Below are 60179 nucleotides of genomic sequence, written 5' to 3' on the forward strand. Positions count from 1 at the left end.
TTTGCGCACATATCACGAGGCAAGCGGTTTTATCAGAATATTTATCTCCAAGCAAAAGTGGTGTCGTCACTTCGCTTCACAAAAGATATCTTGCAATTAAACAGATTCAGTAAACAAGGAAATGTTTGACACATCGCAATACAGGCAACAATAGTGACCTCCAAACATGTCAGCAAAAAATAGGCTGCAATAACAAGTAGAAAGAAACCAGGCACCATTAAACAAACGCTTGTGGAAATCACAGAAAAAACGTTTCTATCGTAACTCATGAAATGAGTTGATTTTTCATCCTATTTGTGAAAGTCTATAAAACCGTCTTTCTTTGATTATTATTAAACAACTGTCACTTGCGGTGCTTATCGGCATGGCAAGAATTGTTGATTTACAACATTTTGCAGACATTCATGCTCTTTTACTACTCAAGAAAAGTAGTTTTGGTTTTACTTGTACGCTGATACTTTCCGCGGGCCCAGGGCCGGATTTAGCTGATGGGGTCCCGGGGCACTTTTAGATCGGGGGGCCCCGTGCAAAAACCACCTCTACGTCTACAGTAGCAATAATCCACCACTGCACAGCATTTTGCAGAAACTTCAAAGGCTGAAAGAAAGAAAAAATAACACCAAGTTACATTTTTCCACGTCCGGGGGCCCTTCAAAAGTCGGGGGGCCCGGAGCACCTGCACCCTCTGTCCTCCCCCTAAATCCAGGCCTGCGCGGGCCGCCAGTTGGTAACTTCTGTTATAGAGTCAAAGATGGAGCATTAAAAGCTTGTAAAGTCAAGTTTGATGTTTTTTTTCTGGCCACACGTCCCATGGTTTGAGAAACATTTTAGGCGCCTTCATTAGAAAATTAGAGGTTCACTAGTGGATTTCTGGAGGGGCCGAGATGGTGTGCACTGCTCATTTTGTAACGTCTTGATCTCTCAAGATAATTCTAATAATACTGATTAATAGCTTCATAAAACTAGCGTTCTGCGATTACATCAACAACTCGTGGAATATGTATTAGCCTACGTAGTAATCGTGGTAAACGCATATATACAAACAGTAGATGGCGCTAATATCGTTCCATCCGTTACACATAGCCTACAGCCCTGGTGCTTTTGAAAGACATGAACACCGTCAGTTTTTGAAAGGATTGCTGAATATGAGTTTCGTATCTATATTTTGGGCTCTTTTTTTTGTTAGAATGACCAGGCTTTTTGCTTCCAAATATCAAAGATGGGTAGACCGCTACTTCAAAAGTAGCGGTCTACCCATCTTTAAAAAAAGTAACATTTTAGGAAAATATAGAACCCAAGTACACTTTTATCTGCAACAACTTCAGTCTTCAGTTCTGAAGGCTTGTGCACGGTTGGTCACAACGGTAAACCATAATCTCTTCGTGGGAAATTTGTAACATAAATTTCCCGGAGCCGTTCGTCTGTATGCAATGACCGAGAGAAACACTCTTCTGAAAACGTCTATTCAAGAATTGTAATTCTGTAAAAATAGCCTCAAGGCTGTCAAAGAATGAGAAGCAACACCGTACCCACTAAAACTTGTCACTACAATACAAATTACTGAGATAAAGACGGAAATTTCGTCTAGTTGGTAAAGCACAAGCAAAACCGTTAATATGCGACCAACTTTTCAATCAACAATTTTAAGTATGACGAGAATAGATTGCAATCTTCCAAACGCACTTAACCATTTTCTGTGACGTAATAATGATAAGCATTATGAAGCTATCAAACACCTGTTCAATTTGGCTTACACCATATGTCGTAATTCAAGATTTAAGGATGATGTAATGTTTCAACAGGTGTGACAAAGGTGATGCAATCTTTGCTTATTTTTTAGTAATATTCCATTACGTCAGACGCCAAGATTCAGTAGACCTGAACGGTTTTATGTGACGTTTGATTTGTACAGATATTGTCCGTAACAACGGTGTCTAGGCTATGATTTGAAACAATGCTTTTACAGTCAACCTTAGGGAGCGTTCAAATATTACGTAACGCTGTTTTTCCGAATTTTTGACCCCCCCTCCCCCATGTGACGTCAACGTAACGTTTTTGGTTTGTATGCACCTAAAGCTTACGTTTGAGACATGAAATTTTAGCTATATTCTTTTTTTGGAATAAAACGGTATGTACCTACTGAAAACGTTTAGTAGCCACCGTCCAAAATGTTTCGATCCAAACCTTTCATTGTTTGGTTATGTATTAGGATGGGTCGAAATTTGGACTTTTTCTCCGATTTCATTGCTACAAACTTTCTTTCTTGCGAATAGTCATAAAACGACAATCCTGAAAGTTTGAGCTTGATCGGACATCGTCTTCATTTCTAAAAATCGCGATTTATAAAGGTACTTAAAGCAATTTTTTCAAGGCTTGAAAATGCATTGTTTTTAATAGGAAGTTGTTTTCACTAGATTTGAAAACGTCATATAACTTACTTAATTCTTATTGTAAAAAGATGATTTATGCGTCAACAGATTCAATATAATTAGGAGAATCCAATTCATTGTGTACTGATTCCGAAAAATGATGACGTCATCAATGACGTCATTAAACAGTAATTTGCAAATAGCGATAAAACTGATAATCCAACATGCTTCATCTCTAAGTTATTTGATAATGAATTGATGTAATGGCCTGACACCACAGAGACATCATCGGCCTGACACCACAGAGACAGGCATGGGTGCGCCTCAACCGTCTCCGTACGGGCGTCGAGCTTTTCCGCTTAACCATGCACCAATGGGGAATGGCTTCTTCTTCCTCCTGTGAATGTGGTGCTGAGGAACAGACCGCAGACCACATCATCAATGACTGTACCATCTTCAAGCCACCTAACGGAGTGGAAGGTCTGCGCGTCATGGATGATGAAACTAAAGACTGGCTGCTCTCTAGCAGCCTTCCAGTGTAGTCCGGGAACATCGTGAGTCTGGGGTGGTAAAAGGATAGACCCTCGGCCCCAGAAGCTGAGACGACGACGATGTACTTTCAAAACATAAACATCATGCTGGTATTGATGACGTCATATCCATCGTTACATTACTGCATGATGGCTTCTGGAAAATATTGCGTGTTTGTGATAGATAATGGATCGTTATAAATTAGTTAGCCTATGATTCGCTTGATTTTAAATAACAATATTGCTTTTCAAAGATTTGTTCCAGACTGCCTTTCCGGGTGTGCAAAATAAGCATTCTTTTTAACATGTTTCAACGCAATGTTTAGAATTTTATCAGGCAAAAGTGAACAGCACTGCAATGATGTAAGGATATGCTTTGGTCCGTCTTTGTACAATGGTTCACATTTTATACTGAACCAACATGGGGCATATTGAATGACTATATGCGCAACAATTATTTTCAAGTTTTCTGCAATGTCACTTGGCAATTTGTGATCACTGATCTATAGTTTGTAGCAACGTGTAGCGAAAGTTAGCCACCAGGAATGATTTAACGGACCGATCTTTGCGTACATCAATTTAGATAAAACATAGCCATTCCTAATGGCATTGGTAATCTCGTGCAGATACCTTTGATCAGTCGATAGATCTTTTACTGTGTACTCCGGTAGCAAACGATTTCCTGGCCCCATCTTCACAGGCACAAATAAAGGGTTGACTTCTTCAAATTCAACTCTACTTAGAAGCTTCCCTATTGGCCCTTTAAATGGTGTGTCACCACCAGTGTTGTACGTTGACGCCGTCAATTTGACGGCGTCATTTGACGGCGTCAACTTTTTGTAGACGCTGAGGTTAGCGCCGTCAAATTATTTTTCAGTTGACGGAAGTGATAGCGCCGTCAACTATTTTGCCGATTTTAGGCGTCAAGCGCTAAGCGTCATTTTTTGTTTTCATGGAAAATCTCGTTTCACAATAAGAGTTTCACAATGTATTTTGGCCAGCGCGACTCATCCGAATTACCGGCTTTTGCGTTGGTTGGAATGGCTCCCTGGAATACATGCGGAAGAACTTCGCCAAATGGTGATCACCTATGTATTGAGAACGAGGGATCAGAGACAGAAAGCGAAAAATCCATGAATGGCATCGCGGACGTTGAATATAGCCTACTTTATTTCAAGAGCTCTATGCCCCTGAAAAGAGCGATGTTGGTGCAGTGGACCTCGTTAAAAGATTTATACATGCTAAACTATCACAGCACGCTTGGAACAGTGATACCTTTCCAACTAAACGTTTTCAACTTGTTTTTGAAATACAACACACCAATACCAACCAGCGCTGCTGTGGAACGCATGTTTTCACTTGGAAAGGACAATATGCGCAGGGGCGCCGGAAGCGGAGGGGAGCAGGGGGAGCGAATGCTCCCCTGCCCTCAAATTTCTGTGGATGGGGAGGGAAGAGGGGGCAATGGTGCCCTTTTAAGGTCATGTAAGCTACTGCACACTTTGCATTATAACAATTTATGCTATTCGCTATTAGCCTAATTATAATGTTCTATTTTTGCCTCAAAATAATATTCACGACACAAAATTCTCCATCACAGTAAGTTATATTACATCATTATAAAATAGCATTATGCCCTTCCGTGCCATTGTTTTTTGTATAGCGGACACTTGTATCATTACTCGACAATGAGCTGATAGATGAGCATTATCGCTATATCTTATCTTAAAACTTACAAAAAAAATTGGCCTTTCAGCAACAAAAGTGCCCTTTTTTCATACTCCTGCCCATCCAGTCAAAAATCGCTCCGGCGCCCCTGAATATGCGTTCCAAACGCAGTAGATTGTCAGACAAACGTTTTAAAATGCTTGTTTTTCTGCAAGGAAATAACTAATAGGCTGAGCAGCTAATTACAATACAGTCTCAAAACATAATACCTGCTCTTTATTTATAGCTATTGTTAGGCTGAACTTGGTTGAAATATTTCCGTTTTATGAGACGCTAGCAAAAAATAGCGCTAGAAATTAGCGCTGACGCTGACGCCGTCAATTTCTTTAAGAGCTTACGCAGTCCTTTACGCCGTAAAGTTTTTAGGCAATTCGCGCTGACGCTGACGCCGTCAAATTATTTCAATGACGCGTACAACACTGGTCACCACTGGTATGTCCATCTAATGTAGCGAAGACGTGTCGAAAGGGTAACTCATTGGCTGCAACTGTGCAACATGTTCTAATATCCCTGCATGCATATAAACCAACTCACACGATGACCAAGGCGTTGTTCCGCACAGTCTCTATATTACTCTATATAATATTATAGAGACTGTGGTTCCAGTCCAGTTATCACACCTGATTTAAATCCAGTGTTTACATTCACGGAATCACACCCAACTATTTTGACACAATGCACCATATTATATTTTTTGATACAGTCCATGGGAGCATTTGTAATATCTTCAGCTGTTCTTGATATTGGACTGACAGCAGTTAAATACTGATTTCCAGGTTTCTGAACAACACTATAGTGTTCTACGCGAACAAAAATTTTGCCACCTGCTGTTGATGTTATCTTAACAGTTTCATCTTAAAAATGTAGGTGACGTCATCAATTACGTCATCAAGTACCAGCATGATGTTTATGTTTGGAAAGTACATCAATTCATTATCAAATAACTTAGAGATGAAGCATGTAGGATTATCAGTTTTATCGCTATTTGCAAATTGATTGATTGATTGGTTTATTTTGTTGTGCAATATTATAACAGCAAAATCATTAAATGATGCAGCACGCTTAACGAACACAATTGAAACAAAGAAAAATAACAAATGTACACTGCATCTTTGAAGTAAGTCAAGCCATGAAGTAAGTAAATCACAACGGGAAGCTGCGAAGTGACCATGACTTTGAGTCAGTACAAGACTTTGTTTGTACTCTAGTCTTCGAGTCAAGCAGCCACCCTCAGCCAAGTCGATGTTAAACATTTAGTAAATTACTGTTTAATGACGTCATCATTTTCCGGAGTCAGTACACAATGAATTGAATTCTCCTAATTATATTGAATCTGTTGACGCATAAATCATCTTTTTACAATAAAAATTAAGTAAGTTATGACGTTTTCAAATCTCGTGAAAACAATTTCCTATTAAAAACAATGCATTTTCAAGCCTTGAAAAAATCGCTTCAGTTACCTTTATAAATCGCGATTTTTAGAAATGAAGACGATATCCGATCAAGCTCAAACTTTCAGGAATGTCGTTTTATGGCTATTCGCAAGAAAAAAAGTTTGTAGCAATGAAATCGGAGAAAAAGTCAAAATTTCGACCCATCCTAATATGTATTGAAAGCAACATCACAAAAGCGAAAAAGAAACCGCAAGGAAAGCTAAGCATCTTCGAATGGGGTCATCAATGCTTCAAAAATGTTTCTATATATTGGAGCAGTAGGCTACTCTCGCTTGTGTGGTTTGAACTTGATGCATAATTGTCTTCTTCAGACTCGCACGTATGAATGTCGTAGCTTACTGTAATTTAGTATCCAAACGACGATACTAGCCAGCACAAATAAACTACCGTACCGTACTCGTAAGCGTTACGTAACGTTTTGCTTGAACCCCCTCCCGATGTGACGCTAACCTAACGCTTTTCATAACCCCCCCTCTTCCTCGATAGCGTTACGTAATATTTGAACGGTCCCTTAGTGAAATATTGAGTGCTAACAGTTGGGAGTCACTCAGACCACGGTTGGGTGAGTTCGCTGATCACCGGTTCTCTGAAATCGAGCCCTTGATCAATCAATCAATATTTTATTTGTCAGTAACAGGAGCATAGGTAGGGTAGCCTAAGTTACATGTTTGAAATATGCAATTAATATACACAATGCAAAAGTTACGCAAGTTCCCATCCCGACAGGGAGACAACGAGACGACCATACGGTCTATAGCCTACTAGTCAATTGCCACCCTACGGAAATGACGATTTTGCCATTTAAAATAAGCTTACAAGAGAAAAATAGAATAAAACGTTAAATCATTCCCGCACTTCAACATACGCAGTTACGCATCAAAAAAAAACAAAACATATTTAAGATAACGTAGGCCTAAACACAAAATTCCAAAAAGCAAGCAGAGATTAATCAAGTTTCCGACTGAACATGTTGTAGGCCTATTGCATAATTATGAAACTGGCAAGTTGGTTTCTATAACATATAGGCTATCACTTACGATGTACTGTTACTGTAGCTTTGTAAAATTAACGTTTTGATCTCTTTTTTGAAACAATGAAATGATAAGTTTTTTAGCCTACTTGGAACCTCTGACCAGACCATTGGTCCCAATACCTGCATGGACTTTTTGCCAAATTCTGTGTTTGATCTATTTATAAAATAGTTGTTGCTTGTTTGATATCTTGTGTTATGCTGATGAATTGGATGAAGCATTTGTAAATAAATCACAATACGTAGGCGGATACTGATTCATGTGAACTTTGTACATATGTTTTTTTATTTCAATATTACGTATGTCTTTTAGTTTCAAGATGTTCATTTAAAAAAATAAAGAATTAGTGTGAGCATAGTAATTTTGTTTCTTAATTATTCTTATAACCTTTTTTTGTAGTTTTATTAATGGATCCAGTACACTGTCACAGGCCTTTCCCCAACTTGATATACAATATTGCAAATGACAGTGTATGAAACCTGTTTTTCCAAATGTTTTAGTAATTTTAATTGTACGCAAAGTACCAATATACTTTGAATCTATATGACTTCTTGCAAAATTTTGGCTGGTTTGAAACCTGTTTTTGGTTTGAAAAATTTGTAGGCTTTGGCAACCTTGCTCAGCCTGGTTACGCCAACGCTAGGACATTTCTGGTTCTGATTATGCTGCCGATGATGTGATTGAAGGATAGTGTTGACTTAGTGACCGAGTGGTGACACTGTGACAGTAGTGTCGTAGCCAGAGGGAGGGGCTGTGGATTTAAAATTACTACAAATAGTAATTCAATGATTATGATATTGTATGTCTTAAAAGATGGGGTTTAGAGTTTAAAACCCCTCTAGCTGTAAGACAGAGTAAGTTTGCCTAAACAGATGTCAAGTAGGCTAGTGACTATGCAGCGTAATGGTAGCTGACTTTATGATTGTATGAATTTTTGCTACTTACAGCTGATAATTGTGAAGTTTAATTTGACTGTATTATTGGCCTACTGCATTGTCACAGTGGGCTAGTAGAATAAATGGAGAGTTTTTCCAAAAGCAAACTTTTATGTAAACTTCTATGCAATTTGAAGAATTTATTTATAGTTTTTGCTATTTTTGTGTAAATAGGCAGAAAATTCCAGCATCAATTTCTAGGAACCCGTGGTAAATATACCTTGTTCAGTGATGTAGCGTGACTCATTTGATTGGGGGCCGAGGTGGAGAGAGAACTCCAGAAGCAAAAATATTTAACTTGACAAAACTTTTCTTGAATTCGGCATATGAGTTTTGAAAAATGAATTATATTGGAATTAGACTACAGTTCCTGTAGAACAATATTAAAAGTCACTAGGGTACTAAGATGGAGTTCTGAGCATTCCACTCACCAGTAGGCTTATGTACGGTAGTCTATGCCATCATCATCATCAGCCATTTATGCCACTGCTGGCAGATGGCCTCCACATACGTTTCCACGCCATTCTGTCTTTTGCTGTTCTCATCCAGGTAATGCCAAACTTTTTTTCAATGTCACCCGCCATCTTCTTTTCGGTCTCTCTCTAGTTCTTTTTGCATACCTTGGTGTCCATTCTGTGGTTATTTTAGCCAATCTGCTGCCTGTCATTCTTGCTACATGTGGCGCCCATTGCCACTTCAGATTTATTGCTGTTTCAAAAAAATCTCTGATGTTTTTTTTTCTTCTGATAACTTTGTCACTAATCTTGTCTTTTCTCTTTATGTTTCCTATTATTCTTTTCATGTTCCTTTGCGCTGCTGCCAGTTTTTTTGTTTGCTGTTTTGTGAGTGACCATGTTTCTGCTCCATATGTTAATGTTGGCAATATTACTCTGTCCATGATTTTTCATTTTAAGCTAATTGGAATGTTCATACTCTTTAAAAAATTGCTGTATTGACCAATCTTCTCCAACCTGATGTCATCCCGTTTTCTTGCTGCCTCAATACACATTATTTTTATCTTTTTCTATATTTTGGGCTCTTTTTTTTGTTAGAATGACCAGGCTTTTTGCTTCCAAATATCAAAGATGGGTAGACCGCTACTTCAAAAGTAGCGGTCTACCCATCTTTAAAAAAAGTAACATTTTAGGAAAATATAGAACCCAAGTACACTTTTATCTGCAACAACTTCAGTCTTCAGTTCTGAAGGCTTGTGCACGGTTGGTCACAACGGTAAACCATAATCTCTTCGTGGGAAATTTGTAACATAAATTTCCCGGAGCCGTTCGTCTGTATGCAATGACCGAGAGAAACACTCTTCTGAAAACGTCTATTCAAGAATTGTAATTCTGTAAAAATAGCCTCAAGGCTGTCAAAGAATGAGAAGCAACACCGTACCCACTAAAACTTGTCACTACAATACAAATTACTGAGATAAAGACGGAAATTTCGTCTAGTTGGTAAAGCACAAGCAAAACCGTTAATATGCGACCAACTTTTCAATCAACAATTTTAAGTATGACGAGAATAGATTGCAATCTTCCAAACGCACTTAACCATTTTCTGTGACGTAATAATGATAAGCATTATGAAGCTATCAAACACCTGTTCAATTTGGCTTACACCATATGTCGTAATTCAAGATTTAAGGATGATGTAATGTTTCAACAGGTGTGACAAAGGTGATGCAATCTTTGCTTATTTTTTAGTAATATTCCATTACGTCAGACGCCAAGATTCAGTAGACCTGAACGGTTTTATGTGACGTTTGATTTGTACAGATATTGTCCGTAACAACGGTGTCTAGGCTATGATTTGAAACAATGCTTTTACAGTCAACCTTAGGGAGCGTTCAAATATTACGTAACGCTGTTTTTCCGAATTTTTGACCCCCCCTCCCCCATGTGACGTCAACGTAACGTTTTTGGTTTGTATGCACCTAAAGCTTACGTTTGAGACATGAAATTTTAGCTATATTCTTTTTTTGGAATAAAACGGTATGTACCTACTGAAAACGTTTAGTAGCCACCGTCCAAAATGTTTCGATCCAAACCTTTCATTGTTTGGTTATGTATTAGGATGGGTCGAAATTTGGACTTTTTCTCCGATTTCATTGCTACAAACTTTCTTTCTTGCGAATAGTCATAAAACGACAATCCTGAAAGTTTGAGCTTGATCGGACATCGTCTTCATTTCTAAAAATCGCGATTTATAAAGGTACTTAAAGCAATTTTTTCAAGGCTTGAAAATGCATTGTTTTTAATAGGAAGTTGTTTTCACTAGATTTGAAAACGTCATATAACTTACTTAATTCTTATTGTAAAAAGATGATTTATGCGTCAACAGATTCAATATAATTAGGAGAATCCAATTCATTGTGTACTGATTCCGAAAAATGATGACGTCATCAATGACGTCATTAAACAGTAATTTGCAAATAGCGATAAAACTGATAATCCAACATGCTTCATCTCTAAGTTATTTGATAATGAATTGATGTAATGGCCTGACACCACAGAGACATCATCGGCCTGACACCACAGAGACAGGCATGGGTGCGCCTCAACCGTCTCCGTACGGGCGTCGAGCTTTTCCGCTTAACCATGCACCAATGGGGAATGGCTTCTTCTTCCTCCTGTGAATGTGGTGCTGAGGAACAGACCGCAGACCACATCATCAATGACTGTACCATCTTCAAGCCACCTAACGGAGTGGAAGGTCTGCGCGTCATGGATGATGAAACTAAAGACTGGCTGCTCTCTAGCAGCCTTCCAGTGTAGTCCGGGAACATCGTGAGTCTGGGGTGGTAAAAGGATAGACCCTCGGCCCCAGAAGCTGAGACGACGACGATGTACTTTCAAAACATAAACATCATGCTGGTATTGATGACGTCATATCCATCGTTACATTACTGCATGATGGCTTCTGGAAAATATTGCGTGTTTGTGATAGATAATGGATCGTTATAAATTAGTTAGCCTATGATTCGCTTGATTTTAAATAACAATATTGCTTTTCAAAGATTTGTTCCAGACTGCCTTTCCGGGTGTGCAAAATAAGCATTCTTTTTAACATGTTTCAACGCAATGTTTAGAATTTTATCAGGCAAAAGTGAACAGCACTGCAATGATGTAAGGATATGCTTTGGTCCGTCTTTGTACAATGGTTCACATTTTATACTGAACCAACATGGGGCATATTGAATGACTATATGCGCAACAATTATTTTCAAGTTTTCTGCAATGTCACTTGGCAATTTGTGATCACTGATCTATAGTTTGTAGCAACGTGTAGCGAAAGTTAGCCACCAGGAATGATTTAACGGACCGATCTTTGCGTACATCAATTTAGATAAAACATAGCCATTCCTAATGGCATTGGTAATCTCGTGCAGATACCTTTGATCAGTCGATAGATCTTTTACTGTGTACTCCGGTAGCAAACGATTTCCTGGCCCCATCTTCACAGGCACAAATAAAGGGTTGACTTCTTCAAATTCAACTCTACTTAGAAGCTTCCCTATTGGCCCTTTAAATGGTGTGTCACCACCAGTGTTGTACGTTGACGCCGTCAATTTGACGGCGTCATTTGACGGCGTCAACTTTTTGTAGACGCTGAGGTTAGCGCCGTCAAATTATTTTTCAGTTGACGGAAGTGATAGCGCCGTCAACTATTTTGCCGATTTTAGGCGTCAAGCGCTAAGCGTCATTTTTTGTTTTCATGGAAAATCTCGTTTCACAATAAGAGTTTCACAATGTATTTTGGCCAGCGCGACTCATCCGAATTACCGGCTTTTGCGTTGGTTGGAATGGCTCCCTGGAATACATGCGGAAGAACTTCGCCAAATGGTGATCACCTATGTATTGAGAACGAGGGATCAGAGACAGAAAGCGAAAAATCCATGAATGGCATCGCGGACGTTGAATATAGCCTACTTTATTTCAAGAGCTCTATGCCCCTGAAAAGAGCGATGTTGGTGCAGTGGACCTCGTTAAAAGATTTATACATGCTAAACTATCACAGCACGCTTGGAACAGTGATACCTTTCCAACTAAACGTTTTCAACTTGTTTTTGAAATACAACACACCAATACCAACCAGCGCTGCTGTGGAACGCATGTTTTCACTTGGAAAGGACAATATGCGCAGGGGCGCCGGAAGCGGAGGGGAGCAGGGGGAGCGAATGCTCCCCTGCCCTCAAATTTCTGTGGATGGGGAGGGAAGAGGGGGCAATGGTGCCCTTTTAAGGTCATGTAAGCTACTGCACACTTTGCATTATAACAATTTATGCTATTCGCTATTAGCCTAATTATAATGTTCTATTTTTGCCTCAAAATAATATTCACGACACAAAATTCTCCATCACAGTAAGTTATATTACATCATTATAAAATAGCATTATGCCCTTCCGTGCCATTGTTTTTTGTATAGCGGACACTTGTATCATTACTCGACAATGAGCTGATAGATGAGCATTATCGCTATATCTTATCTTAAAACTTACAAAAAAAATTGGCCTTTCAGCAACAAAAGTGCCCTTTTTTCATACTCCTGCCCATCCAGTCAAAAATCGCTCCGGCGCCCCTGAATATGCGTTCCAAACGCAGTAGATTGTCAGACAAACGTTTTAAAATGCTTGTTTTTCTGCAAGGAAATAACTAATAGGCTGAGCAGCTAATTACAATACAGTCTCAAAACATAATACCTGCTCTTTATTTATAGCTATTGTTAGGCTGAACTTGGTTGAAATATTTCCGTTTTATGAGACGCTAGCAAAAAATAGCGCTAGAAATTAGCGCTGACGCTGACGCCGTCAATTTCTTTAAGAGCTTACGCAGTCCTTTACGCCGTAAAGTTTTTAGGCAATTCGCGCTGACGCTGACGCCGTCAAATTATTTCAATGACGCGTACAACACTGGTCACCACTGGTATGTCCATCTAATGTAGCGAAGACGTGTCGAAAGGGTAACTCATTGGCTGCAACTGTGCAACATGTTCTAATATCCCTGCATGCATATAAACCAACTCACACGATGACCAAGGCGTTGTTCCGCACAGTCTCTATATTACTCTATATAATATTATAGAGACTGTGGTTCCAGTCCAGTTATCACACCTGATTTAAATCCAGTGTTTACATTCACGGAATCACACCCAACTATTTTGACACAATGCACCATATTATATTTTTTGATACAGTCCATGGGAGCATTTGTAATATCTTCAGCTGTTCTTGATATTGGACTGACAGCAGTTAAATACTGATTTCCAGGTTTCTGAACAACACTATAGTGTTCTACGCGAACAAAAATTTTGCCACCTGCTGTTGATGTTATCTTAACAGTTTCATCTTAAAAATGTAGGTGACGTCATCAATTACGTCATCAAGTACCAGCATGATGTTTATGTTTGGAAAGTACATCAATTCATTATCAAATAACTTAGAGATGAAGCATGTAGGATTATCAGTTTTATCGCTATTTGCAAATTGATTGATTGATTGGTTTATTTTGTTGTGCAATATTATAACAGCAAAATCATTAAATGATGCAGCACGCTTAACGAACACAATTGAAACAAAGAAAAATAACAAATGTACACTGCATCTTTGAAGTAAGTCAAGCCATGAAGTAAGTAAATCACAACGGGAAGCTGCGAAGTGACCATGACTTTGAGTCAGTACAAGACTTTGTTTGTACTCTAGTCTTCGAGTCAAGCAGCCACCCTCAGCCAAGTCGATGTTAAACATTTAGTAAATTACTGTTTAATGACGTCATCATTTTCCGGAGTCAGTACACAATGAATTGAATTCTCCTAATTATATTGAATCTGTTGACGCATAAATCATCTTTTTACAATAAAAATTAAGTAAGTTATGACGTTTTCAAATCTCGTGAAAACAATTTCCTATTAAAAACAATGCATTTTCAAGCCTTGAAAAAATCGCTTCAGTTACCTTTATAAATCGCGATTTTTAGAAATGAAGACGATATCCGATCAAGCTCAAACTTTCAGGAATGTCGTTTTATGGCTATTCGCAAGAAAAAAAGTTTGTAGCAATGAAATCGGAGAAAAAGTCAAAATTTCGACCCATCCTAATATGTATTGAAAGCAACATCACAAAAGCGAAAAAGAAACCGCAAGGAAAGCTAAGCATCTTCGAATGGGGTCATCAATGCTTCAAAAATGTTTCTATATATTGGAGCAGTAGGCTACTCTCGCTTGTGTGGTTTGAACTTGATGCATAATTGTCTTCTTCAGACTCGCACGTATGAATGTCGTAGCTTACTGTAATTTAGTATCCAAACGACGATACTAGCCAGCACAAATAAACTACCGTACCGTACTCGTAAGCGTTACGTAACGTTTTGCTTGAACCCCCTCCCGATGTGACGCTAACCTAACGCTTTTCATAACCCCCCCTCTTCCTCGATAGCGTTACGTAATATTTGAACGGTCCCTTAGTGAAATATTGAGTGCTAACAGTTGGGAGTCACTCAGACCACGGTTGGGTGAGTTCGCTGATCACCGGTTCTCTGAAATCGAGCCCTTGATCAATCAATCAATATTTTATTTGTCAGTAACAGGAGCATAGGTAGGGTAGCCTAAGTTACATGTTTGAAATATGCAATTAATATACACAATGCAAAAGTTACGCAAGTTCCCATCCCGACAGGGAGACAACGAGACGACCATACGGTCTATAGCCTACTAGTCAATTGCCACCCTACGGAAATGACGATTTTGCCATTTAAAATAAGCTTACAAGAGAAAAATAGAATAAAACGTTAAATCATTCCCGCACTTCAACATACGCAGTTACGCATCAAAAAAAAACAAAACATATTTAAGATAACGTAGGCCTAAACACAAAATTCCAAAAAGCAAGCAGAGATTAATCAAGTTTCCGACTGAACATGTTGTAGGCCTATTGCATAATTATGAAACTGGCAAGTTGGTTTCTATAACATATAGGCTATCACTTACGATGTACTGTTACTGTAGCTTTGTAAAATTAACGTTTTGATCTCTTTTTTGAAACAATGAAATGATAAGTTTTTTAGCCTACTTGGAACCTCTGACCAGACCATTGGTCCCAATACCTGCATGGACTTTTTGCCAAATTCTGTGTTTGATCTATTTATAAAATAGTTGTTGCTTGTTTGATATCTTGTGTTATGCTGATGAATTGGATGAAGCATTTGTAAATAAATCACAATACGTAGGCGGATACTGATTCATGTGAACTTTGTACATATGTTTTTTTATTTCAATATTACGTATGTCTTTTAGTTTCAAGATGTTCATTTAAAAAAATAAAGAATTAGTGTGAGCATAGTAATTTTGTTTCTTAATTATTCTTATAACCTTTTTTTGTAGTTTTATTAATGGATCCAGTACACTGTCACAGGCCTTTCCCCAACTTGATATACAATATTGCAAATGACAGTGTATGAAACCTGTTTTTCCAAATGTTTTAGTAATTTTAATTGTACGCAAAGTACCAATATACTTTGAATCTATATGACTTCTTGCAAAATTTTGGCTGGTTTGAAACCTGTTTTTGGTTTGAAAAATTTGTAGGCTTTGGCAACCTTGCTCAGCCTGGTTACGCCAACGCTAGGACATTTCTGGTTCTGATTATGCTGCCGATGATGTGATTGAAGGATAGTGTTGACTTAGTGACCGAGTGGTGACACTGTGACAGTAGTGTCGTAGCCAGAGGGAGGGGCTGTGGATTTAAAATTACTACAAATAGTAATTCAATGATTATGATATTGTATGTCTTAAAAGATGGGGTTTAGAGTTTAAAACCCCTCTAGCTGTAAGACAGAGTAAGTTTGCCTAAACAGATGTCAAGTAGGCTAGTGACTATGCAGCGTAATGGTAGCTGACTTTATGATTGTATGAATTTTTGCTACTTACAGCTGATAATTGTGAAGTTTAATTTGACTGTATTATTGGCCTACTGCATTGTCACAGTGGGCTAGTAGAATAAATGGAGAGTTTTTCCAAAAGCAAACTTTTATGTAAACTTCTATGCAATTTGAAGAATTTATTTATAGTTTTTGCTATTTTTGTGTAAATAGGCAGAAAATTCCAGCATCAATTTCTAGGAACCCGTGGTAAATATACCTTGTTCAGTGATGTAGCGTGACTCATTTGATTGGGGGCCGAGGTGGAGAGAGAACTCCAGAAGCAAAAATATTTAACTTGACAAAACTTTTCTTGAATTCGGCATATGAGTTTTGAAAAATGAATTATATTGGAATTAGACTACAGTTCCTGTAGAACAATATTAAAAGTCACTAGGGTACTAAGATGGAGTTCTGAGCATTCCACTCACCAGTAGGCTTATGTACGGTAGTCTATGCCATCATCATCATCAGCCATTTATGCCACTGCTGGCAGATGGCCTCCACATACGTTTCCACGCCATTCTGTCTTTTGCTGTTCTCATCCAGGTAATGCCAAACTTTTTTTCAATGTCACCCGCCATCTTCTTTTCGGTCTCTCTCTAGTTCTTTTTGCATACCTTGGTGTCCATTCTGTGGTTATTTTAGCCAATCTGCTGCCTGTCATTCTTGCTACATGTGGCGCCCATTGCCACTTCAGATTTATTGCTGTTTCAAAAAAATCTCTGATGTTTTTTTTTCTTCTGATAACTTTGTCACTAATCTTGTCTTTTCTCTTTATGTTTCCTATTATTCTTTTCATGTTCCTTTGCGCTGCTGCCAGTTTTTTTGTTTGCTGTTTTGTGAGTGACCATGTTTCTGCTCCATATGTTAATGTTGGCAATATTACTCTGTCCATGATTTTTCATTTTAAGCTAATTGGAATGTTCATACTCTTTAAAAAATTGCTGTATTGACCAATCTTCTCCAACCTGATGTCATCCCGTTTTCTTGCTGCCTCAATACACATTATTTTTATCTTTTTCTTGTTCATATTCATTCCATCTCGTTTCCCTCTCTGGTTCAGTTGAAACAGTTCTTCAAGCAACTGTTGCAGAGTGCATTCTGACTGTGCAAAAAGGATGATGTCATCTTCAAATTTGAGATTGCTCAGCATTTGTACAAATGGATCTGCTAATATTTGGTGAGTCCGATTCGGTGAGTCCAATTCGGTGAGTTCCTAACCTCTAACCCCTAACCCTAAAACGGCAATGATAATTAGGCTACGGTACCCGACAATTTAAAAAAAAAATTCAGAAAATTACTGAATAGGGGTCAAACTCACCAAATCGGACTCACCAAAATGGGCCATTCCGCTGTACAATAATGACAAGTCCAGTCTTAGATTTCATCCTCTTAAATATCTCTTCAACTATGCCATAAACCTTAGAAAAGATACATTTTTAAATCAATGGTGCAGGCTGCACTGCAATTTTAAATGATGAGGGGGGGGAGGGGGTTGAAATTAAATTGCATTGAGGTACATTAAACAAAACAACAATGCAAAACAAACAATAATACAACCAATGACAATTGACAAAACAATGCACAAACAAACAAACAATTGACAAACAATGCAATACAACCAATTGGTACCAACTAGCACATAATCATGTAAATTGGCATGAAAATTGAAAAGGGGAAGGCTTACGCTCTGCAGTGGGCTCTCACAGGCTGAAAATGATGATGAAACAGAACCACGGTGACCTTACTTTTCGCCAGAAACAAATATGTGCTTATGAAATTTTTAAAAATGTACGCTTGTTATATTCATGATCAGAGCTACAAGATTGTTCAGTAAATCTAATCAAAGTTTTAAACTTTTTAGTTTTAATGAGTATTATAATGTATGTACTGGTATCCTACTGTGAATGCAACTAACTGTCCACAAATAACCTGTTGTATCAGTGTTTGTTTGGTCAGTCTTTCCTGTAGAATAGCCTACAAAAACTATTTTCCTGGGATTTACAGTAAAGTTACATCATAATGCTTGTTGTAGTTATTTACTTTTGCTTTGCGCCAGAACAAAGTAGTTTATTAACTTTTGAAAATATTTTGCAGCCTTAGCCTACACCTCTGTTGATGCTGTATTTCAATCATTCATGTCATATTGTTAACCAGAATTATAAAATATGTTTTTATCAGTATGATAATTTGAATCAACATTGTTATTGGCTTACAAAAGATCAACACATAACCACGGACTTTATTAATTTGGATCGCACTGATCTACAATTGTATGATAGGTCTAGTTTGTTGAAAACAAAATTCAATTGCTCTTTTAAAAAACTGCAACTTTATTAGTGTTATATTATTGGAATTTCACTCCTATTTCTTGTCTTGTTTGCAAGTTTTTCAAAGAGAAAAGTTTCAAGTGCATGAATGGCACAATTTAAGTGACTAGTGACCCCCATACCCCCTGATGCTTAATAATTTAGAAAATTTCCAAACTAACCTTATATTATATATATGGAAAAAAACTAATACAAGACAATAAAAAGATTTAACTCATCATAATCCATCGTCGGTTTGTTCCCCACTAGTGGGGGTGGCCGATTGTTTCCGCGATTGTTAACTGTAACGTCAGAATGATTGGGCAACATGTCCCTTAGATGCTACGCTAGTATGCTACTGGTCTTATTTGTCCTGGGTACATAACTTTCTAACAGCAATTGATCTTCAAAACAGAGATTTGTAATACCAGTATATATGTAAGAAATTGCTACAACCATTGTAATGTAGGCACTATTTGGAGAATATATAATTGGTCACAGCGGTAAACCATAATCTCTTCGTGGGAAAATTGTAACGTAAGATTCCCAAATCCGTTCGTCTGCATGCAATGACCCAAAAATAAACACACTTTCGAAACGCCTATTCAAACAGTGTATTCCAGTAAAATTAGCCCGAGGCTATCGAAAATAGGTGTAACGCCTACACCTCTAAAAAAAACTGTCACTACAATACAGATTAATTGGATAAAAGACGGAACTTTTGTCCAGCTAGCAAGCACTAAGCCAACAGTTAAATGAGCGGCCAACTTTCAAGCAATCATTTTACGAATGACCAGAATAGATATCAATATCTCAAATTCACGTATGCAGTACTGTGACGCAATAATGAAAAACAATTATGAAGTCATTCAACAGGTGTTCGAGCTAGTGAACCAATGCATTCATGTTTAAACAGGTCCAAACAGATTTAAACAGGTCTGACACAAGTCTTATTAACGCTGGTGCAATTTTGGCTCATGTTTTAGGAATTTCCATGACGTAATATTCAGTAGACTTGAACGGTTTTTACATGACGTTTGATTTGGTGAAAATTGTCGGGAACATAGCGGCCCCTAGTTATGACAGTCTGACATGGCATAACTAAAAAGAATTGACGACAATTGTGAGCCAATGAATAAAAACACATGATACACTAATTGTTTGAATCACTCACGTTTAAGTTAATACGTAAATACAAAGGGCATGCAAAGAATGAACAACAATACGGAATAATACACGACGATACATGAAATTGGTACCATAGGTACACGCTAAAATGACGCTATATACAATAGTTGCGATAATAACCGACTGTTCCGGGCTCAGACAAGGGTCGGCCACCGCAGACAAAACCAGGCTCAAACCCTAACACTTAGGTGTTCTTTACGGGGGCGAGGCACGAAATATCCCTCAACACATAGTCTACTTTTACTTTCCCCGTACTCTCATCATAGTTGCAGACGGCAACTTTGGCTCTACGAACCACAGGCTTCCCTTTCCTAATTTGTGGAACTACCTCATGCACCCTCCCAAGTTGATACTTCCCACGTTTACCAATGTCTTGGAGAGAACCTACCACTACAAGTTGACCAGGCTCCAAATTCTCGGCCATTTTTAGCCATTTTTTCCGGCCCTGAAGACCTGGCAAGTAAAAATCGATCCATTTATTCCAAAACTGCTGAGAAAGTGATAAATTGAACCGATAATCCCTTCTTAATTGGTCACGATCATGTGGTTGCCCAACAGCACAGTATGGGTCTAAGTATGGGGTCAAAAGTGAGGCAGGGGTGATGACAGTAAAATCCCTAGGGTCGTCACTCAAAGGTACCAAAGGGCGTTCGTTCACGATCCGAACGGCACTGCCTGTGTACGTAAGCAGTTCAATGAAATTGGGCTTACGTAATGAAGAGTCCAAAATGTGAAAGAAGTATTTGGTCATATCGGCCACGAAACCAAATCTTTCAAGCCGAAATCTAGCCAAGACATCTGCCAGAGGGTTTAGCAAGTCAGACAAGTCAAGACAAGAAGACATTAAATCATTAACACAAGTTCCTCGAAATTCAGATTGTTTTAAAGCCTTCTTCTTTAAATCAGCAGCTCTATCTGACGCCAACACAAAATTGTTAGGTAAATCAATAACTTCCTTCAACGGAACAGGTATCTCAAATCGACCATCTTTCAACTCAATATTCGGTTCGACAAGTTCTCTAGCCAAAATATCATTGCGAGACAATTCACAGGTTTCATTTTGCAAAGTCAAATCCTGAATGACTTTATTCAGGTCTGCTATTTCCATATCGCGAGACTCAATTTTACGCTGAAAGCCAGAGATGACATCCGACTCTGAAGACGTCTGCACTCTGCACACTTTAGCAACGCTTTCAACTAAGGGTGACTTACCACCACAAGCCAACCAACCGAGAGGAGTGAGTAAAGCATGCGGTTCACTGCGATTTTCACCAACACGTTCTTCTTTTGCCCACATCAAATAAGCGTTGTCGTTTCCAATCAGTACATCTACAGTACTACAATCATTCAAATGAAACATATTCACGTCATGAAAATGACGGAAACTACTTAAATCCTGCTTATGTGGTAAAGTCTTAACATCGTCAGCCCAAGCTGGGTTAACCACCGAAGTTATATCACAAAACAGTTCATTCGTCTCTAACGACTGAATGTTGAGTTTAACAAGTTCAGCACAAGTAGGTTTCTGACCAGCCAGAGTATCCATTTTAAACGACGCTTTATCATACGGTTTAAGACCAAGTTCGCACACCAAGTCACTCGAAACAAAGGTCAACTGCGAACCAGGATCATGCTGACAATACACCAACTTCGATTTGCCAGTCATTGGATTCAAAACACGAGCAGCAGTAACGCGGTTAAAGGCTGCTTTAACATTTCCAATCTTAACATTACGCACAGGAACTCTGGCACCAGCATCATCTTTACCGACCGAATCCAGAGAATCACGTGACGTCACATAAAAATCATGCAGAAGAAAATAGTGTTTCCTATCGTTGTTAGGCCCACACTGACGACAGTTGTTTGCATGATTACAGTCCTTAACCATATGCTGGCGCAAACAGTTCAAGCATTTTCCAGCTTTCACAATGACATCTCTCCGACCTTTAGGTGTCAAGCGCAAAAATTCTTTACAATTAGACAAAAAATGATATTCAACTTGACCACGTGATGAACAACAAAAACATGCCGGTATGTCACTACGTCTGGCCACACCGCCGCGCGGTGCGCCAACAGCAGTCGAGTACTGCGAACTCCCTGAAATCACATTATCATGGGGTTTTACCGACGTCTGCCTAACCGGACATGAAGGCAATTTTCCTTTGCCAAACTTTTTAAAATGCTGCGACTCACCAGAATCGCCCATTAGCATAATGCTAAAATCAGTCGACTTGCGCGTTTCCTCCCGTACTACAAAATCAAACAAACTTTGAAAGGTAGGTTCCTCAGTGCTACCATACTGATCACCTAAAAAGTCAAGATAACGCTGCTTAGCGTCAAACGGGAGTCGCTTAGCCAAATCCAAAACAAAACGTCCTTCTAATTTATCACGCTGACCATAAGCTTTCGCGTAAAGCAAACACTGCGACAATTCATCTTTAAACTCTTTCAAATCACTGGAAGAGATAGAAGTCAATTTGCTACCATAGCGATACTTTCTAATTTCTGGTTCTGCGAAAAGACCTCCACGAACCCCAAAACGTTGGGACAAGCGAGCTAACGACATTTCTATCCTGTCTTCCTCTGACAAGCCAGGAGTGTCAGAAACCAAATTAGCAATCGTTTGTGCAGCTGTTCTAACACAAGCTGCTTGCAACAAAGTCAAACGAGTTCCCTTAAAGGGCGAAGCTGCCATCAAGGCCATAACACGATTTTTAAAGAAGACAAATGGCATATTATTACCATCGTAACCAATCAAGGCCGCCTTATCGAAGAACGTCCTACTATTTTGGTATTCAAAAAAGCAATCCTGCTGTTGAGAACTCGATTTAGCGGGAGAAGACAAGCTATATCCCTTAATGGGCTGAGTGGGCTCAGTCACATGCACAGCCCGATCACGATCCTCACATACGTTAAAATCAGGAGACACGATACGCCTCTCACAACCACCCAAATTACGTGTAGCTGGGCGATCAGCTACTAGCGGCGCAGAAAACTGTGAAGGGGGCAAAGCATTACTGCTAATGGCGGCCCCGTGACCTGTACGCTCTGGGGGAGGAGATCGGTTATAATTCACAGACCTTGGCTCTACAGCCTTCGGAAGACCCTTAGCCGCGGCCCCGAGACCTCCTGAAACATCTTGAAAAGATGTGGATTGTACTGGTCCACTTACAGATTGAACAGGCGTCTGGAAAAGGTTAGGTAAATTAAACTGCGATTGATGTTCACTTCTGGAATGCCTAGAAGAGCTCTTCTTAGAGCTACGCCGTGAGCCCGCCTCTGATCGATATTCAGCTAAAACTACCTCTTTTCGTTGTTCAGCCCTCAACTGAGCGTCTTTGAGTGCGAACTCAGCAGCTCTCGCTTCGGCTCTCGCGGCGGCCTCTGCAGCTCTCGCAGCAGCCTCAGCAGCTCTTGCTTCGGCCTCGGCTTGGATCTGGAGCTCCTCTCGTCTTAGCTGTAGGTTAATTTGTGCAACTATCCGTGACGAGCTCTCAGACATCCTAGTGCTTACATTTGAGGCGCTATCCTCAGGATGTATGTCAGCATCTAACCTATCTGAGAAATCACTTTCTTTTTGTTCGAAGTTATTTTTTAACGAGTTAAATTCGGGATCTACCCTATCACGAAGTTCTGCCAAGATTGCAGAGTTAACAATTTTACTCAAAAGAGCATGGAAATGCCTTAATTCCTCTTCTAAAGTAGATAAGTTAGATCTAAAAATTAACAGTTCCTGCTTATCACTCAAAGAACCTAGGGCAACAGAAAGTTTCCCAATTTGAGTCAAAATATCCCGTCTAAGATGCCGGGCTTCTCGAACTGATTTAGCCTCATCGTTAATGGGCCCCTCCCCAGAATGGCCTGCCCGACCGCAAAGAACATCATCAGGCTTAAACTCAGTCGAGTCGACGGCGGTCGAGTCCCTGTCACCACCGAGTGTAGACATATTAAATGTTAGGGCTAAATTTAACAATTAAAAAATTAAGTTACACAAACACACAAAATTACAGTAGTTATAAAAAACTTAACTGCAAAGACCGTAAAAATACAAAAAGAATTTAAATGCACGATACCGTAGCTGTACGAGTATGTGAAGTCCAAACGTCCACAAAACTTGCTTGGATTCTTCCACTTGAATCTTCAAGCACAGATGGATTGCCTTTAATCTTCTTTCTTGCCAATAAATGTCAAAGTTATTTTTCTTCTGTACCAAACTGAGAAGAAATGTCTTTACTTTTTAGCTTAAAGTTCTTCAGTTGCCTACCGAGAAGAAATGTTTTTAATTTTCTTTGCTTCTTTAGACTACCAACCAACAAGATCTTCTTTTATTATTTCTTTGCTTCTAAGTGCTTCTTGGCCTACCAACTAACTAACTTCGTCTTTTATTTTTTTTGCTTCTAAGTGCTTCTGTGCCAAACACTAGACAGAGAATCGTCTTTTATTTTTTGCTTCTAAGTGCTTCTGTGCCAAACACTAGACAGAGAATCGTCTTTTATTTTTTCTTTGCTTCTAAGTGCTTCTTAGCCTACCAACTACAAACTTCGTCTTTTATTTTTTTATGCTTCTAATTGCTTCTTAGCCTACCAACTAACAAACTTCGTCTTTTATTTTTTATGGTCACAGCGGTAAACCATAATCTCTTCGTGGGAAAATTGTAACGTAAGATTCCCAAATCCGTTCGTCTGCATGCAATGACCCAAAAATAAACACACTTTCGAAACGCCTATTCAAACAGTGTATTCCAGTAAAATTAGCCCGAGGCTATCGAAAATAGGTGTAACGCCTACACCTCTAAAAAAAACTGTCACTACAATACAGATTAATTGGATAAAAGACGGAACTTTTGTCCAGCTAGCAAGCACTAAGCCAACAGTTAAATGAGCGGCCAACTTTCAAGCAATCATTTTACGAATGACCAGAATAGATATCAATATCTCAAATTCACGTATGCAGTACTGTGACGCAATAATGAAAAACAATTATGAAGTCATTCAACAGGTGTTCGAGCTAGTGAACCAATGCATTCATGTTTAAACAGGTCCAAACAGATTTAAACAGGTCTGACACAAGTCTTATTAACGCTGGTGCAATTTTGGCTCATGTTTTAGGAATTTCCATGACGTAATATTCAGTAGACTTGAACGGTTTTTACATGACGTTTGATTTGGTGAAAATTGTCGGGAACAATAATACAATGCAAGCAGCTCAAGCAATGGAGTGATTTTAGTACAAGGGTAATGTGAGCATGATTCTAAGTAAGAGTAATTAACTTAACAGCAGTATTACACAATCTTTAAAGGCATAGAATAGTGCAGTGTGGGATGCCATGCATCTCAGTAATTTTATATTTTGTGCTTATTGTGACACACTATGATCACAGGAACAACGCACAACTGAAAGCAGCAAAGAAACATATGGTAATCAAGTCAACTGCACTCTTTATAATGGCACAGGCACACCATTAATGTTTTGTCGAAACACAGCCACGTGTTCTGGAGTGGCGTCAAACTGTTGTTTTTCCAAACGTCACGCTGGCATTCTCATAATTCGGTCACACATCCAACACTTCAGGTGTCAGTGAGTTTGAATAATCATGCATAGGCGCCGACTTTTCAAAAAACCTTGGAGGGCGAGAAAGGTGATGACGTCATAACCGTAACGCTATTTTACTCAATTAAAATAGTCTTTGATTAAGCTTACTGTCTTGTTTATACTGACACCTAGGTCGCAAACCGAATTTATTAAAACCGCTGCTTGAAACGATTAGTTTTACACATGCAGGACGCCTAGACGTAAAAAAATTGATATTGTTAGGTCATAATTGGAACAGTTGGAAAACAAGCCGATTAATTTCCTTTCCTGCGAGGGCATAACAACGATCAAGACAGTGAAGTTATCGAAATAAAACGCAAAAAATCATGATCAGCTATCAGTTTTATTAACCTCGTTTTGCTAATTACTTACCTTCAAAGCGTTAACAACGGCGAAGTGTTTTCTCTTGTTTTTTATCGAAAGTCTTTGTAGTCGAATACTGTCGAGTATAGGTCGAGATGTTCGCAAGTGATGTTCACCTCAAAAAGACAGGTTGAACTTATACACGGAACTAGCTGTTTTTTCCAGGCAGTTTACAAAATGAACGCATTTTTGTTGCGGGAAATTGCCGACGTAGATTACGGAAGGTGAAATGGCGTCGGCGGAAGCAAAGTTTTGAATACGTTTATTTGCAGTGATTCAACCTTAATTTTCAATTTTAATGATTTCTTGTCAATTCTAAACTTTATGCACTTGTTGAGCAATATGCAAAGCTCACGAGACAAAACAGCGGAAAGAGCTGTTTTAAGAGATCGATTTTTTTATTTTTGCGTGTAAGATATAATCGTTCTTATTACGTAACATTCCATGATCGTTGAAGTCGATGTCAAACCTTAGCGGCCGCATAAAACATTGATGTCAGGTTGGCTGGGTGATAATAGAGGTAAAAGACGTCGTTAATGCAGGCAATACCTGCGACCAAGCTCATTAAACACTTTTTCTTTTATCGGTTTTCGATTTAATTCTCACACATTGTGAACAAAACAATGCGTTCTGTTCAATCATAATTGATCTCACAGCGGGGAAGACCTCGTTGAAAATAGCGCGTCTAATTTAGTTGGTTTACTTAATATTGCCGTGAATAGTTACGTGACTATTCCAACAGCGTAAGTTACACTACGATCTACTTTGAAATTTCTATACCTCATGTCAATCCCAATTCTTAGATGAACCATCGAAAGGTAGTGTCGGAATAAGCTATTCGACTTATACACGGGTGAAGGAAATAATACCAATTTTCGGCTCAAAAGTAGGGGTTCGACGTATGCGAGATTGACCTATACTCGAGTATAGGCTACACGGTAGTGCAGGAGTGTCATATTTCATGTAGATGAGTGTATGAGATGTATATATTTTCACAATATTTACATCAATATAGTGCTTATTGAAGCAAAACACGGACCACAGTTTTGAAAAATGCATTTTTTCTTTAAGCTGTATTCACGCAATTGTTCGTTGTGTCGTAGTTTCAACTCGATAAAGTTTTCTAAAATCGATTTCATGTTTGAAGTCACAAAAAAATCTAATGGACGCTTGGATAACTCGTGAAATGAGAATAAACATTCAACCTCGCATTCGCTTTTTTGCTACCACGCGTTTTGACTTTGAAGTTGCTCCTCACGCACGGGAAGATAAGCAGTGTGTGACTGTGAACGTGCGCATCTCAGTAATTCACGTTCCAGAGAAAGCCATGCGATCAGCTGCTGTTTTGCAGTCATGAGCAACGTTAGGCTGTTTTTCGCTTTCGGCATTCTTTAAATCCGTTTAAATGATCGAAATCTTTTTCGCGAAGTATTTTATCTTTGAAACACCACTTGTAATAGACATTTTTGTTGCCCCTCAACCATAAATTTACGGGGGGCGCCGCCCCCCGGCCCCCCCGGAAGTCGGCGCGTATGTAATCGTGCCACTCAGGATGTTGGAAGTGCACCAGTTAAATCTTTGCAAGCATCAATGCTTATAAACTCTCTTCAGAAAAAAAATAACTTTACTTTTTTCTTGATTTAATTTCATCACATTACAATATAGGCTATCCAATTTGACATGTCAATCATATATGTTTAGAATTTTGATTTAATGCAACACAGTAATTGTTTATCAGTCACGATTGCTTGTAATTATTTAGCTACGTATTGGAACATTACAACATTTATATTTCAACTGTCATGTCACTATCTTTACCCGCTGTAGAATAAGTAGATTTACATGAAATTGCAGAGTTAAATTCGTTGACTAACCTTAAGTGCCAGGGTGCTGATATAACTTTAGTAACACATTTCAATATAAGTCTAAATCTTTAAAGCATTGCCGTGTCAAAACATATGTTAGGTTGTCTGGAGACTGGTAACTGAGGCCATTAAGAAAATACGTTTTTTAGATGACTACTAAAGCAGTTATCAATAAAGTTCATGTCATTTGTATTACCGCAGACCAGTAACGTATCAAGAACAGTGTTGCTGTACCATAACCAGGGTTGATCTCTAAGTGGTCAAAACTGGGTTTTGACCACTAAGCGGTTTAAACCTGGTTTTAACCGGTCAAAACTAGGTTTAAACCGGTCAAAACTGGTCAAAACCCTGACCTGACTGGTCAACCCCCTGTAATGAGTTGCTTAATCGTGTTCGCCAGAAAATCACTGAAAATGTGAGGGAGATGGTAGAAGGTGAGGGAGGAGGGAGAAGGTGAGGGAGAAAGAAAAGATGAAATTGACTGGTGAATGAAGCATTTGAATATACTGGAGAGACTTGTTAATTCCAATTGTTCAATTGAGGTGTTCTACATAAAGTAGATAGGCATAAGGCATCACAACTTGTTCCTTTTCCGATAATCCTTTCTTGGCTTGACGTGTACTTTGCTTCAAAGAACGAATCATAAACTATCCTGTCTTTAATTTTTAAAGCATCTTACAATATGCATTCGCATTGTTTTATTTTAACTGGATAAAATTTGATGGCAAATGTTTTTCATAAAAAAAAATTGTTGGAATAAATTCTTGTACTTCAGTTGGCTGTGCAAATTGTTCATCGTTCTACCAAGCATTTTTTGGTTCATCAGAAACTTATTTTTAGAATTTGAATTTTCTCATTAATTAAAATAACCAACTGATTGAAATATCAAAAACAAACAGAGAAGTTGAATATTTTTTGTTCAAAATCCAGCATTTAGGTTATGTTGATCAAAACAAAATATAGTTGAACATCATTACTAATAACATGGAGGGTAATACTTTCAATTCAATTGAAAAGCAACTTGATTCATACACTAAAGGGGTTTTGACCAGTTTTGACCAGCAATTGGTGGTCAAAACTGCCCGGTTTAAACCAGGTTTTAACCGGTTTTTACCGGGCGGTTTAAACCGCCCCGGTTTAAACCGATCAACCCTGACCATAACAGGTTGTCTATTGTAACAACCACTACTTCAATCTTTTTAAAAAATGTTATTTTATGTATGATTGTATGATAGGCTATGAACTTGTTGAAAAGCAGATTACAAACTTGTATTGAGATTGACTAGCTTATACTTAGTTTGTGTTATTCAACGAAACGATGAAGCCACCTTCATCACCTGAACCTTATTTGCAACAAAGCGTTAGTTCTGGAGGTGCACCACCTTCTGCTAAAGCTATTTATCAGCAAAGAAAAAATTATGGAAGGAATGTCTCTGAGAAGGGAGATGTCTCTGAATATAAAGTTGAAGTAAGATTTTTTAAATTTCCTCTTCATATATTAATATGTGTTTCTGGATCAACTTTGTACTGCATTTCCCACGGTCATGTCAATCTTGTGATTTTTTATTTAGCAATCTTGAAAGTTAATTCGGCTGCTCTCTTTGTTTGAACCCTCTTGGCCTCTTGTGTTTAAGCCACTAACCAACGTGTTTAATAGTTGGAAGAACATTGTTATGAAAATTTATGAAGTACTTCTAAGTGAGTGTTTTTCATGAATAGGCTAGCCTATTGAAAAAAAAATATAGCAATGAATAGCCCATGTCATCTAAGCGATGTAACCGCAATTTTTCCTTTTATTCAGCACTTGGCTACTTTTGCGATGCAAAAAAAAGAAGCGGCCTTGATAGTTGATGAGAGTATTCACAAGTTAAAGCTACTTGATGCCCGAGGAAAAGTTTGGTCACAGGAAATATTTCTTAACATTGGCGGCAAATTTATCAAGCTGTTGGACTGTGACTCCAGGGTAAAAGAAAAGTTTGTTACAATGAGTTATTACATGACCTTTACATTAAAACTATTATTAAACATGTGATTGTCTAAGTGATAGAATATTTTTCTGGTGCGGTAACACTACTTTGTGGTTGTTTCTAGCACTAGTTGCAACGTTCATCTGATGAAAGTGAAAGTAAACGCAAAGGCAAAGTTTGCTTTTACTTTCACTTTCATCAGATGCACACGGCAACCAGTGCTAGAAACGATAATTATCCAGATGACCACCTAAACTTTTCAGTATTTAATATTTTGTGGTATCGCTTAATAATATGTTTGTGGGTTAACCACATTGAACGGTCCTTAGAAGTTTTTCGTTTAGCATCATTTTCTAGCTTCATTATTCAAGAACATTTGCTTATTTCAGGAAGAATTGGAAAACTTCTTTCTTGGATCCTTGTTCCACATTCAATCCGTCGTCAACGCATGCAATTACAACAACATTTGTGCTCTCCTTATAAAGAGTGATGAAACACAATCAGTGGATGTTCATTTGTTTCAGTGTCTTGCTGTCCCAGTGAGCTTAATTTTTTTCCGAAATAGATTGTCTTGAAGTGTGAAATTAAATTTTTCTGGTAATGTTAAAATTTGCTTTAGTTTCAAAAGCAAGGTAAGATTATTTTGCTGAGGTCCAGAATTCGATTTTGATAATGATGTTGTTTTGATCTCTATAGAGGATCGTTACAGGAATCAAGAGATATTCTTAGTTACTGTAGTGTAGAGACACGAATGTATTTTGTTCCCAACTTTCCGATTCTTTTCACGACATTCGAAACACTCCGCTGAACTGTTGTGCACGAGTTACGGGCGATTATTAAAATTATGTGCCTGGCGTCTTGTGTTTGATCGCAAGAGATTGGACATGCAAAGCTGGAATTACAACTTAATATCATGATCTGCAGGCGGACGTTATTCGTGCTGATATTAACAGCGCGCTCCGAGGTCTGAAAAGCAAGAAAGGAGAAAAGAGTAAACCTGACACTGGGCGCGTCGAAGCAGCGATCCAAACGTCTTCCCTGCATTCTTCCTCTGCCACTTCTATAAAGAATGGTGCCGCTCAGGCGACAAAGGCAGCTGCAGTGCAAAGTAAGAGTTAGATTCTTAAAAAAAAAATGTACATCACCTCAGTGAAATTAATTAACACGTAAACTGCAAAGACTAATCGAAAAACATGCAGTCTAAAAATTTAATCAAAAATATCTATGAACAGTTTTTTGCTTGTACTTTTCATCATCATGTCACTGTTGTCTGTCATTTTCTTGTTAATTAGGAAGGCTTTACCTGTTCCAGCCCCTCACGACCTCACGTGCTAACCGATAAAAGCTGTGGGACATAAATATTGATAAGCCTATCCCTAGGGGTGTTCAATTTCGATTATTTAAATATTCGAAATTCAATTTATTTTCGATTTCCGAATTTCGATTTCGAATATCACAACTATTCACCACACTGCAAAATGTGATTTTATTGAAAGAAACGACATGAAAATTCGCTAGAAAACGCGAAAAAAAGCGATAAAAAATTGCGAAAAAAGAACACAAAATAACGTCTACAGCTCCAGGCCCATGTTGGTGTTTATGAACACAAGCTGATCGACATGGTCACCCGTCAGTCGGGATCTCAGCTTCGTGACGGTCAGGCCAGATTTTGAAAACGATCGCTCCGCTGGAGCCGAGGTCGCTGGGTTCCCAAACACTTCAAGTTCATTTTCACAGCTAGTGATTCACTGCCGCGACATTTCACTGCAGAGTGCAGAGGTTTCGACTCGAAAGCGACATCGAGTATGTTTGCAAGCGCATAAAGCTAAACGCACGCTAAGTCTACGTAGCAAATTATGTTGTTTTTGGGTGCATTCAACATCTGATGACATTGAATCGACACAAAATGGTAGATTTTTGCTATGTCCCAGGCAGCAAAATCAGTCATTTTTATATGGATTCAACGTCTGCAGACATTAAATCAATGTAAATATGACAGATTTTGTTGTCTGGTGTTGGATTGTAGCATCGCAACTCGTTCTAGTGATTATCGCGAAGCTGTTGCGGTTTGTATTCAAAAAGTGTTTTCCTGCTGCCGATCGCTAGTTCATCTATTGTTTTATGTATCAATACAGCATAAAAAGTTGCCCCCACACAGAAATATGTGTGGGGGCCTGGCCCTCACGCAGGCCCGTAGCCAGTAGCCTCGCCCCCCTGAAAAAAATTCGCCCCCCCCCCCCCCCTTGGCAAAATCTCAGCATTCTCGAGCAACAGCTACAATTATAATGATTTTGCCCATTTAAATTACCCCCTAAAAAAGTTGCCCCCCTTGTTCTGCGGTCTGGCTACGCCCTGCCCCCACGGCTTAGGCGCCTATGGATTCGGTAAAAAATGGATAAAACTGCGACAAAGCTCAGCCTACACTTTCTGCCATTGCACAACCTAGCTATCTTCATTCTTGAGAGAAATTTGTGAAATTTGGCATTAAAAATGCCAACCTGGCATCTCTGGTGCAGGACTGGCCGTTGGACCCGCGAGAGCGTGTGATAGTCACGTGATCGACGATGCGCATGCGTCAAAGTCTTTTTTCGCTTGCAAAATGCGACAAGACAGATTTCGCGCCACTCGCGTTACTTTCAACGCGTTCAGTCGAAAGGGCGGCTATAATTTCGAATATGTCCCATACGAAAAACGAATTTCGAATATCACTTTAATCGAAATCGAATCGAAAATCGAAATTGAACACCCCTACCTATCCCTTCCCCTTGTGGTCTGCAAACAGACGATATTATACATATATCATGAGAATAAAAATCCTCTCAATGTTGTTAGGTTTTCGCCTGTTTTTGTGTTTTTTTCATAGCACATGTCACTATGAACACGCTTTGCTTTTAACAGCAGTAACAACTTTATTGATTAGTATTTCACTGTAGTTATAGTTTCAGTTTTAGTTGATTTTAATTTTATTTAACGTCGTGAAATATACAAATCCGCCCCACAAGAATCTGTCGATCTGTGGTCTATCAACCAAATTTAGAAGACTCGATAGAAGAAGAAGAATATGTACCGTAAGCTAGATCTGAACATAAATGTGCGAACGAAAACGTTAATCAATAACGTAGGTTCCCTTGTTGTGGTACCGTATTAGTTGAACGATGATAAATATTCTAAAAACGTCATCAGAGCGTGCGGGGGTTTGTGTTCTTTGTCCGTGGCAAGTAGATTTTGCGTATTAATATTATTGTCCTTCAATAGTATCATTTCTAATATTTGAGTGGTTGATGTATTTTAAATCTTTTTTTTTTCATTAGCCGAGATTGAAAAAGTTTAATTTTTGAATACCGTACTTTACCACATTTTTTTAATGATGGTCTAAATCAGTGGTAAAAAAAAACTGTATGGTCCCAGGCCCCACCTAACATTGACCTTTTTCTAATTCTTAGTAGGCAGCATGATAGCCGTACATTGATCGTAGTGTGGAAGTTCTATGATAAAGAATTCCAGTTCTGGCTTATTTTGTCTCACGACTTAATTGTTGCAACTTTAATGGGACACGGTCTGGAGAGGAAAAACACTAAATTGGATGTTAATGATAGACAGTTGTGGAGGAAGTATCTATGGTGACCGAATAACGTCCATGTAGTACAATGTAGTACGATATTATGATATATGCGACTAGCCTTTTTATCGGCGGTTGCATAGCCGGGCGGTGAAAGCACGGTACAATGCTCGAAACAATAATTTGACAGCACTGAAGAACACGCGGTTATGTCTTCGGCAGGACAGATGACATGCCTGAAGGTGGACACGAAGATTAGCTTTTTTTTTCTTTTGCTTAATCCAAATTTCCCACCACTGTGCGTAAGCCTGGATACAACAAAAACGCAATGAAATAATTAGATCAGCTTCCGGTAATAAAAACTACTTGTTAGATTCAAGCTTGAAAAAATAAATGTGTTTGTTGCCACAATATCAAACTTGGGGTTTGATTGACAAAATATTTAAACAAAAAAATAATGTTTCCATTCTTTAATGTTGGACACTCACAAGCGACTTGCCAGAACAGATGTTACGCTTTTTGTCACTACTGGCTAGCCTGGGGATTACTCGCATTCGTGTAAGCGAGTAATATTTATTTAATATTTAGCATGATTTTAACAAGTTTCGAAAACCGGTTTGTTTGACTGCTATTAAAAAAAATGCAACTGCGATGTGTGATCGTTGTTTTTTTTTCAAACCGTTAATTGCTGACCAACACGTTTTTGCTTTTAATTTTTTTACAATCCGATGTTTTCACAATGCATCGCCATATCAGTAACAAGCTATTGCGGCGTGCAAAACACCAATAATTTTGTTCAACAAAGGCGTTTTGTGCCTTCATGTATGGAGAGTGGCTCGGGTCGCTCAAAGGTTTCCTGATCACTGTTCTAATTTCGAAAGGTCCCGAAATAAAGGAGTGGTAACTTAAACTTTCAGCTGTTTGATTGCTTGTTTACAAAGACGTCATTTAAGCGGATTATACATTAACAGGGAGCTGTCAGTTCTCCCACATTTTGTGATCGCTGTTGTTTGAATTTTGATGAAAATTGTTTTGTGCACGTTATGTGTCGTTTGTTTTTTTAATGTGTCAACAATGTTTTTTGAATTTCACAGACATGCAACAGTCTTCCAGCAATCAACAAGATAAGACACAGAAGATGTTGGCTTTCAAAATCAACAGAGATGTTGTACGTGGTTGTTTTCATTTGGTTTGTAATCAAATAGCTTGTTGTTGCGTGCAATTTCTTTTCACTGCCAACCCAGAATACCACCATACTACTATTACCTAGTTGACAAGGGTGAAGGGTAGTTTCTTATACTTTAATTAAACAACAAAGCGAATCGCAACTGCTCGCTGTACTAGTGAGTGCTAGGCCTTGTGCTGATAGCCGGGAAGAATGCCCCTTTCTTCACAACAATTCACATTGATTGATAAGCCATCGACGTTGAATCAGTGCAAGGCTGATGTTGTCAACAAGGTAGTTAAAGAAAACAAACTTCAACCAACGGCAACCCGTTTGCTGATTTCTTATTCACGCTGAAGCTTTGAAACAACACACTCGTTAAGTCTGACAATGGACATTATATTTGGTCGTATTCAGTGCTAAAATTACTCATTAATTTCTCAACCCTATTGCAAACTTTAAACTGAAAATTCTTTAAACGTTATTTGTTAAAATCAAAAAGATGTTTTGCTGTCAGAGCTCAGCACCCTCATCATACTTAGTAAACATATTATTTAGTTAAGGTCGTTAGATAAGGTAGTCAGACCACTTGGCATATAACTCAGCATGTACATTTCAGCTGCTGTCAAGTCAGCAATTATGAGCTTTACTTGCTTAGTTCGGACTTGCTTAGTATCGCTTTCTATACTAAATTTGCTGGTTTTTGACAAGTTTTGGCTTGCTCAGTTGTTACTTTCTCAGTTTTATCATTTGCCAACTTTAACCACTTGCTGAAATGTTGTTAGCTCAGTTGTCACTTGCTCAGCTCACAACTGCTGATTTGTAAGAAACTCGTTTGATAAAACGTGATAAATTACAATCACGTTTCGATTAAAAATTATCTGTTTTTCTTCAATCTTGACTTGACCTTCTCAACCAACAAGAATTGTCCTGTTTTACGTCGTTTCAAAGTAGCTGGTCGTGTAAACTATGTAAAAAAGAATCGTTTGTTAGCTGGGTTGATGCAAGCAGCCTCATTTTCATGCTTTTTATTTTCTTCTGAAGTATATATTTTTTTCTATAAGAGTAATCTTATTTAGGAAATCCTGAACCATGCTTTGGACGACATAGAACTGTTTGTGCTGATGGTGCAAAAATCAGCTATCGTCGCCAAAGAACCCCCTCAGCAACAGTCCAAACGAAAGTCTTCAAAACACCCCAAAGATAAGGGAACACAGAACGGAGATATAGAAATGAAAGGAAAGCTTCCCCCGAAAGAGAAGTTTGTCGAATGTCTTCAAAAGTTTCGATTATGCTTTAACTTGCTGGTATGTTTAGATCGTATTAATTCAAACTCAATACAGCTGATAAGTTCAAGTAAAGACAGAGAAATGTGAACTAGTACTTTCATTGGCAGTATATTTGAAATCTTCTTTTGACATAGTACAACAACGAAAACTTTATTAATATCGGTTAAAATTAAACAAACATGGTGAACTCGCTTGACCTGTAATCTTGTGACGCCATATAGTAACCGGTCAAGGCGGTGATTTAGAAGTAAAGAACCACATGACTAAAACTGCGCGATAATTTAAGGGATTTTATAAATGAAGACGGTATGTTTGATTGTTTGACATTCTTTGTGCTCAACATTTCGCAATAGCTAGAACAAACGTAAAAACGTAATTGCTCGGTAACTAGTCTATATGAAGGTACCTGTGGCTGTTACGCTGTGTTTGTAGAGATTTTGTGTGCTTTATTTCTGAGCTGAGAGTCTATTCTAGCATGCCTCAGGCAGCCTACAGAGACGAATTTTGCTTGGATTTCAACTCACCCGCATCAACTGCCAAGCAAAGCATGCTGTTGCAATGTAAACTATTGTGCTATAATATCGCATGTGTAGTCGCTACCCAGACAGCAAAATCGGTCCGTAGACGTTGAATCAATGTAAAAACGACGGATTTTGCTGGTTAGATAGTCCCAATGCGATGTTTTGTGCGAATACTGCAGAGAGTGGTGAGTTTACCTGAATGCAAAATAGAAAAGATCAAAATCATACCAGGTTTGAAGTCGTTCAGCGGTCTGAAGCTGTCTTGTTATTTCATGCACTCTGAAGTGTTGAGATAAGTTCGTTCCAGCAGCAAACCCAAGTACTCTATTTCGCTTTTCCAATTCCACGAAGTGCTCAGGCGCTTTTGTTTGTTCGTTGTTATTTTTAAAACCATGGGATGAGTGTTTGCACAAAACATTTGCGAGTACGACGACACAGTTCAAACTTAACCTTATTGATTTAGCAGGTTGTGGCTATTGTTAGAGATCTCGCGAAAAGTTTAACTGCATACCAGCGCTTAGCAACGTCTTTCGTGCGTAATAATACAAGCAAATATTCAATTATCAAGACTCACAAACCTTCAACGTTGTTCATCGCAATGCAATTTCATATCAAACTATTTTGTCATTTCAACGCGCCTTTAGTCCACACAGTTATCTTCAATCAATTTTTTTTACATCTCCTGCTATTTCTTTCGTAACTTTAAAGAATGTGATTTCGTGCGGATATCAAATGAATAATACGTCATGTTGTTCAAACAAAGGTTATTTCCACCACACTAATTGAACTGCTGAGTGGGTGAAGTCATCAAGTACCAGCCTACTTGAGCAAACCAGGCCTGATGCAAGCACATGCAGTCATGCTCTAAAACCACACCCTTCATATCATTTGTGTCGTTGGTACCTCAGAGTATGACGTTTGCTTTTGTGTTTTTTCTTATATCTTTTTTCCTGTTTTTTTTTTTTCAATGGATGGATTGGTGCAAGACGAATGCATAAACCTTTTTCTGGCAACAGCAACTGTGTGCATTGATGACAGTATTTTGATTTGGGATTTTTGTCTGTGCAGGGTTGATTTTATCAGTTCCGCTTACAAGGAATTATCATAATCCTTGCTCACATATCAACGTTGGATTAATACAGTATCACATTATTTTCGTCATGCGATATTTTACAAGTCTGATTCATTTTGTCAATGCCATTCTCTAGGAGTTTTTCTTTTTTGTTTTCAGGCGAAATTAAAGTCCCAGATAAAGGATCCTAGTTCGGTGGAGCTGCTTCATTTTATCTTCCAACCTCTTGGCATGATCATCCGGACTTGTTGTGGTCCTGATCTTGCTCGTCAAGTTCGTCTCCCTCCTTTCTCCCAACCAACAATTGAATTCATTCGATCATCAGCAAATCCTCAAGAAATTAAGTTGTGGAAGAGTTTGGGCGACTTTTGGACTAAGTTCAGGTTGTATTTTTGACTTTGTTCGTAAACGCAAAAATAATAAGAATTATGTACGGCTGATCTAGACATGTAAGCTTTTAACTCATGTAGTTTCGCATTGATATACTAATTTTGGGATTAAGTTGAATTCCTGAGTTAAAAACGAATTATATGTTAGCAACAATCGAATAAAAAACTTTAACCTCAGAGAGGAATTCCCGACGGGCGTAGCATTTCCTCCATATGAACCCACCTTCTCATCAGGATGGGTACCTCCCACTCTTCCTCCAGCGGAGACAGAAGATGAAGACACCGATGTCCTCCCTGTAATCGCATCAGGATTTATTTTGAAAGCTAGAGGTCATGAGGTAGTGCTTAGTTGCAGTGCTTTTTAATTTTCATTAACACTGTAATGCTACAAGAACATTTTTTGAGCAATTAAAAAAAATGTCTTATTCTTGATATTCTTATGTGTAAACACGTCCAGTGTTTGACTAGGCGAATATTGGCGCCAATCTCTGTTTTGAAATCCTTCGACCACACAGATGCTTCAGAACCAGTATAGGCTTGCGCATCAGCAGTGACTACTGCATGGCCGAATGGTGAGAGCCCTGGTACGGCACTCGAAAGGGCGCTGGTTCGACACTGCTCATGAACCTGCGGTTGTGTCTTTAGCATGTTACTTAAAAGCATGCCTGAAGAAGATTGACTTCCTTGCCTTTCCGTCCACATAATCCAAATCTTCAACCACCGGGTGTAAGCCTGGATACAAAAAAACAGTGGTCTGACTTTGTAGTGACTTTGTATTGTAGCCATTTATCAAACTTGACCGTTTTGACATGTTTTTTTTAGATTGAGTCTATTCCTGAACCACCGTCACCACCTCCTGTGGTAGATCCAACTCCCACAAGGCAACAGAGTATCAGCAACGGAAGTGGCTCATCGGGGACACTGAGCCTACAGCAGGAATTTTATTTGGCAGAGTAAGTTAATATCTGTCTCTGAACTTCATGTCTTTCAGTTGTATTTTAACTTAGAATACATTACAGTATTAAGCCCGCTGTTAAAAGGCTCACCCGTTTGTTAAGCCCAATTTAGTCCCGTCCGCAATTACTGAATGTGCAGGAGTGGCAGATAATTATTTCCGCTTAATAGGTCATCCGCTTGATAAGCCCAAAATTGTCCGGTCCCGAGGTTGGCTTAACATTTTCACTACGGCAGCGCTGCCAGTAATGCGGCTCTCCGGTGCTGCGGTGTTTTCGCTGTGTGATAGTTTTGTCTGTCTGAGAAGGCTACCGTCTGAAGAAACCGTTTTTGTTCTCACAACTTTTTGATAGTTTTGAAGATGTTCTTTTCCATTTCTTTCAGATTATGACACAAAAACATTGAAACTAGTGCAGTTCAACCATTTTTTTTTTAATAAAGACTTACAGCATTGTCAATAAAAGGTTTCCATGCGCTGCATTCCAGGTTTGCCAAATAACGTGACATATAAACGTAATACTGCCAAAGATATAGGCTAGTATTAGTTTAAAGTAATATGTACAACCAAACATAGCAATCCAAGTACATTTGTTTCGGATCGAAAATGATTCAATTGCAATAACAGGTCTTTATTAAATGGTTTGAAACTCAACGAAATAAAAGAAAACTACGGGACCAACTAAATCAAGCAAATTGATTTCTTTGAATGATAATCACCAAAGCAAAAGCAATTACAAAGCGCAACCTTTGCAGTGGAACATTGTGTTTCAGAGAATATTTTTGCATCGTCAGAAAACACACTGGGGATACATTTTTTCCTATGTGAGGTTATGTGGTAAGATTTAAAATCATCCCGAAGTCGATTAAAAAGACCGTATCAAAGTTTGGCCTTGATAACAGATTATCATCTTCGTCTAAACAAAGTCTCATGTTGAAGTAAACGGGAACTACTCGATCTGAAATAGGAACGCTATCGTTTACTTTCACTGGTCTTGCTTCTTGTTAAAGAGACTATCCAAAGGAAAACGCATTGCAAGAAACTTGAAACGTTGTCTTTCCCGACTTTCTTCAACTGAACCATCAAACATCGCTGCATTTTATGTCTAGGGTATATCAGTTATATTCCGTTTAACTATATGCTCTGCTTCAGAGCACCAGTCCTCGTTCGACCCCCGACTCCACCTCCCAAGCTGTGCAGGGCGATGTACGATTTCACAGCACGCAACGATCGTGAGCTCACAGTGCAGGCGAACGACATTCTAGATGTGCTTGACCATTCAAAGGCGTGGTGGAAAGTGAAGAACAAATATGGTCAGTTAGGAATGTTTCATGTAAAATTTTCCTATGCTGCATTGCGTTGTGGAAGGTGGCATCTATGCTGAGCTGCATTCCACAGATTTATAACATGTACGCACCATTACAAGGCCAATAAACTAGATTAATGTTTAAACTGCCATGCGACCAGATTGTTATCATCTACCCGTTTGATGGCAGTTTTAGACAACAACAGCAGCATTATGCTTTTCATACGAAATAGTTTAGAAATGGCCTCGACCTGTTTCTTTAACCCTACAGGGCCAACACTCGTGCAGTAAAAAAATGCTGTTAAGAGGTCATGTTATGTAGCGCATATCAAACTTCACTGAGTATTTAGTAATTAGTCAATAACAACCACATACTCACATTTTTTTTATGTGTTGTTGTGTGAAGGAAGGTCCTTGCCAACCAGCATTGCAATGTTAAATGAAAAATAAATTTCAAAGTTGAGTTGATTGAATCTTGATAATCTTCAGGCGAAACAGGATTTGCTCCGATGAACATCATGGTACTCCTCTCATCATTGAGCGATATATCCACTACATCTTCGACTGAATCTCCTCTAGACGTCTTTCCTCCACTTCCCATTTTGCCAGAGGTTAAACCCCAGCCAAAAGTGCGTTCAAACAATAAATTCAGGAAAATCCCTTTTTATAGTTTGCAAACTTAAAGTTTATTCATAAATGCCAGATGTTTTAAGCGGCCGATTTAGCAAGTAGTCAGATTAGTCAATCAAGGATCAGTCCACGCCAAGTTTATTAGTGTATCAGTAATCGAGGATTCTAATCAGAAAATTACAGCTTGGTGTAAAAGGAAAAATTATTCTACGGACCAAGCTGTTTAATCTGCCGACTTGCTTAAATCACTATCCGTTGTTTGTGCATCCAATCCTAAGAAAAACTGATGATAGTTTCCCGCTAAGTTTAAATTTCATAAAAACGAAGTTGTTATTTATCATGTTTATCAGTTTTCTCGTGCTCCCTCTCCTCCTCCGATGATTCATCTTCCCACCAGGAACCCGTCTCCTCCTCCTCCTCCTCCAATGATTCATCTTCCCACCAGGAACCCGTCTCCTCCTCCTCCTCCAATGATTCCTCTTCCCACCAGGAATCCGTCTCCACCTCCCATCAAAGCAGGTGAGAGCTCAAAAACGGTATTATGTTGATCAAAACTGGCGATACAGAGATTGTTGTTTGTACCTTGTTCACCATCTTGTTGAATTACACTTATTTTAAATTTTGCAAATGATGTGCGATACAAGAGGTTTACTATGTCGATAATAAAGCGCTTCTTGCGTTTGAGGCCGCCACAGGTCACGTTGTTATATCCAGGAACAGTAGCCAATGGATTGTGCGTTCATCGAGCGTTGTTAGATCTAAATATCTATTCTGGGATCGATATACAGGACATTGGTAGATAATGTGCTATGCAGTCTGAAAATCTGAGCCACATGCAGAAGATGGTGAGTCAGCGAGGCCTCATTGAAACATGGGGAAAAGAACTGGGGCCTTTGAAAGTGCGAGTATTTGGCCACCTCTTGACATGGCTTGTAAAACCAGACGACGCACGTAATTTTTCCTACGCAGTTTAGCTGGGGCAATAACTAGCTAGCAATGCCTGATAGTACCGGCAGAAAGTCAGTGGGAGCTGGAAGCAGGCAACCGGTGATTATTCTCATGATGGTGTTTAGAGCAGTGCCAATTTTGCTAGTATGTACGCTAAAGATAAGAATCGTTTCTTGAGGATATATTGGCTTAGCCTATGATGTATGAAAATATATAATTTGGTAAGTGAACAAGTAACTCTGAAAAAGTCTTTGTTGGTAAATCGCATCCTCATTTACTAGTTTTCAAGCTACTCTATCCTATTGGTCACATTTACGCTGATTTCTGAAAAGTTTGACTGTTCATCAGGACAATTATCGTTGATTTTTCAAGAAAATTTTGAAACCGTAACGAATGCTGATAATGAGATGATCATGCTTTAAAATACCATCTAGCCGAATCGGGTTTCGGAATTTATGGAATATCCGTGAATGATGACGGAGGGTGAAAATAGTGCATCATCTATTCTGTTTCTCACTTGCAGTTCCCCTGTCGACAGCCTTGTCCAGTGTAAAGTTGCGAAGTTCGGCTTTTTCAAATGCGAAGGAGACCACCGACAATGTGAAGAAGTCATCCAACGGCATCAGTGAAAATCTTCAGGAGGAACTGAGGAACAGAGTCGACTCTCAAAAAAAGAGGAACTTTGTCCTCCCCAGGAAAAGCTGTGAGTCGCAACTTTATGCAACTATCGCAACGCTTTGCGATAGTCAGTATAGCCAAATCCGAATGTTTTTTTTTGTGAACTTAGCGACGGAATTAGTTTTTTTGCCATTAATAGAAAACCTTGTACGTGCTTGTCACTTTCATGGAATGTTTTCTTGTGTTTGATCTCTAGCGTCTTCGAGTGACATTGTGATCAACAAATCATCCTCTCGTGCTCAAGTGAAACACTGGCTGCAATCTCACGGGTTTTCACGGATCACCGTTGACAGCTTGGCAGCACTTAACGGCGCCCAGATCTTTTCTCTTAAGAAAGAAGAGCTGAAAGAGGTAAGAAATTATCACAGCGTTTGGTTTGTCTACGACAGGAGGAATACTAAAGAGTCGGACATTTGTTGCATTAGACCAAACCAATTGAGCGCATGTTGTTGGTTTCCAGCAACATGCAAAGCCATTTGAGATGAGATCATTCCGTCTGTGTAGTTAATGAAACACGCTGTATTGTAATTTTTATTTTAGCTGTTTTATATCCAACTCGGCGGTGGTAGATGATTTAGACTAAGTAGACGGGAAGGTAAGGAAGCCACTCTTTATGTCCGCTTTCAAGCTTGTTATTAAGTATCTTGCCGAGGCAAAGCGTCTTACCTAGACACGTGCTCTCGATGCGTGTCTACCCGGCATCCTTTCGACCGACGTACGGTCGTTCTTACCACTCGACCATCATGCAACCGACTTCATTTCTTTACTGTACACAAACTACACACAAATAATCTTGTCTTTTTTTCGACAAAAAGTAGTTGAGAAATCTTCATCATGTGACATGTTTGGTCTATTCCTAGATATCTGAAGATGAAGGATCGAGAGTTTACAGCAAGCTCTTGATCCAGAGATCACTGGATGGCTTCCACACAACGACAGGAAACTCGGAACTTGCAAAGATCATGCTGAAGCGACGCCAAGAGGTGGAAGTTGGTGAAGATTCATGAGATTGTGTCATTTTATCCTGATGACTGTAAGATGCCCATTGCCCAGGCATCAAACGACTGCAGACGTTAAATCAATGTAAAAAAACAGTTGATTTGCCGTCTGATGGCTTTCCCTCGCTGGTAAAATGGGTGTAAATCTAAGTCGCGATATCTTCATTCCAGTCAAGCACACCAGTACTTTTTACACTGATGCAACGTCTGTAAACGTTGAGTCGATGTAAAATTAACTGAACAGCTATCTGGGATGGAGTCACATCATGTTGGTTCCACTTTAGCAAACTAACGATTGTTCATTGTAGTTGTATTAAATTTTACGAGTTTCTACACAAGTTCAACGTAACAAGATCCTCACAGCCAGCAAATGTCACCGCTTTTACGTCGTTTTAACTTTGCTAGTTAAAACGTTGACAAAACATTAAGTTTTTGCTGGCTAGGCTGTTCCTTTGTATGACTTGCTGTAATTTTGTTTACGTCGTTTGAATGTATTTTAACTTTATTTGTTGTGCATTGATGTGGTTAGGCTACTACTTGAGAATGGTCTAATATATGCAATTTATACAAAAATTATTGTACAGTACAGTCAGTGTAATCGAAAAAACTGTTGTTGTAATAATCCATTCGCATTGCTTTGTTAAGTTACCGCACATAAGCGAACATTACTTTCAACTAGATCTGCCATCAAGAAGTGCATTTTACTTTCTTATACATTTGATGATTTCTCGCAATCTTATACTTTTGTGTGCGGCACAATTTTTGCAGCTTTGTTACTTGACCCGTTACAACTATCACACGCATCAATGGGCACGTGGATCAACCATTGTATTTATGCTCGCAAATTCTTCCCTGTTTCTTGTTGTTTGTCATCATTGTATGAGATGAGCTTCCATTCCCCACTGTACTTGATATCTGAAGATGCAATTCTCAGATCTCTGTCTCAAAGTAGTTTACTGCACGCCTGTGAAAGTGTGCGTTTAAGCGTGCAAGTATAATTTACATCATTTCGTCGCTTGTGGCAAAAGTTTCGTAATAACCACTGTTATAAATCCGGTGTTGAACCAAGATCTACAAAGATACGTACCACTGTTGTCAATATATGTTGCAATGTGCTCACAGGTTCCATTTCTTGTTGATACTGAACTGGACACTTTGTATATCAATGTATTATTACCATTTAGTGTAGTTTTTATAACAAGAATTACAGTACATTAGGGTTCAGTATCACTTCACTTGGATAAATCTCCAGCCCCTGACAAAGTAGTTTTTGTGTTTATACATGGACACTACTAGAGCTTCAAGCCTTCGAACGAATATAGTTCCCACACTTCTGCTTATGGTTACTGTAAAGAACAAATGTGATTACGTACTTAAATTATTAAGTAACTGCATATAAAAAAAACTGTGTCCATACTTGCGATGGTAACAACTGCGCTTCTTGTTTTTCTTTTTTATCCGCTAACAGTTTTAAAGTAGTGCGCCATTTTTTGCATTAATGTTCTTGCAATTTTGAACTTTTCGTGAGCAAGTAGATCGAATGCTGTGGCAGTTTCACGTGGCTTGGTATTGCAATCATTTTGTACTAAGTTTTGTCTCATTTACTGCTGCATTGCATTTTTACATAAGAACAGGTTTAGTTCTACCATAGGCTAGTTGGTAATCCATGCGCATACTTAGCAATGTTCCTTTGAATAGAGTAGCTTTGTATGATTTTTCTCATTTTGTATTTTTATTTTATGATCATTTTTGATTTTCTTGTTTGTTTTTTTTGTGCAACTGAGCTGTACAGTTACGTCGCTTCATGTTGATTGAGTGCTTTTCAAAAGAACCTGCTGCAATTGTGCCTTACGCGGCGACAGAGTTTTCTAAATCATTCTCAAGCTTTCGTATATTTATGGTACATCTTTTCTCAAGTAATTATTTAATTTTCTATAGCCTACCCTCCCCCATAGCTACCTGGAGATGCGGCCTGATTTGTCACATTTTGTGGATTCTTACAATCTTCTGACTGAAATTTTCTAAAAATTAGATTTTTTCACATTTTGCTGATTCCTAACAATATAAAAGCTGTTTGTTGTCTTGGTGAAGCAGTATAATTGTAAAAAGTAAGTTAAAAAACATTCAATCACATTGTTAGCTAGTGGCTAACAGTTTGAATGAAATTTTTTTCTGGATCAAATTGTCTTCGTATTTCCAATCCTTGTGATGTTGAAACCCATTGTGTCACCTTGGGAAAGGAGTTAAAATATGATTTTTTAACAGTTCATTAAGACAATTATCAAACCTTGGCAGAATGCAACAAGTCAGGCCTAATTTCCAGGTGGCCATGACTACCCCTATAATGATCTCACCCGTGTCATTCATAGCATTTTGTACATATTTATCACTTCATAGCCTGCACTGATAAAAAGTTTGATTGCTTCATTTTGAAAACAATCTTGTGTTTGAATTGTACTGATTTCAGTAACCAAATTGGTCCTTCATTTACAGATTCAATGTCTAGACCTACTGAAGACGTTAAATCAGTAATAAAGAACAATTTTTGCAAACTGTTCGCGTTATCCCACAACTGTATGATAACTTATCGTGAAATGATGTTGAGTTCACGTGATACGGCATTTTATATTTGCAGTTTTTTGTTGTTAAATCATTATTTTAATGTTAGATTTTGCGTGATGTTACAGAAAGTTAAATGTTTAATCAAGTCTATGATTTAATATCTTTCTCCAAGATGAGTTCTTTTTCTCTATGATGGACAGTTGAGCAAATTAACATTAGCTAAAATACATTGGTGCAAGTCTACTGTGGCTTTCAGCAGTTTTTCAGCTTTGGCTGCGACACCTTCGAGAAATAATTGTAACCAATGATGTCAATAGTAATTTAAATAACTGTAGTCTATTGTATTGTAAATACAATGAAAAGAAACACTCTTTCACTCTTTTTTGTCGCTTTCATTATTTCAGCGATGTGCTGCCATTATTAGAAAACTAAGCTTCGTTGTAGTAAGTTTAGTTGAAGGACAAGATCCCAAAATTGGATTCAAGGCATGGCTGATTGAGTAAGAGATATGACGTTTTCTTGGGATAGACTAAATGTTTCATCCTACATGCTAAAATGTTACATACCCTGGCAGCCTCTTTCGTTTTTGATTGATCCAGGACATCCTGCTCGTAGTTGATTGGTTGTGAAATATCCTCGGACTGAGAAATCTTTGAGAGCTTTTTCCAGGGAGTTTCGCATGCTTATAGAGTTCAATTTGTTTATACCAGGGTGACCCAAAAAGATGCGTACCCATGAAAATTTCAATTGTGACTTTGATTTAAAAGCTATTTATTTCAAATTACAACCACACATTATTCAGTTTATGGAAGACCATTCACCAGAGTTTCAGCTTTTTCTGTCAATTTTTAGTCAATTTATGGCTTTCCCAAGATGTGTTCCAAATGTCCACCATTTCGTTGCAAGCAAACCTGTATTCTATTTTTAATCAAGTTGTTGTTAGTTTTGTTTTGTTAACCCTTTGCTTTTCAACGTTTTTTTGGAAGTTAACTGCTCAAGGGGGGGCCGTTTTTGGATCAAATTCAATCAGCTGTTACGTGTTATCCGCTGATGCTATTTCAACAGAAGTTGCACTGGTGTGAAAGCAAATCATTTGTCTATAAGTTTGAAAAGTCATTATTTTAAAATTTTATATGTTAAACTTGATATTTCAATTTTTGCAAAGGTACCCAAAAACGACAATTTTGATTTAACTTGCCGCTATTTAATTACCATGCTAATCCGATTTCATGCAAACTTCTAAATAACAAAGAGCTCGATCGAACGCACGAAGTGTGTGTGCGGTGTGCCGAATCATTGCATTGATTAGAGTTTACGACTTGCGAGCAAATCTTATTGTAAGCTACTCACTGATTCTAAAATAGTTACAATCAGAGTAACATTGTTACACGAATTTGAAAAAAAATCAAAACTGCGTTTGTTGTCTTACATTTTTATCCTAAACTAATGCATTCCGAAACTCATGGCTAGCTTCTAGTTTTATGGAACCAAATTTTTCATAAGTTACAGCTTAGCCTGCTTGAATAGCTGTTTACATCTTCGTTTGTGTATTTTAGGTCTACAATTGAGTTCGTAGTATGAATATTTTTAGTGGAGAGAAGACAATTGAACATGTTGTTGAAATTATCTGAAATTTCTAAGTCCAAATTAGGTGCTTTTGAAATTGTGGATTTGTGTCAAGTCGCATCACAAATATCATGCAGGCCACATCATAAGTCATTTCGCTTACGGGTGTTTATAAACATGACTTATAAATTACAACCACAAAAATACAGCATTTACATCAACAAAGCTAAGTTGGAAGCTCACTTTTTATTGAAGATTGTGTCAATCAATTTGAAAATACATTTTTAGTCCGCCAGCGTCGTAATAATGCAACAGCGAATTGAGGAACATGCGTAAACAAAGGAAATGTGAAATAACCCACAGTCAGCAAATCTACATAAATTTAACGTTTACAAATGTTGAATCAATGTAAAAGGACTGGATTGCTGACTGGGTCCTTATTGTTTGAAGCACTAAAAATACGCGTAAAAGCGACAACATCAGCAAGGCAGTGATTATGTTTCTGGCCAAAAAAAAAATAACTTTTGACTTCAAAGATAAAAATGATTATAACAAAGCTTCAAAGTTTGTCGCAAAAAATTATACAGAGATACAATAAACATAATCATTTTGTGCCAGATTGTGAGAAGATTTCCTAGATTCTTTCCAACCATTTGCAGGATTGCAAATTATTTTCCATAACTTTATATTGCTAAAAAATGGCTTCTTTGTTGAAACATCGTGGCTACAATTTTATAAAAAATTCTTAGGCCTACTACATTGAAGTAATGAAATTTTTTTTGTGATTTTGCTGATGACGTTTTACAATATCCGAGAAGTAAAAAATAATAATGATGAATTATTTTACAAAACCGTGGTTTGCAAGTGCTTCACAAAAAATTGTTGGGGGAAAATTTACTATTAGACGTAAAACGTTTGTAAAAGAAAATTGTCGGTTTACGTATTTATAATGTTTATTGCGCTGTTATCGAATTATAAACTGCCTGTAGGCTATTGTCTACCTTTGTAGTTGCCGGCCAGCTTAGAGCAGCATGCAAACTAAGCGTTTATGGTATTTGCATCGTGTTATGATTCTCGAAAATTTCCCACAAGGTCTTTATTTTTATGGTGATATTTTGTGCCTCTTCTGTCCTAAACTTGAAGTTATTGTGCAGCACAATCCACATCGGTTTTTAGACTCAGTCTTCATTGAAAATCTTTTGTGTGATGCATCATTTCAAGTAGTGTCTTCCCCTAAACTGTTACACAAATCGCCCAGAACCAGGTTGATTATTATGTATCTTACAGCAATCGAGAGCCCATTATTGTATGTGTGGAATTATTACTGCAGATGTCTGACTAAATTCATGCCAAAGTCGAGCAAATTCTGCTTTCGGGATCCTTGCCGTTATTTACGGTATTTTTTGTTGATAAGTTTAGGCAGCATTTTTCCAAGATAAATGAAGACATCGGTATTGTTCGTCACTTAGATTTACTTTTCTCAGCATTGTATATTCATTCTTTGATCCACTAGTTTGTCCCACTTTTGGTATAATCGGATCGTTTATAAATGGCGGGTCTTCACAATAGCCGGCCTCTTATACATTGGCGCAACGTATTCAGATGTTGAATCAATGATGAAGAAAGCTGATTTGTTGTTTGTCTTATGTGACGCCTAACTTTATGCCTCGTCTACAGTACAAAATATTTTGTAATGTACATTGTGTACATTGTACATTTTGTTTGTAGGCCTACATTACAAAATATTTTGTAATGTAGATGAGGCATTATCATCTTTATTTTGCGCTCTTTGGAACAAAATACAGTGCACTGTGAAACAAAAATACAGGACATAACAACAAGTAGGCGACATAAAGCATTGAAGGGACGCCATCAAGTTAGCTGATACGTGTAAATGGAGCCTATTTCATAATTTTGAGTGTATCTCACAATTACTGTTTGCAAAAACGCTATTTCTCCGGCTTCTCCCAAAAGCATTTGCAGTGATACATTTCCTCAATTGCAAGTTTTGTCAATGAGAGCATTTCCATAGAACGTTTATTTCGAAACCAGGTTTTCGTGTCTTTATCCAAGAGAAGATTTCTTATTGTAACGTTTTTTATTCGTCAATGAATATTATCTGCTTGAAACAACTGTTTTGAATAGTTTGTGGCCTCCATAGCCTACTATTTTGATCGTGGATTGCTATTCTTCTTTGTAGAGCTGATAACGCAAAAAACGTTTGCTATTATTGTTTCTAATTAACAGCTTTACGATCACTGGCTTTTCTTTGTAGCATAAGAAATAACGCGCTTTGTATTATTGAGGTCAAACCAAACAAAGGAAAGCAAGAGGATGCTTCTCTCTGCTCGCGCATATCGATGCACGAAGCAATTATGAGCTTATGGCTTGTTATCGCAATGTAATCCATTTCACGCTTTGCTGGAAGTGAGCTAGAAATAGCAAAAATTCACCAAAATTTTGAATTTACAAGAAAACTACACAACTTTTAGCATTAAATTTAATATCATCAGATCCGCCTGGCAATTTTAGGAAAAGTCAAGAAAAACCAAGTGCATGGCGTTACTGTGCTTCAAATAATTAAAGGAAATATGAGGGGGGGGCCAAATCTGGCCTCCCTTTGAGGAGCAAAGTGTTAAGTTAAAAGTTTTGCTTTAATTTAAAATGACTGGTGGAAGAGCGAAAAAATCAGAAAAGATGAAAGTGTGCTACTGCTACAAGATATTAAAGAAGAACTGAAAGCTTCTCTGCAGGGCGTAGTGAGTGATGTAGGATATATAAAGGAACAACTGGATGAGACAAGAAAAGAGGTCAAAGAAGAAAACACCATTCTAAAACAACTAATCAACAAAAACATTTTCACAATTGACAAACTGGATCAGTATGGGAGAAGAGAAAACCTAAAAATTTTTAATGTTGAAGAACCGCATGAAGAAGGTGATGAAAAAAACAGACTATTTAGCAGAGATGTACGTATGCGCCGCAAATTCTACGCCGCATACATGCGGCGTAGACTTTTTGTTTGCGCTAACGCTTGCGGCCACATTTTTTTGGATAGTTTGCGCTTGAGGATGCGCCGTAAAGTTTTCGCGGTTTTTTAGCGCATAGCGTCAACGCATACTTTTTAATGTCTTAGTTGTTGTTTGCAATTTTTTTTGTCAAACTGCGAAATGTTGACGTCTTGCAATTGCCCATTGTTCTAGTGTTGTGTCACAGTGTCATCTATTGTTCAGTCAGCTGGAGTTTGTTTGTATATCGCACTACTGCCTTTGACGCTAGAGTCCCACGTGGAGATTGAAGTCTTGCAAAAAAAAAGAAAGAATTAGTTAAAACAACTTAGGCCTACTTCGAAATTACTTAGTAAATTACAGGTCAGAACAGGAATGTAATGTAAGCAAGCAAGTAGGTAGGTTGGTAATGTCGCTCCATGTAAACTGTAAACAATGACTTGGCTTCGTAGTGTGAAGTTTTTTTAGTCAAGCAGTGTTGAAGGCGTTTGTAAGCAATTGTGAGCACTTTAATTTATATTAGTTAAGTCTTGCATTTTGGGGCAAATCAGAAACTTCTCAGGCAATGAGCAGTGCAGCCTATGTATCTAAACCAGTGTTGTACGCGTCATTGAAATAATTTGACGGCGTCAGCGTCAGCGCGAATTGCCTAAAAACTTTACGGCGTAAAGGACTGCGTAAGCTCTTAAAGAAATTGACGGCGTCAGCGTCAGCGCTAATTTCTAGCGCTATTTTTTGCCAGCGTCTCATAAAACGGAAATATTTCAACCAAGTTCAGCCTAACAATAGCTATAAATAAAGAGCAGGTATTATGTTTTGAGACTGTATTGTAATTAGCTGCTCAGCCTATTAGTTGTTTCCTTGCAGAAAAACAAGCATTTCAAAACGTTTGTCTGACAATCTGCTGCGTTTGGAACGCATATTCAGGGGCGCCGGAGCGATTTTTGACTGGATGGGCAGGAGTATGAAAAAAGGGCACTTTTGTTGCTAAAAGGCCAATTTTTTTTTGTAAGTTTTAAGATAAGTTATAGCGATAATGCTCATCTATCAGCTTATTGTCGAGTAATGATACAAGTGTCTGCTATACAAAGAACAATGGCACGGAAGGGCATAATGCTATTTTATAATGATGTAATATAACTTACTGTGATGGAGAATTTTGTGTCGTGAATATTATTTTGAGGCAAACATAGAACATTATAATTAGGCTAATAGCGAATAGCATAAATTGTTATAATGCAAAGTGTGCAGTAGCTTACATGACCTTAAAAGGGCACCATTGCCCCCTCTTCCCTCCCCATCCACAGAAATTTGAGGGCAGGGGGGCATTCGCTCCCCCTGCTCCCCCCGCTTCCGGCGCCCCTGCGCATATTGTCCTTTCCAAGTGAAAACATGCGTTCCACAGCAGCGCTGGTTGGTATTGGTGTGTTGTATTTCAAAAACAAGTTGAAAACGTTTAGTTGGAAAGGTATCACTGTTCCAAGCGTGCTGTGATAGTTTAGCATGTATAAATCTTTTAACGAGGTCCACTGCACCAACATCGCTCTTTTCAGGGGCATAGAGCTCTTGAAATAAAGTAGGCTATATTCAACGTCCGCGATGCCATTCATGGATTTTTCGCTTTCTGTCTCTGATCCCTCGTTCTCAATACATGGGTGATCACCATTTGGCGAAGTTCTTCCGCATGTATTCCAGGGAGCCATTCCAACCAACGCAAAAGCCGGTAATTCGGATGAGTCGCGCTGGCCAGAATACATTGTGAAACTCTTATTGTGAAACGAGATTTTCCATGAAAACAAAAAATGACGCTTAGCGCTTGACGCTTAAAATCGGCAAAATAGTTGACGGCGCTATCACTTCCGTCAACTGAAAAATAATTTGACGGCGCTAGCCTCAACGTCAACAAAAAGTTGACGCCGTCAAATGACGCCGTCAAATTGACGGCGTCAACGTACAACACTGATCTAAACAAACTCAAATATTTGGTCTCCGACCGTGATTGCTTGCATGATGTTGTACTCTGTATGTTATATGTAGTACATTACTTTGCCTTTGCCGGTTATTCTTGTTGTAGGCTATGTAGCGTAGTAATGTGTAGGCCTACATACAGTAGGCTATCAAGCTAAGGTAATTTTTACTTGACAGTTTATACATTCTGATGCGTAAGTAGGCTATGTAATTATATATGTTTTGTAACTTGATGAGCAGTTTAGCAAAATATGCATCCAGGGGCCAATTGTGAGAGGCTTTTGAGTAGCCTACTGCTAATAACACTAGTAATGCTAACTATCCCTGAATGCTAATAACAAAGAGTTGTGCAGTTCAGAATCTAAACTTGCTTGTGTCTGGCAGTTTTGTCTTCCATTAACCCACTTTTTAAAAATCTTATCAAAAAAAAGCATAAAGCTTACTGAGAGAATTATGGCATTAAAAGCAACATTAGTCTTATTCAAACGGAATCATTTTAAAAATAGTGAAAATAGTGTTTTTTATAATGGATTTTTAGGGAGCGACAGTTAGTATATTACTAGGAGCGACAGTTAGTATAATACTAGAATTTTCTTGATAGGCATATGGTACAGTTTCTTACACTACACTATTGTATTCAGGGAATAAATTACGGTAATACTAATCTCCAAGTGAAATGGAGCATGATAATACAAATCTATGGCCCTACATGGAAAAGTATTTTAAGCTCTCTTCTTCGAAAGGCAAAAACTTATATTTTCAATGCCAGATGTGCCTTCCGGCCAAAAAGATAATTTCTTGTAACGAGAAATCGCGAAGTGGCTTGAAAAGTGTGTTGTTTCGAGTGGTTTATACCGTGCGAATGTTTGGCACCTAGCAAACAAAATGAGTTTGCGCTAGAGTATGCGCTAACGCTGACGCCGCCAACTTTTTTTACAAGTTGCGTTGACACATGCGGCGTATAGTTTTTCGAACGTTTGCGTTTGCGCTGACGGCGTCAATATTTTTTGTATGCGCGTACATCACTGCTATTTAGATATTGGATAGAAAATAAAAATGAATCAGCAAAGAGGAAATACAAAGCATATTGCAATAAGCTGAATCATTTGAAACAATCACTGAAAAATCAACATTATAAAAAAAGTTTGAAGAAACAAAAAGTGACTCCAAGAAAACATGGAAGATCATTCATGAGATGATAGAGGGGAAAAGAAATTCGAATAATAAAAAGCTTCCTTCAACTATGACTATAAATGATAAAAGCTATAAAACAGATTCTATTGAATTCATTAATTTATTAAATAATTACTTCACAAATATTGGAACTTCAATGGCAGCTAAAATTCCAAATTCAAATGTAAATTTTGAATCATTCATGTTAAGCAGAAAATGTTCTTCTTTTGGCTTTCCTGATATAAATGAGATAGAAGTATCTGATGCTATAAGGAGCCTCAAAGCAAATAAAGCTTCAGGCATTTTTGAAATACCTTCTAAATTTATCAAAATGGCTAATGTAATTATATGCCCTTTTTTAACAAAAGTACTGAATAAATGTGTCTTGCAAGAAATCTTTCCTGATGTACTCAAAAAGAGTCTGATAATACCTGTACCAAAAGTTAGTTCACCTTTACACTTTACAGATTTGCGACCAATTTCTTTATTGCCAACTTTTGCCAAAATTTTCGAAAAAATTCTATATAAACGGATGATGAATTTTATTGACAAATATAATATTTTAACCCCAGCTCAACATGGTTTTCGTGAAAATGATTCAACAAGCTTAGCATTGACAAAAATTTATGATGATTTACTTTCTAACTTGAATGATCATAAATACACATGCTCGGTTTTTGTTGATTTAAGTAAAACTTTCGATACAGTTGATCATGGCATACTTTTAAAAAAAACTTCACCATTATGGCTTTCGTGGCAAGTTTTTAAACGTTTTAACATCTTATCTAACAAATAGAATGCAAAGTACAAAAATTAATGGTAAGAATTCTAATTTCAATGTTGTTAAATGTGGTGTCCCACAGGGGTCAATCCTTGGTCCCTTGCTTTTTCTTCTTTATGTGAATGATCTTCCAAATGCATCTTCTTTTTCAACTACACTTTTTGCTGATAACTCAAACTTTCATATGTCAGATAAATGCCTGTCATCTCTCCAAAAAAATGTCAATAGAGAAATAGAAAAAATTGATGTGTGGATGAAATCCAATAAACTTTCATTAAATTATAGTAAAACTACTTATATGATCCTCTGCAACAAAAAAAGTGCAGCAGAAAATTTTAGTCTGTCCATCAGTGGCCGATCCATCGAAAGGAAGAAATGTATAAACTATCTAGGTGTAACTTTGGATGAGCGATTGACATGGGATAGTCATATTATTAATCTTAGAAAGCAGCTTGCAAAGGTCTGCGGCATACAGTAGCATTTAAGCTGAGATACATTGCCCTTTTAACAGTATTACGGGCTTTATATTATGCTTTGTTTCAATCCAAGATCCAATACTCGATTATAAATTGGGGAAGAGCAAACTCTACATTGCTTGCTCCACTACAAGTGTTACAAAACAAGTTCATTCGATCCTGCTTATTTTTGCCGAGGTCAACAAATACAACTGTTCTTTATCACCAATTTAATGTGCTCAGAATTGACGATATTATTAAATTATAAACTGCAAAATTTATGTACAAATATGTGCACAAAATGCTGCCCCGGGCCTCTGTAAATGAAATTCACCATCATAAAACCCGTCAGAACCAAAAAAATGATTTATATTTGCCTTCTACAACGTCAAACTCTGGTAAGAAGATGCTATGTTTTAATGGAGTGAAACTATGGAATCAAGTACCAAAAGAAATAAAAGAAAAGTCTTACAATGTTTTTAAATTTAAATATAAATGTTTATTAAAGAATTTGTACAATGATCACTCCTGAAACGTATCATCCGCTTATTTCTCTACACAATGTTTTTTTTATGCTGCCCTGTGTTATTCCATTGTTAATGTATTGTTAATTCCATTGTTAATTTTTACAAATTAAAGTGCTAGTATTGTGCTATATAGGCTATTATATACCGTATGTGTTAATGTTCTTAATTTTGGGTCTTTTGTTTAAATGTTTGGGTGGCAGCTGACTTTGGTGACCTTTTGGTCTTTCGCTGCCATCCTGTTGTGCGAATTATTTGTGTTTATTGTCTTTTTGCTTTTTGTGTCTTTCTTTTTCGCCAACAAAACAAAAAATAAACTGAACTGAACTGAACTGTACTCAGGCACATAGGCTACAACCAAGCAACCACACGGCATTTAACATAACCCATTAAAATTGAACATAAACTACAAGCTACAAACGTTTTCGGCCATACACACGTTAGCCCTTATCAAGTAACAAAAAAATAACTGCTTATCATATCTACAATGAAAATGAATAACTGATCTAAACAATGAATTGAAAAACGAAATACATAAAATGAAACGGCAGAGCAAAGGAGAAAGGCACGTTTGTAGCCTTATAGTTTATGTTCAATTTTAATGGATTATGTTAAATGTCGTGTGGTTGCTTGGTTGTATATGTCTGTGGTTGAAGAAAGTGACCTCTTTACCAACATTGTATTAAACCTGTAGGCTACTCGTCTGACAAAATTGTCAATCACTTTTACACACCCTCTTTCGGGATGGCTTTTATTTTTGCTGTGATGGCAGTTTTCAGTTCCTCAATTGTTTGTGGATTTCCCTGGTATACATTGTCTTTGAGGAAACCCCACAGATAAAAACCTGGGAGGTTAAGATCTGGTGAGTGCGGGGCCCATTCCACATCGCATCTTCTGCTTATGAGTCTCTCTTCAAACCTCTGGCTTAACCAAGCAAGGGTTTCGTTGGCAGTATGAGGTGTGGCCCCATCTTGCTGAAACCATTGTGAAGTTCTTATGTAGCGATCCATTATTTCAACATATAAGTTTTCCTGCCTTTTACTAAAGTTTCTGTAATTTTCCATGCAACTGCTCCCAAAGAAAATAGAAAAAAAGGCGCACACAATAAAATGGTTGGTAAAATGGTATGGTAAAATGGTAAAATGGTAAATGGTAAAATGGTTTGTTCGTCCTTTGACGAGAGCTCTATCAAATCGGACCAGCTCATATCAAGCCAGCTCTATCAAATCGAACCAGCTCATATCAAGAGCTCTATCAAATCGGACCAGCTCTATCAAATCGGACCAGCTCACACGAAGCCAGCTCACATCAAACCAGCCCAGTTAGATCAGTTCAGCTCTCAGAAAAACATTAAATTGATTGTTTAATTAAAACGTAATAACTCGTGATAATGTTTCAGTTTCACTATCCTGTAATTTCATTATTCTGTACTGTTTAAATTCAAATTGTGTTATAGACCTACAACATTATACGAACACCTTCTGATAACTTAAAATTATAATTCGAATAACAATTGTGTGGAAATTAGTTCATGGAGTCAGATAGCCAAATTAGATAGATAGAAATTTCATCAGGCAGTTATAGACAGCCCCTCTCCGGCGTCCCAGCGACGCCCAGTACTTGTTCAGAAAAGCCATGTAGCGCTCCTTGTTGACTGTCTGGGATCGGCCGTCATCATCTTCGAACCAAAAAGGCCCGATGATCCCGTGCTTGCTCATGGCCACTCAGGCAGTACATTTAACGGAATGAAGCGGCCTCTGAAGCACTTCGTCTGGAACCTCCGAACCCCAAAAAACATTGTTTTTGCTATTGACGTGCCCGGAAAGCAAAAAATGGGCTTCATCTGAAAACCAGACGTTCTCAAGAAATTTTTCGTCATTTTCAAGCATATTACAGAACCATTCACACATTGTTACTCACTTTTCCTTGTCAGCATCAGTTAGTTTTTGCTTTATTTGGATCTTGATGATCTCGCCACAGATCAGACGTGAGAACACGCCGCAGTGACTCCCTTGTCATTCCGAGTTCTTGGCTGCGTCTACGCATTGATTTCCTAGGGCTGCGTCCTACTGAGTTCCTCACTGCAGCAATATTTTCTTCTGTCCTTGCACTCTTTTTCCTGCCTGAATAAGTTCCCCCTGTAGCTTTAGAACATAAGTCCACTACAGTCCCATGCTTTCTGAACTTCGTAGCCCAACTAACAATCGTTGATTTTGATGAAAAGTTGCAACAATGGAAACGTTTACGAAACTGAATCTGTACATTCAGGTATGATTTCATCGCAAAATAAGTCTCCAGGGAAAATATCTTCTGCTGATTTGTCCAAGACATTTTTGGGGCAACTATAGTTGCAAACTATCAGCCATAGGTTTACCTATCACGTCCTGCAACAGAAAAGACATTTGTTAAAAAATGGGATTTTTATCGAATAAAACATGGGTACCGTACGCATCTTTTTGGGTCCCCCTGTATTTGTGACCCTTACAACGAAAAACAATAGGCTATAGCCTAGACTATGCCAAACATTGCAGAAGTCTAGAAAAAGGCAGTAGCGACAAAAACGTGGGCGTTAGGCTATAGCGTACATGACACCAAAGCAGGACAATCAACTCAAAATAATGCACGGTTGCAGCATCTTGTTCAGAAGATCAGAATTTTCAAAAATTTCAAAAAAAAAAACAAAGAGGGAAAAAAGGCAAGTGAATTTTTTTAACAATTTATATGAGTAGCCTCAAGACAAAAACACAGTCGCCATGTTGATCGAACTTGATGCATAATCAAGAGTGCTGATGGTCTTTTGAACTTTAAACTCTTTGAGAGACTTTGAACTAACTTACTCATGCAGGCCCAGTCAGGAAGATGAAAAAGTACAGCTTTCGCTTGTTGAAGTGTTATGATTGGTAAATTGCTCTATACAACAGGTATCCTACCGTTGAAAAGGAGCGATCTTCCTGGCGTCAGCACTACCTGACTACTCACTATAGAACAGCGAGCATTGTGTTTCGCTAACCATACCGGTGTAGCCTCCACACTAGCCATCAAGACTTTTCCAAAAACATGAAACACAGGTATCCTACCGCTGAATGAAAAGCAGTTCTTCAAATGCTCAGAACCAGCGTTGCTTGATCTTGCAGTTTCTTTGTGCTCGAAGTCGACTCAAACCAACTGAGCTATCGTGGCGGACAAGTTCTAGAACTGAGAAAGTTCATCCAGGCAGCAGCCAGCATCGAATATTTTTGGAGAATTTCAGCAACCGTGGTGGTCCTCGAAGCACTAGATACGAAACCAAAGAATATTTTAAGACAAAAAATATCCAAATCATCCCTGCTCCCTGCAAGATTTTAATCACAATAGAAGTCATAGCCTAATTTGTAGGCTACAATACTTTTGGCTCAGGCCGGTTACCAAGATCGACAGAGTGAAGTTTCCTGTAGTTGAAGTGTTGTTGCTGGGGAATTATTTCATTCAATTGATGCCGCTGAATGGAGAGCATTCCTTAGAATGCGTTCGCACATCTCAGAGTCAAACCAGCGCCGCTTGATCTTGAAGCTTCTTCGTTCACGATTCACGAAGTCACGCGCTAACCAACTGAGTTATCACAATGTTGTCAGATTCCTGAATTCTGACAAAAAAAAATCGTAAAAACTTCAAAAATTACCAGATAGCCTACGAATACGATGCCTTGGCATTTTTATAGTTCCTTATCCACTGGAGTGTACCGTACTTCTAAAAAAATACCTGACTTCTTCCACACTGTAATTTTCCTCTCGAATTGTCATATAGGCCGTAAAAATAAAAAAAATCTTGCTGAAAATAAAGAAGACGTTTCGGCCCTCTTTGCACCCAATGCTTCCCATTTCCAGGTGAAGTATATGGTTACGTTCTTGTTCTTTCTACCCTCGAACCAGGGGCGTTGACAATTAAGAAGGTCTAGGACTAGGTGGTACTTTTGAACCCGGGCCCGGAAGATTTAAGGGGCCCGGATTTAGAAAATTTCCCGCGACTTTCAACATTATCCCGGGACTTTGACGTCGTAAAGTCCCGAACATTATCAAAATCTTAATATAATCAGATCTAAAGGAATAGACCATTTGCATAACAAACCAACAGAGCGTGACGTTGGAGTCGTGAACGACCAGCCGCTGTTCACAATGCTGTGCGATAGGGTTAGTGGCGTAGTTTGCAGGCGAATAAATTGTTTAACGTTTGCTTTAGATGTTGTTTTGTGGTCTTTACAGGCGTGTATCAGTGTTTCAGTATAATTTGCCAGAAAATAAAACTCTTTTAAGTTGTAAACTTAGGCTACAGAAGTGTAAACCTTCGACCAGTTTTTTGCTGTATTGGAAGCGATCTTGCCAGGCAAAGATAGGAAGAATTTCTTGTATTATACAGCTTCAAAAGCTAAGCATGCAAATCAAAATGTTGATGCAGAACTTAATGACGAGGCTACTTTCGAAATACCTCAAAATGCTACAGGAGCACTGCATCTACATAGATTAGCGGTGGAAGATTGAATTTTTGCTGGTGTTGAAGCTTCGCCTGGGTTTGTTTTATACAGACTTAAAGCACAAGGTTTGGTATTAGTTCTGCATTCGTACTGTACTGTACATCGTATTTTTCATTCATGAATGCACCTCATGTATTTAAGGTTGATTGGTTTGAACATAGCCTATTCCCTCATCGTGACGTTATCATAGCAACCATGAAGCCAGACTTCTAAAAGGACTACCCAAGCACCATGATCATCATCGACTGCACTGAAGTAGGCCTACGTCTCGAAACACTGTCCTCACTTCACCGTCAGTCGCAAACGTACTCGAACTATAAAAGTACGAACACTGCAAAGGCATTAGTCATTAGTGGGAGTTGATCCAAATGGGGGTAATATGTTTGTATTTCAGTTGTACACTGGTAATGTGAGTGACAAAGAAATATATCAGAGGAGTGGATTTTTTCACCTTTTGAAGCAGAAAATAGCTGCTAATGAACTGCACGTCATGATGCTGTTATGGCCGATAAAGGGTTTATTATAGAAAAAGACTTAGCCTACATGGTATTGGTCTACATTTGAATATCTCACCGTTCCTAGGCAGAAGGCCTCAAATGAGTGAGGACAAAGTGTTGAATAAACGAAGTATTGCACGCCATCGCATTCATGTAGAGAGGACCATAAAAAAATTTGTCAATTTCACATCTTCGACAGGAAAATACCAGTGACTATGCTTGGTATCATCAATAAAATGTGGTTGGTTCGTTGCATATTATGTTATGCAGAATGAAAATAAAATGTTGCAAGACAAGGTGCCACTATCGTGGTCCATAATTCCCGGTCAAAATGCACACGCTTCACAATGGCGTCCTAAATTGCCTTTCCTAGTCTGTTAGCCA

General features: G+C 38.3%; 1 protein-coding gene across 1 annotated transcript; it reads left to right on the plus strand.

Annotated features, from left to right (window-relative positions):
* The first annotated feature begins 28555 nt into the window (after positions 1 to 28555).
* Positions 28556 to 45687, plus strand: LOC145770594 (epidermal growth factor receptor kinase substrate 8-like). The gene is made up of 15 exons (XM_082582283.1): positions 28556 to 28748; positions 29082 to 29243; positions 29637 to 29786; positions 30172 to 30355; positions 33901 to 33974; positions 35051 to 35278; positions 37013 to 37236; positions 37421 to 37580; positions 38065 to 38195; positions 39347 to 39507; positions 39990 to 40129; positions 40481 to 40649; positions 41602 to 41781; positions 41953 to 42107; positions 42617 to 45687. The coding sequence occupies exons 1-15, from the start codon at positions 28599 to 28601 to the stop codon at positions 42761 to 42763; spliced, it is 2415 nt and encodes an 804-aa protein (XP_082438409.1). The 5' UTR covers positions 28556 to 28598; the 3' UTR covers positions 42764 to 45687.
* Positions 45688 to 60179: the final 14492 nt, after the last annotated feature.

Source organism: Aplidium turbinatum, chromosome 1, assembly GCF_918807975.1.
Source record: "Aplidium turbinatum chromosome 1, kaAplTurb1.1, whole genome shotgun sequence".
Classification (NCBI taxonomy): domain Eukaryota; kingdom Metazoa; phylum Chordata; class Ascidiacea; order Aplousobranchia; family Polyclinidae; genus Aplidium; species Aplidium turbinatum.

Coding starts and splice junctions, on each gene's coding strand:
- LOC145770594 (XM_082582283.1), top strand. CDS start 28,599: ATGAAGCCACCTTCATCACCTGAACCTTATTTGCAACAAAGCGTTAGT. Junction 28,749..29,081: donor TCTCTGAATATAAAGTTGAA/GTAAGATTTTTT, acceptor CCTTTTATTCAG/CACTTGGCTACTTTTGCGAT. Junction 41,782..41,952: donor TGTCCTCCCCAGGAAAAGCT/GTGAGTCGCAAC, acceptor TTTGATCTCTAG/CGTCTTCGAGTGACATTGTG.